This window comes from Oncorhynchus clarkii, chromosome 17 (genome assembly GCF_045791955.1).
Source record: "Oncorhynchus clarkii lewisi isolate Uvic-CL-2024 chromosome 17, UVic_Ocla_1.0, whole genome shotgun sequence".
NCBI lineage: Eukaryota > Metazoa > Chordata > Actinopteri > Salmoniformes > Salmonidae > Oncorhynchus > Oncorhynchus clarkii.
This window is the reverse complement of record NC_092163.1, coordinates 1550707-1622236: the sequence shown is the minus strand read 5'-3', so window position 1 is coordinate 1622236 and position 71530 is coordinate 1550707. Positions and strand designations below refer to the sequence as shown.

The window sequence follows — 71530 nt, the reverse complement described above, 5'->3', positions numbered from 1 at the left end:
TGGATGTATAAACTTAGGGATGATGGTCCAAGCGCACCAAGACAGTCGTGGAGAGGGCACGACACAACCTATTCCCCGTCGGGAGGCTGAAAAGATTTGGCACGGGTCCTCAGATCCTCAAAAGGTTCTACAGCTGCACCATCGAGAGCATACTGACTGGCAGCAGCACTGCTTGGTATGGCAACTGCTCGGCCTCCGACCGCAAGGCACTACAGAGGGTAGTGCGTATGGCCCAGTACATCACTGGGGCAAAGCTTCCTGCCATCCAGGACCTCTATACCAGGCGGTGTCAGAGGAAGGCCCTAAAAATTGTCAAAGACTGCCAAGTCTAGGTCCAAGAGGCTTCTAAACAGCTTCTACCCCGAAGCCATTAGACTCCTGAACATCTAATCAAATGACTACCCAGACTGTTTGCATTGCCCCTCCCCCCTCTTTTACACCGCTGCTGCTCTCTGTTGTTATCATCTAGTAGTCACTTTAATAACTCCACCTACATGTACATGTTACCTCGACTAACCGGTGCCCCCTCACATTGACTCTGTACCAGCTATATTGTGTGCAAGTAAAAAGAGCTCTACAGTACCGTTAGGCCTATGGGATTAATTATATGGAGGATGTGCTGCTCCCGAGTGGCGCAGAGGTCTAAGGCACTGTAACGCAATATAGATTTCTGAATGACCTTTGATCTACTTCCGTCTTATCAATCACTTATACATATGTAATGATCTCTCACCCAGCTTGATGACTGTGGGCATTTTGGCTTCCTGTTTGTTGTTCTAAATAGAGACGACTATAAAGGCCATGGGTCATATTGGATTGTGTATAAAGGCAGGAAATGAGCGTTAGATGCCCCACCAAAAAAATCTGGAGCAGGAACCCCAGAATCCCCGCGAGGTTATGCCCCCCCCACTTCTAAAACTAAAGTTGCACCCCTGTATTAATTGTTACCCAGAAATGATTTGATATTGAGATTAAAAACGGTTGCATTGGACCTTTAAACAAAACCTCTTTCTCTGAGAAATTGTATTGGTATAAAATAATTGAATTTTCAATACCTTTTATCAATGGTGCCAATAATTATGGATGTGACCGTAAATGAATCGTTTGACACGTTTCTATTATTACATGGGGGACTTTTATTTTGAAATTCACCCAAATTCCGTGACCCGGATTTGACCTGTTAGTGCTACTGGCAAGAACACGTAGCTAGCTAGCTAACAAAGCTCGAAATGCAACATCTCAAGGAAAAAGGTAACTAGCAGCTAGACAGTAGTTAGCTATCGTTGCAGTGTGGTAGCATCTGCAGAGAAATATTCCTAAAATTGTTCTCTCTTTGGCTTCTGTCTCATAGCTAACTAGCTAGCTAAAGTGAGTTATTTAAGTTGTGATCAAGTGATAGCTAAGCTAGCGAGCTATATAAACTAGCCTACTACGAATTCGTCCGGAAAAATTTTATCTTGTCATTTTCCGTGGAAGCTTCACGTTATGTCAAGAGCAGCATTTGTATTTATTAGGGATCCCCATTAGTTCCTGCCAAGGCAGCAGCTACTCTTCTTGGGGTCCAAACACACCAAAGCACCCAGATTACATATAAAACAGTGAACTGTTTGTACTGAACAAACTAAAGATAAAACAGTACGTCATATGACATCTCTACACCACAACATATCCACAACACAAAATGTAAAATACCCCCATACAATTTTGAACATTTTATTTAACTAGGCAAGTCGGTACTAGAACAAATTCTTATTTACAATGACAGCCGTTCTGCCCCTGAACAGGCAGTTGACCCACTGTTTCCATAGGCTGTCATTGAAAATAAGAATTTGGTCTTTACTGACTTGCCTAGTTAAATAAAGGTTAAATAAAATATAGACCTCAGGGATAATTAGCAACATGGTATCATTTGGAAATGTTTTAACTTTATTTCTGTACACTCAGGTTGACTTCCCCAGGGAATGGCCCACAAACAATGTCTCCTTTTCTGAATCTGCCCGTAGGTCCATTTCTTCCCCCAGCGTCACTGCGTCTTTTGGTTCCTCCGCTGCGGCTGGTGTCTGCAGCTCTATGGCAGGTTGTTCAGCGGAGAGACGTCATGGACTACGGCTTGGTGGAGGAGTTTGTCGTCACTGTGTTGGTATTTGCGATAACTAGTTATGTAACGGTAAAAGAAATAGGTGGGTAAAGGCTGTGGGTACCCCCTGTTCGCGGGTAGTAAGGTAACGCTCCCTACACTTTCAATGCATTCTTTCCCACATAAGTTGGGCAAACGCTCACGGCAAAAACACAGCATTCACGCAGCATTCACACAGCATTCACACAGCATTCACACAGCATTCACACGGATTTCACACGGTATTCACACAGCTTGAGATTGTGCCATGTGCTCTGGTTAGCCAGGCAAGGTGTTATAGATGCTGGCTCTTTTGATTTATTCACTGTGCTATCCATACTTCCTGTTAGTCACTGTGCTATCCATACTTCCTGTTAGTCACTGTGCTATCCATACTTCCTGTTATTCACTGTGCTATCCATACTTCCTGTTAGTCACTGTGCTATCCATACTTCCTGTTAGTCACTGTGCTATCCATACTTCCTGTTAGTCACTGTGCTATCCATACTTCCTGTTATTCACTGTGCTATCCATACTTCCTGTTATTCACTGTGCTATCCATACTTCCTGTTATTCACTGTGCTATCCATATTTCCTGTTATTCACTGTGCTATCAATACTTCCTGTTATTCACTGTGCTATCCATACTTCCTGTAGATTTGTGATCCTGAGGTGGAGGCATCAGAATCCCACTTCCTGAAGCTGATTAAAACGCTGCTGGAAGACCCAGTTGAGAGAGAACGCTTCTTTCAGGTCAGTGACTAAGTAGCTGATTCTGTTGATGATGATGATGGTGATGAGGAGGATAATAACTCCAAGGTGTTGAATGCTTTGTCAAGGTAATGTTCAATGCTTAGATTTTTTAAAAAGCACTGTCCTATTCTCTACTTCTTTGGTTGTTTCCCAGAACGTTTTTCCAGAGGAATTCGGCCCAAAGTATCACTCCGCACTGCAGACTCTGATGTGGGAGTTCCTCTCCAGACTGGAGAGGCTGCTTCCAACACCGACCCTTCAACAGGTACCACCATAACGTCTTAACGTCTTCATCAGCGCCGGACCGAGGCTTCATACATCAGGGTGATGCCAAACATTTACAAAAATGCAAAAATATCCATTAATATTCATGCATAAAAGGATTTTTATTTTACCTTTATTTAACTAGGCAAGTCAGTTAAAATTCTTATTTTAAATGACGGCCTAGGAACAGTGGGTTAACTTTCTGTTCAGGGGCAGAACGACAGATTTGTCAGCTCAGGGGTTTGAACTTGCAACCTTCCGGTTACTAGTCCAACGCTCTAACCACTAGGCTACCCTGCCGCCAGTATATTTTATACCATTGTGCGTTTTAATACCATTCATGCATATTGTCAGCGTCCTGGAAAAACACCGTTTATTTTCAGATGTATTAATGTGGTATACTTCAGCAGCCACACTTTAAATATTGAACAGCTTCGTTTTGCCTTGTAGTTATTCTTTGGAACGCTACTCGTCTAACACCGTCTCTAAGCCGTTCAAACCTGTAAAACGTGCAGACTGGTCTGGAATAGTATGCTTAAATACACCTTTTTCAAACCATTTATACTTTAAAAACTATTAAATGTTTTTTCCTCCTAAAAAAACCTAACTTAATCCACTTTAATGGAATTTCTTCCAACATTCTAACGCTTCCACCGTGACTTTCTGACTTTCATTGTCACTTTTTTTTTTTTTTTTTTTAATTTTTACCCCGTTTTTCTCCCCAATTTTGTGGTATCCAATTGTTGTAGTAGCTACTATCTTGTCTCATCGCTACAACTCCCGTACGGGCTCGGGAGAGACGAAGGTTGAAAGTCATGCGTCCTCCGATACACAACCCAACCAAGCCGCACTGCTTCTTAACACAGCGCGCATCCAACCCGGAAGCCAGTCGCACCAATGCGCCGGAGGAAACACCGTGCACCTCGCCACAGGAGTCGCTGGTGCGCGATGAGACAAGGACACCCCTACCGACCAAGCCCTCCCTAACCCGGACGGCGCTAGGCCAATTGTGCAATTGTAACCGGCCGGACCTCCCGGTCGCGGCCGGTTACGACAGAGCCTGGGCGCGAACCCAGAGTCTCTGATGGCACAGCTGGCGCTGCAGTACAGCGCCCTTAACCACTGCAGTACAGCGCCCTTAACCACTGCGCCACCCGGGAGGCAACATTGTCACTTTTGATGCAAATCAGCGACTTTGACCACTTTCCCAACAACTTAGACAAAAACTTAAGAGCATACAACATCTTAAGGCTGTTTTATACTTGGCCTAACGACGTGTTTGTAGACAATTACAATTTCGACAAGTGTCGTTGGTCAAAACGACATTTCATTTTATACTCCGGTGGACTTGACTGTCTGTCGACCGTAGCTGCGACTGTCGGTTTCCATGTTCATGTTGCAGACGTAAAACTGAACTTTGACCCCCGTTTTCGGAGTCTGTTGTCATGGTTACCAGAAACGAGAGAGGGCACACGTTCTAAAAGATCTTTAAGTAGAATGCCCTGCTTTTATTTCGTCACATTATTTAAATCTTGTTGTAATTTATCTTCCTGTAATGATGGATACAAATGAGCTAAAGTTAAGACGTTGTCAGCTATGCTCTGGTCATTATTTTAACTGGCTAGGCAGCTAGCTAACAAGCTAGAAACAAACCAAACATTGTTTAGGGAGTTGCTTTTAGCGAGGTTATGATATTCTAGAACTGGATCTGTTGTCATTGTCAAGCCCTTCTCTTTCCCTCAGACTGCATCTTGGTTTCTACAACAAGTTAGACAAAAACGTTGTGTATGAAATCCTAGTCTACTCTGCTTTTCAAATCTCAAAATCACAACACTTCTTCCACTACCACAAGAATACATTCAAATAGCTCAAGCAAGTCACACAATTTTTCTTTATGGAAAATTACAATCTAGTTGCTTGTATTAAAAGCTCACAAGGTAATTTGAATTCCTTTTATTAATTATACTACAGTCAGTAAACTTTTACAGGACGTGGATGGCAATAACAGCTTTTTTTAATGTAAAAAATACAAATAATAGTCAAAAAAATGTAAATTTTCTAGGGCAACGAGGTTATGATATTCTAGAACTGGATCTGTTGCCATTCTCTTTCCCTCAGACTGCATCTTGGTTTCTACCTGACCCCTCTGTCCTGGAGGAGTGTGGGCAGTCTGTGCGTCACCCTCAACCTTTGAGGACCCTTCTCCAGTACCACACCAACCTTTCTCCAATCCCACATGTTGAGGCCAATGGTAGGAGAAGAAGACTTTTGAAAAATTAGGGAATTATATTTTTATGTTTTTTACGGTTTGACATTCATGTTTTAATATGGCCTTTTCTTCTTCTCTTGTCCTCGGCTCTGTCATCTGGAGACAACCACATCCTGTCTCCATCTCCCCGAGAGTCATCCACTGACCAAGCTGACCCAGAGATCCAATCAGAACCCATACAGACATTTATGACCATTCAAAGCCCTGCATCATATAGCTGTGAGTCAGAAATGACACCTTCGCTGGATTACCGGGAGAGTCAACGAGGGATTAATTTAGACCGCACTGCAAATGTCGTCATTTTGCCTTTGAATGAAGAGGTAGAGTGTGTCGACAAGGAAACTCTTGACGAAGAGAGTGAAATGGATCAAGCTTTTCTTCACCTTCGTGCTGACAGTGGGCCGAAAATCCAACCGGGAGCTCACCGCCTCGAAAAGGAAGCGCAGGACGTTTCTGATTGGTCTACGTCCTGTCGGCTCCGTCAGCCCACGGTGCTGCTGCACAGACTTGACATGACTGATACGCTGTCACCTGTGTCAGAGGCCTTTCCAACGCCGAGCAGAGAGATGCTTCAGATTGACAATGTGGAAACCCAAGGACAGAGAGGAGTCGTATCCCAAAAGAGCGAGAGGAATGTCGACGTAGAGCTCTCAGATAGCCGACCTCGATATTCTCTGGTTCCAGGCCCATGCCGTACTAAGGGGCAGCCTAAAAGAAGCAAGCGTGTCAAAATATGCTCCTTGTGTGGGAAAACTTTCAGGGAAGCAAAGGATTTGACAGCACACATAACATCTCACACTGAGCAGAGGCCTTATCAGTACAACCTGTGTAGTAGACAAGACGTTGAACACCATGAGGACTTGCAGAAGCATCGTCAGAATGTGTGTGAGGCGGCAGCTCAACCAGAAGAGGAGTCTGCGACATCAACGGAGGACTGCACAGAGATATCTCAGCCCCGCGGCACTTTACCTCAGAGAAGGCACATGACAATCCAACACGGTAAACCAAGACAGTCTTCCAAAGTCACCAAGTGCTCCGTGTGTGACGAGACCTTCAGTAAGGCATCGCACGTGGGAAAGCACGTGAGATACACACATGGGAAGCTCCTGTGCCTCAACTGCGGGGATGTTTTTGAGAACTCCACTTTGAGGAAACACAAAAAAGTGTGTTTGAAGACAAAGAAACGTCTCTCTTGCTCTCTGTGCGGAGACACCTTTGATCTCTCTGAGCCAAACGAGCGTGAGGACGTGAATCCACAGCAACCTCCGAGCGAGGCTCTTCCAGAGGCCGGCGCCGTTTTGGCAGCAGTAGAAAATTCGACAGAGATACCTCAGCCCTCAAACACAACACCCCGAAACCCAACCACCTCCAATGCTCTGCCCTTTCAGCTAGCTAATCATTACAGAAAATGCCTTTTATGTAAAGAAGCTTTTGATAACGGAGAAGACCTGAGAAGACATCTGAGGTTTCAACATGGTGTACTTCCTTACCTGTGTTTTAAATGTGGGGAGAGTTTCCAAAGCGCCTCTGATCAGAAGGAACACTCGGACCAGTGTTCCGGTCGAAACATTCCAGAGTCCAGGAAGTGTCCCGGTTGCAGGACGAGGACTTCTCAATATAGACAGCAGCAGCAGCAGGAAATGACAAGTCAGGAAGTGAACCTTAAAAGACACCAGACAGCCTGGCCGCCACTACATACAGGGGAAAACGAGATGGAGATCCCACAGTCCAGCAGCACAGACGTCGACTTCTCAAATGACTCTCGGCAACACCGGCTAAACCAATCCGTCGATCCATCAAACTTATTTGTAAGGTGCTTTTTCGATCAGCGAACTGCTCTTACAGTAGGCCGGTCTAGACCCCGGAGAGCGAACCGCTGTGATGAGACGGACTTTCAGACACAGCAAGACTTTAATGAGGAAGTCAATCCAAGCCAAACCCTAAGGGAGGTTGACCCAGCAGGTGGAAGCACATCTCAGCCTTCAAGGGGGAACGGGATAGAGGCTCCCCAGACCCACAGTACTGAATCCCAGAACCCAACAACCTGCGACGCTTCCCCCACTCTGCCCCCTGGTGTGAATTTAGATTCTAGAACATGTCACGTGTGTTCCAAGAGTTTTCGTAGGAAACAATCTCTGATTTTGCATCTGAGACGTCACGGTGAGGGGGCCATTAAGTGTCCCATATGTTCAAGGTGCTTTGGTCGCAACAGGGATTTAAAGTTTCACCTGGCCAACAAATCAGGTTGTGGGCCAACGCGGCGTAATCTTACCGCCGTAATCGTTCCCACAAAAGACACGCCGGTCTTCACTTGCCCCGAATGTCTGCAACAGTTCACAAGCGAAAAGAAACTGAAATCCCACATGGTATGTCACACAGGAGACGGGTTCTCCTGTAGCTTTTGTGGCAAAATGTTTGCTGGACACAACCAATTGAAGTTTCATATTCGTTGTCATAGTTACAGGCCTTATCTATGTGATACGTGTGGCAAGGACTTCCCATCTCAGAGTGCGTTGGAATCACACGAGCGCGTGCACACAGACGAGCGGGCATACTCTTGCACAGACTGTGGGAAGACGTTTAAGCGTAAGGGTACGCTGACACAACACCGACTGATTCACACGGGGGAGCGGCCATTTGCGTGTGCTCTCTGTCAGGTACGCTTTACCACCAATAAGCATCTGAAACTGCACATGATGTGTCACACGGGGGAGAGGCCTTTTAAATGTCCGCTTTGTGGGCGGGGCTTTAGACAGAAAGGCGATTTGAGACAACATCAAGCTAAGTGTTCCTAGTTGCCTTTTAGGGGGCTCAAGAGGTTAAGATAAAAGAGTTCTTACGTTCTTATTGTGTCTGTCAGTATTCTGACGTTCTAATTCCGTCTCACCCTGCGTTCATATCATCTGGTAAATTTGTGACTACCAGCAATCCGACTGTGTGAAATCCACTTGAACGCCTCTCCAACTGGTAACTACTTGTGAAGGAAACGTATCTGAAACGTATCTGTGAAGGCAGCATAAAGCACGCCCATGGGAAGTGCCGCAGGTGCATTCCATTACGGTTTGGAATTGAGACTTCAACTTACGATTTTGACGAGGTTATCAATTAGTCTATTAGACCAATGTCAATGGGGATGTTACGAAATGCAATAGACCTTATACCACCCGTCGCATAAATAAGGCCAATTAAATACGACATGAATGGTTATTTTTTTTTTGTCTTGCACAATTGTCCATGGCTGTCTTATTACAACGATCCAGAACGTTCTGAGAGTTGATAAAATATTGTCGGGTTATCTGATTGGAGGAAGCACTGAAGACTGAACAACGCTGATAGAATGCTGTTGTAACAGATCTCTCAGTGGGCAGATGTTCCATTGGGTACGTTGTTGGGGAGGGATGATGCACTGCCCAGTTTCAAGCACACAGTGTAGAAGTCTGAATACTGCGGCTCGTGCCAGTAAACTAAATTCAGCCAACTCTGAAAAGAGCACTCGTCATTTTGATTTGTGATATACACTAACCAGATGTATTTGTCGGGTAAATTAGATTCCTGTTGGGTGGTTCTTATCAACAGACTAAAACCCTTCTACCTTTTCCACAAAAAAAAAAACTGCTTCTTTGAGTTAATTTTGAATTCTCCATATTGAAGGAGTTCATTTTGAATTCTCCATATTGAAGGAGTTCATTTTGAATTCTCCATATTGAAGGAGTTCATTTTGAATTCTCCATATTGAAGGAGTTCATTTTGAATTCTCCATATTGAAGGAGTTAATTTTGAATTCTCCATATTGAAGGAGTTAATTTTGAATTCTCCATATTGAAGGAGTTAATTTTGAATTCTCCATATTGAAGGAGTTAATTTTGAATTCTCCATATTGAATGAGTTAATTTTGAATTCTCCATATTGAATGAAATAATCTAATCTGTTGAAAAATGTTTTTATTTTTTTAAATTACAAACTTCTTAGCTTTGTAAAACAGCCAATTGTATATATCCTTTACAAAACTGCAACTATATGTCTACAAGAATTGTAATAAACATAACAGCAACCCCATGCATTATCCTCAATTTTATCATGCTTCCATTTTGTACGTTAAAATTTGTTCTACGCTGTAATGAACGGTTAGAAACACGTCAAAACAAATCATTTTGGCTCCTCCCCGATCTGTCTTCGTGAAAAGTTATCCACAACAGGTTCTGAATTTACATCCATTGTACAGAAATGATTCTTCTGTGGGAATCATTCTTAAAGGTTTTGGTTGTTACAGGTAACTGCAAAATAATGGAAACAAAGCAGGCACAGCTACACAGGTGTGGTTCCTGAGTTAATTAAGCAATTAACATCCCGTCATGCTTAGGGTCATGTATTGGTATAAAAATGCTGGGCAGGCAATTATTTTGGCTACCATGGCTATGCTCTCATAGGGTGACAATGCCCCCCATCCACAGGGCACGAGTGGTCACTGAATGGTTTGTTGAGCATGAAAACGATGTAAACCATGTGCCATGGCCGTCTCAGTCACCAGATCTCAACCCAGTTGAACTATGGGAGATTCTGGAGCAGGGCCAGAGCCAGCGTTTTCCCACCACCATCAACAAAACAACTAATTATTGAATTTCTCATGGAATAAGGGTGTCACATCCCTCCAATAGAGTTCCAGACTCTTGTATAATCTATGCCAAGGTGCATTGAAGTTGTCCTGGCTCGTGGTGACCCAACACCCTAATAAGACACTTATGTTGGTGTTTCCTTTATTTTGGCAGTTACGTATGTCAGTCGTGAGACACGGGCTGAATTAACACGATAAAGCCAACATGATTAAAAGCCACAATCATTTCTATCTTAATAATCAAATCATTTTCTGGGTAACAAATAAGTACCTTACTGTGATTGTTTTCAATTCAAATTGTCAAAAAATAAACAACAATTGCTTCTCAGCAAAGAGCAATTTCTCAAGATAGAATTTTGCTCGGACTGTCTGGGAGTGTCCTTAGTGGGGAGGTGAAAACAGAAAACCAGCTGTTATTGGCAGAGAAGTTTGGAACTCTTATTGGTCTATTAACTAATTTACCTTCCGGTGATGTCACCAGGCAGGGTATTTTATTAGGATCCCTATGAAACAGACATAATACAGAACATTAATAGACAAGAACTCTTCAGGTCCAGGAACCCTCTGGTCGGGTCCTGGACCCCTCTGGTCGGGTCCTGGACCTCTCTGGTCAGGTCTTGGACCCCTCTGGTCAGGTCCTGAACCTCTCTGGTCAGGTCCTGGACCTCTCTGGTCAGGTCCTGGACCTCTCTGGTCTGGTCCTGAACCTCTCTGGTCAGGTCCTGGACCCCTCTGGTCAGGTCTTGGACCCCTCTGGTCAGGTCCTGAACCTCTCTGGTCAGGTCCTGGACCTCTCTGGTCATGTCCCGGAACTCTCTGGTCAGGTCCTGAACCTCTCTGGTCAGGTCCTGAACCTCTCTGGTCAGATCGTCCATTATTTTATTAGTTGAATCCACCAGTATTTGGACAAAACACTTGAAGCTGTTTTGTTGTTGTCACAACCGCTTGTAGAACTATTTTTGTTACTGTAAAAGATCTTTCAGGTGCGACAGAGAGACACCACGGTCCTCAACGGTACTCTCGCCGACTCTGTTCTTTGTCATGGTAGCTAGGGAAAAACTCCATCCCACCAAAACAGAGATTTCAGGCGGTCTTTTCAAACAGCTCTGACACTAAAAGGCCGTTATCATCATTTTCACAATATTATTCCAACCTCATAGTGTGGAAATATATATAAAACACAGGAAAATGACTTTTTTGAACGCACTGGGCCTTTAACTAAAGTGACCATTAAACTGCATTTACTATCTTGCAGATTGCACCTTTAATAAGATACTTTGGTGAAGATAGAGAGGACTGAGAAGCTCTCAAAACAATGTTCTGTTTCGCTGTCCTCTTGGATAGAGAGGACTGAGAAGAAGCTCTCAAAACAACGTTGTTTCGCTGTCCTCTTGGACAGAGAGGACTGAGTAGAAGCTCTCAAAACAACGTTGTTTCGCTGTCCTCTTGGATAGAGAGGACTGAGTAGAAGCTCTCAAAACAATGTTGTTTCGCTGTCCTCTTGGATAGAGAGGACTGAGTAGGAACTCTCAAAACAACGTTGTTTCGCTGTCCTCTTGGATAGAGAGGACTGAGAAGAAGCTCTCAAAACAACGTTGTTTCGCTGTCCTCTTGGATAGAGAGGACTGAGAAGAAGCTCTCAAAACAACGTTGTTTCGCTGTCCTCTTGGATAGAGAGGACTGAGTAGAAGCTCTCAAAACAATGTTGTTTCGCTGTCCTCTTGGATAGAGAGGACTGAGTAGGAACTCTCAAAACAACGTTGTTTCGCTGTCCTCTTGGATAGAGAGGACTGAGTAGGAACTCTCAAAACAACGTTGTTTCGCTGTCCTCTTGGATAGAGAGGACTGTGTAGAAGCTCTCAAAACAACGTTGTTTCGCCGTCCTCTTGGATAGAGAGGACTGAGTAGAAGCTCTCAAAACAACATTCCGTTTCGCTGTCCTCTTGTTTAGTTCCAGAACCATCTCTTTTAATCCAGTTCTTTACTGTTCCTCCTATTCGTTTGTTTTCTGGTCACATGGTTCTATTCTTCTCTGCCGTCATTGGGTTCATCTACAGTAGCTTGGTTCCTAGTTCTGCTTTAACTACAAGAGGGTTTTTAAAAAACTAAATAGAATTAGGTTAGCCTTGGACGTGGTGTGGCCAAAGCCACATTCATTCTTCGTGAGTGTGGCTAACTGTTACTATCTAAAACCAAAAGAAGGCACGCTATTCAAACTATACGGGAGCTTCTCAACGAATCCATATTGTACACTAGTAATGCAAAGACTGACCAATGTGCAAGACATTTGAAAACAGTTTAATTTTCAATGTGGCTAACACAACAAAAATGGTGTCTACTGGTATGTCTTGTTTTGTACAAAATAATAAAATGCAGTACTGCAGGATATTTCTTAACGTAGCTCTTTATTAGCTAGCTATAACTGGTATCACGTTTCTCCAACCAGGATCAACTGACCATGACCTAACCATCTGGGTGTTCTTAACCAATCATAGCACAGTATGATACAGGGCGGTAAAATGCATCCAATTATAATTCAGTATGTTTCCACATATGAATATTACATCCCCTTTCTTTTAAAACAAACAAAATGTTTACATATTCTAAGCGTTTATTTTGAAAACATGCTCTGTAGTTTGAACTCAAGGTAGGTACCCATTTATATGACATACTACACCAACTGAATCAACATAAACTCTGAAACAATGATCCAACATACTGTTACTTTTCAAACAGGGGATTCTCAGCAACTCAGCTTTCACTGTAGAAATGACATCTTAACATTTCAAACAAATCCAATACCAAAGCATTTCAAGTGAACTTTCAATAACAAGTTTACAGTCTGAAACTCTTTTAGGGCAGCGACCCACCTACACCCTTTGACATTTCACAGGTCTAGGACAGCTCTGGGCTTGACCTCTCTTCCTGACCTTGTGCGATGTGATGCTGAGCATGCTTCTGTGTCAGTCAACAGTTCTTGTGGTGTTGCAGGTAAGTATGGTGTATGTTGTGCTGTGTGTGTGTGTTTAGTCCATCACGTTCTCTTTCAGGGGAACAGTTCATCTCATCAGTGTGTTGTTCTTTTGTGTTCAGTAGGTGACGGCGATTGTGGCAGTGAGGACGTGATATGAACGTTCAGTGTCAGCTGGCTGGATGACGACTGCTGGCTTTCAGAGACCATGCTCCTGGATTCTAACTGACTCTGTCGATCAGTGTCAGCTGGCTTCCAGAGGCCATGCTCCTGGATTCTAACTGACTCTCTGTCGTTCAGTGTCAGCTGGCTTCCAGAGACCATGCTCCTGGATTCTAACTGACTCTCTGTCGATCAGTGTCAGCTGGCTTCCAGAGGCCATGCTCCTGGATTCTAACTGACTCTCTGTTGTTCAGTGTCAGCTGGCTTCCAGAGACCATGCTCCTGGATTCTAACTGACTCTCTGTTGTTCAGTGTCAGCTGGCTTCCAGAGGCCATGCTCCTGGATTCTAACTGACTCTCTGTCGTTCAGTGTCAGCTGGCTTCCAGAGACCATGCTCCTGGATTCTAACTGACTCTCTGTCGTTCAGTGTCAGCTGGCTGGATGACGACTGCTGGCTTCCAGAGACCATGCTCCTGGATTCTAACTGACTCTCTGTTGTTCAGTGTCAGCTGGCTTCCAGAGACCATGCTCCTGGATTCTAACTGACTCTCTGTCGTTCAGTGTCAGCTGGCTGGATGACGACTGCTGGCTTCCAGAGACCATGCTCCTGGATTCTAACTGACTCTCTGTCGTTCAGTGTCAGCTGGCTTCCAGAGACCATGCTCCTGGATTCTAACTGACTCTCTGTCGTTCAGTGTCAGCTGGCTTCCAGAGACCATGCTCCTGGATTCTAACTGACTCTCTGTCGTTCAGTGTCAGCTGGCTGGATGACGACTGCTGGCTTCCAGAGACCATGCTCCTGGATTCTAACTGACTCTCTGTCGTTCAGTGTCAGCTGGCTGGATGACGACTGCTGGCTTCCAGAGACCATGCTCCTGGATTCTAACTGACTCTGCTTCGATCAGTGGGGACAGTGGTCTAGCTGACCTGCCGTAGTATCGCTTTTGTTGTTGTTGTCGTCTCTGTGCACGTTTTTCATGCATTTCCTTCACTGAGGCTGCTGTCCTTATAGGTAAGAAACTTCCTGGAGAGTTGCATTCAATTTCCCCTCCATTTCCCTTCACGTCACAGGATTTATGGCTGATTTCAGATGACATCAACCCTGTTACTTTATTTGACACTTAATTTTATTTTTTAAATTAATTTTCTTTTTAATTTTTTACCTTTATTTAACCAGGCAAGTCAGTTAAGAACAAATTCTTATTTTCAATGACGGCCTAGGAACAGTGGGTTAACTGCCTGTTCAGGGGCAGAACTTTAACCTCTTGAGATGGGAAAATATTTTTATGAAGTTGAACGTTTGCTCTTTATGACGAAATAGTGGAACGAGCCTTTAGAGTTTATTTCAGAAATGTTTCAAGACCTCCGTGACACGAGATGGCGACACGGACCTAAAAATCTTTTCACATTGCCTATAGATGGGCTATCGAAGAAGAAGCAATGCACAGAGTCCGAAACGGGACAGCTAAGGTAGCTTGTATTTACAGGTATACATTTCATTTCCCTCTATACCTACCGAGTGCATACATTACAAAGTCAAGTTATTGTATTGTACCGTTGTACATGGTGTTGAAGCGTCTTCTATCCGCTCTGCTCAACAAAGCGCAAGTGGTGGAAAAACTGGCCGAGTTGAGACCGATACGACGGGCCGCACAGCTCACCGCTTATGCCTTGATGAAGGCAAAAATTGCCGGAAAAGAAGCGACCACCAAACTGCTGAAGTTCAAAACAGTTCGCCAGATACGACATGAGGCGTCGGGACTGCCTCAAAACGCCGAGGAGATGGGGCGAAAAGCCGGAAGACTCCGGGATTCTATAGTGAAGGATGTGAAAGACGGGATAAGGGACACTTCGAGACAAGTTAAAGACAAGGACAAATGATGGTGTGTTTAACAACAAACCAAATAGTATATTTTAAGGCCTAAATGAAGGCTATCAATAATGGTCTTCAGCTCTCAAAAACGCTATTCTGACTAGTATTCAAAATAAAAAGCCCGCATTTTCAAAACACTGCAATGTGTAGAATTCATTCAAAAACATTAAAATATAAGATGTTAATTCAATGTCCATTTTTTGTGTGATTTACAAACAAATGCAAGGAGTAATTTATGGAAACAATTACAAAACATGCTTAAAAAAACATTTAAAACCACCATCGAAAAATACAATGTTCAGATCGGTATATTCACAATTTTGGGCTGTAGAGAAAAAAAACAATTCTATGAGCTGAGATAAATGTGGGGTTGGGAATACTCTGTGGGGTCTGTAGAATCTATATAATGTGTTATTTCTTACGGGTCTGTGGTCGAAATACCCAGCAGCACTTTCTACCCCATCCATTCCATTCACTGGAATACATTGAAGGCCTATAAAATTACAAATTGGTTTATTTGGAGAGAAAAAACAATTATGTGTGTGGAAGTAAAACTAGGGTTGGGATTACTGTATATATTACTGTGTAGATTACTGTATAGGGTCTGTATATATTACTGTATAGGGTCTGTATATATTACTGTATAGGGTCTGTATAGATTACTGTATAGGGTCTGTATATATTACTGTATAGGGTCTGTATAGATTACTGTATAGGGTCTGTATATATTACTGTATAGGGTCTGTATATATTACTGTATATATTACTGTATAGGGTCTGTATAGATTACTGTATAGGGTCTGTATATATTACTGCATATATTACTGTATAGGGTCTGTAGATATTACTGCATAGGGTCTGTAGATATTACTGCATAGGGTCTGTATATATTACTGTATATATTACTGCATAGGGTCTGTATATATTACTGTATATATTACTGTATATATTACTGCATAGGGTCTGTATATATTACTGTATATATTACTGTATATATTACTGCATAGGGTCTGTATATATTACTGTATATATTACTGCATAGGGTCTGTATATATTACTGTATATATTACTGCATAGGGTCTGTATATATTACTGTATATATTACTGCATAGGGTCTGTATATATTACTGTATATATTACTGCATAGGGTCTGTATATATTACTGTATATATTACTGCATAGGGTCTGTATATATTACTGTATATATTACTGTATATATTACTGCATAGGGTCTGTATATATTACTGTATATATTACTGTATATATTACTGCATAGGGTCTGTATATATTACTGTATATATTACTGTATATATTACTGCATAGGGTCTGTATATATTACTGTATATATTACTGCATAGGGTCTGTATATATTACTGTATAGGGTCTGTATATATTACTGCATAGGGTCTGTATATATTACTGCATAGGGTCTGTATATATTACTGTATATATTACTGCATAGGGTCTGTATATATTACTGTATAGGGTCTGTATATATTACTGTATAGGGTCTGTATATATTACTGTATATATTACTGCATAGGGTCTGTAGATATTACTGTATATATTACTGCATAGTGTCTGTAGATATTACTGTATATATTACTGCATAGGGTCTGTATATATTACTGTATATATTACTGCATAGGGTCTGTATAGATTACTGTATAGGGTCTGTATATATTACTGCATAGGGTCTGTAGATATTACTGTATATATTACTGCATAGGGTCTGTATATATTACTGTATATATTACTGTATAGGGTCTGTATATATTACTGTATAGGGTCTGTATATATTACTGTATAGGGTCTGTATATATTACTGTATAGGGTCTGTATAGATTACTGTATAGGGTCTGTATATATTACTGCATAGGGTCTGTATATATTACTGTATAGGGTCTGTATATATTACTGTATATATTACTGCATAGGGTCTGTATATATTACTGCATAGGGTCTGTATATATTACTGTATATATTACTGTATAGGGTCTGTATATATTACTGTATATATTACTGTATATATTACTGTATATATTACTGTATAGGGTCTGTATATATTACTGCATAGGGCCTGTATATATTACTGTATATATTACTGTATAGGGTCTGTATATATTACTGTATATATTACTGTATATATTACTGTATATATTACTGTATAGGGTCTGTATATATTACTGTATATATTACTGTATATATTACTGTATAGGGTCTGTATATATTACTGTATATATTACTATATAGGGTCTGTATATATTACTGTATATATTACTGTATAGGGTCTGTATATATTACTGTATATATTACTGCATAGGGTCTGTATATATTACTGCATAGGGTCTGTATATATTACTGTATATATTACTGTATATATTACTGTATAGGGTCTGTATATATTACTGTATAGGGTCTGTATATATTACTGTATATATTACTGTATATATTACTGTATAGGGTCTGTATATATTACTGCATAGGGCCTGTATATATTACTGTATAGGGTCTGTATATATTACTGTATAGGGTCTGTATATATTACTGTATAGGGTCTGTATATATTACTGTATATATTACTGCATAGGGTCTGTATATATTACTGTATATATTACTGTATAGGGTCTGTATATATCACTGCATAGGGTCTGTATATATTACTGTATAGGGTCTGTATATATTACTGCATAGGGTCTGTATATATTACTGTATATATTACTGTATAGGGTCTGTATATATTACTGTATATATTACTGCATAGGGTCTGTATATATTACTGTATAGGGTCTGTATATATTACTGCATAGGGTCTGTATATATTACTGTATAGGGTCTGTATATATTACTGTATATATTACTGCATAGGGTCTGTATATATTACTGTATAGGGTCTGTATAGATTACTGTATAGGGTCTGTATAGATTACTGTATAGGGTCTGTATAGATTACTGTATAGGGTCTGTATAGATTACTGCATAGGGTCTGTATATATTACTGTATAGGGTCTGTATATATTACTGCATAGGGTCTGTATATATTACTGTATATATTACTGTATATATTACTGTATAGGGTCTGTATATATTACTGTATATATTACTGTATAGGGTCTGTAGATTACTGCATAGGGTCTGTATATATTACTGCATAGGGTCTGTATATATTGCTGTATATATTACTGTATATATTACTGTATAGGGTCTGTATATATTACTGTATATATTACTGTATATATTACTGCATAGGGTCTGTATATATTACTGTATATATTATTGCATAGGGTCTGTATATATTACTGTATATATTACTGTATATATTACTGCATAGGGTCTGTATATATTACTGTATAGGGTCTGTAGATTACTGCATAGGGTCTGTATATATTACTGTATAGGGTCTGTATATATTACTGCATAGGGTCTGTATATATTACTGTATAGGGTCTGTATATATTACTGTATATATTACTGCATAGGGTCTGTATATATTACTGTATAGGGTCTGTATATATTACTGCATAGGGTCTGTATATATTACTGTATAGGGTCTGTATATATTACTGTATATATTACTGTATAGGGTCTGTATATATTACTGTGTAGATTACTGTATAGGGTCTGTATATATTACTGTATAGGGTCTGTATATATTACTGTATAGGGTCTGTATATATTACTGTATAGGGTCTGTATATATTACTGCATAGGGTCTGTATATATTACTGTATAGGGTCTGTATATATTACTGCATAGGGTCTGTATATATTACTGTATAGGGTCTGTATATATTACTGTATATATTACTGTATATATTACTGTATAGGGTCTGTATATATTACTGTATATATTACTGTATATATTACTGTATAGGGTCTGTATATATTACTGTATATATTACTGCATAGGGTCTGTAGATTACTGTATATATTACTGTATAGGGTCTGTAGATTACTGTATATATTACTGTATAGGGTCTGTATATATTACTGTATATATTACTGTATAGGGTCTGTATATATTACTGTATATATTACTGCATAGGTTCTGTAGATTACTGTATATATTACTGTATAGGGTCTGTAGATTACTGTATATATTACTGTATAGGGTCTGTATATATTACTGCATAGGGTCTGTAGATTACTGTATATATTACTGTATAGGGTCTGTATATATTACTGTATAAGGTCTGTATATATTACTGCATAGGGTCTGTATATATTACTGTATATATTACTGTATAGGGTCTGTATATATTACTGTATATATTACTGCATAGGGTCTGTATATATTACTGTATATATTACTGTATAGGGTCTGTATATATTACTGCATAAGGTCTGTATATATTACTGCATAGGGTCTGTATATATTACTGTATAGGGTCTGTATATATTACTGTATAGGGTCTGTATATATTACTGCATAGGGTCTGTATAGATTACTGTATAGGGTCTGTATATATTACTGTATAGGGTCTGTATATATTACTGCATAGGGTCTGTATATATTACTGTATAGGGTCTGTAGATATTACTGTATAGGGTCTGTATATATTACTGTATAGGGTCTGTATATATTACTGTATAGGGTCTGTATATATTACTGCATAGGGTCTGTATATATTACTGCATAGGGTCTGTATATATTACTGTATATATTACTGTATAGGGTCTGTATATATTACTGTATAGGGTCTGTAGATTACTGTATATATTACTGTATAGGGTCTGTATATATTACTGTATAGGGTCTGTATATATTACTGTATAGGGTCTGTATATATTACTGTATATATTACTGTATAGGGTCTGTATATATTACTGTATATATTACTGTATAGGGTCTGTATATATTACTGTATAGGGTCTGTAGATTACTGTATATATTACTGTATAGGGTCTGTATATATTACTGCATAGGGTCTGTATATATTACTGTATAGGGTCTGTATATATTACTGCATAAGGTCTGTATATATTACTGTATAGGGTCTGTATATATTACTGTATATATTACTGTATATATTACTGTATAGGGTCTGTATATATTACTGTATATATTACTGCATAGGGTCTGTAGATTACTGTATATATTACTGTATAGGGTCTGTAGATTACTGTATATATTACTGTATAGGGTCTGTATATATTACTGTATAGGGTCTGTATATATTACTGTATATATTACTGTATAGGGTCTGTATATATTACTGTATATATTACTGCATAGGGTCTGTAGATTACTGTATATATTACTGTATAGGGTCTGTAGATTACTGTATATATTACTGTATAGGGTCTGTATATATTACTGCATAGGGTCTGTAGATTACTGTATATATTACTGTATAGGGTCTGTATATATTACTGTAAAAGGTCTGTATATATTACTGTATATATTACTGCATAGGGTCTGTATATATTACTGTATATATTACTGTATAGGGTCTGTATATATTACTGTATATATTACTGCATAGGGTCTGTATATATTACTGTATAAGGTCTGTATATATTACTGTATATATTACTGCATAAGGTCTGTATATATTACTGCATAGGGTCTGTATATATTACTGCATAGGGTCTGTATATATTACTGTATAGGGTCTGTATATATTACTGTATATATTACTGCATAGGGTCTGTATAGATTACTGTATAGGGTCTGTATATATTACTGTATAGGGTCTGTATATATTACTGCATAGGGTCTGTATATATTACTGTATAGGGTCTGTAGATATTACTGTATAGGGTCTGTATATATTACTGTATAGGGTCTGTATATATTACTGTATAGGGTCTGTATATATTACTGCATAGGGTCTGTATATATTACTGCATAGGGTCTGTATATATTACTGTATATATTACTGTATAGGGTCTGTATATATTACTGTATAGGGTCTGTAGATTACTGTATATATTACTGTATAGGGTCTGTATATATTACTGTATAGGGTCTGTATATATTACTGTATAGGGTCTGTATATATTACTGTATATATTACTGTATAGGGTCTGTATATATTACTGTATAGGGTCTGTATATATTACTGTATAGGGTCTGTATATATTACTGCATAGGGTCTGTATATATTACTGTATAGGGTCTGTATATATTACTGCATAAGGTCTGTATATATTACTGTATAGGGTCTGTATATATTACTGCATAGGGTCTGTAGATTACTGTATATATTACTGTATAGGGTCTGTATATATTACTGTATAAGGTCTGTATATATTACTGTATAGGGTCTGTATATATTACTGTATATATTACTGCATAGGGTCTGTATATATTACTGTATAGGGTCTGTATATATTACTGCATAGGGTCTGTATATATTACTGTATAGGGTCTGTATATATTACTGCATAGGGTCTGTATATATTACTGCATAGGGTCTGTATATATTACTGCATAGGGTCTGTATATATTACTGTATAGGGTCTGTATATATTACTGTATAGGGTCTGTATATATTACTGCATAGGGTCTGTATAGATTACTGTATAGGGTCTGTATATATTACTGTATAGGGTCTGTATATATTACTGCATAGGGTCTGTATATATTACTGTATAGGGTCTGTAGATATTACTGTATAGGGCCTGTATATATTACTGTATAGGGTCTGTATATATTACTGTATAGGGTCTGTATATATTACTGTATAGGGTCTGTAGATTACTGTATATATTACTGTATAGGGTCTGTATATATTACTGTATAGGGTCTGTATAGATTACTGTATAGGGTCTGTAGAATCTGTATATGGTGTTATTTCTTGTGGGACTGTGGTCTAAATACCCAGCAGCACTTTCTACTCCACCCACTTGGTTCCAATGCAATACACTGTAGGTATGTATCATTTACATGTTAGTCATTTAGCAGACACTCTCATCCAGAGAGACTTAGGGTAGTGAGTCATTTAGGAGAGACTTGGGGTAGTGAGTCATTTAGCAGACACTCTTATCCAGAGACTTAGGATAGTGAGTCATTTAGCAGACACTCTCATCCAGAGATTTAGGGTAGTGAGTCATTTAGGAGAGACTTGGGGTAGAGTCATTTAGCAGACACTCTTATCCAGAGACTTAGGGTAGTGAGTCATTTAGGAGAGACTTAGGGTAGTGAGTCATTTAGCAGACATTCTCATCCAGAAAGACTTAGGGTAGTGAGTCATTTAGGAGATGCTCTCATGTCGTGTCATTTAGGAGACGCTCTTATCCAGAGGGACTTAGGGCAGTGTGTCATTTACTTTGGCACATGGAATAATTTTTTCCTTATAAGCCAATGTGTAATTTATAGGCATATAGTCTATTGCATTGGGACCAATGGAGTGGGTGGAGTAGAACGTGTATCTGGGCCTATAGACCTCAGTTCAGCATGACATAACACCATATACACAGTGGGGTGTGAAATGATTGACACCCTTTGATAAAGATGAGCAATAATGACTGTATAAAATAATTCAAACACAGCCATATTGTGTGCAAAAATAAAAGGGGAAATTCTATTATTTTATACAAATCGCTCAGAGAAAGAGATTTTAAAAAACAATACAACAAATTGACACCCCTAAATATTATTATACAGTAGTCAGAAGTTTAGTATTTGGTTCCACATTCCTAGCACGCAAAAATTATATAAACTCTACAAATGTATTCCATGTGCAGTTCATTTTGGTTGTGTTTCGGATTATGTTCTACTGAATAGAAATTAATGGTAAATAACGTAGTTTGTCCGTTTGGAGTCACAAAAAAAAGAAACACTTTCACATGAATGTGGATGCTACCATGGTTACAGATAATCCTGAATGAATTGTGAATAATGAGGAGTGAGAAAGTTAGAGGGTCAAAGATCATACCCCTCAAGACATGCTAACCTCGCACCATTACAATAACAGGGGAGGTTAGCATCATATATCATACCCTCCAAGACATGCTAACTTCTCACCATTACAATAACAGGGGAGGTTAGCATCATATATCATACCCCTCAAGACATGCTAACCTCTCACCATTACAATAACAGGGGAGGTTAGCATCATACCCCCTCAAGACATGCTAACCTCTCACCATTACAATAACAGGGGAGGTTAGCATCATATATCATACCCCCCAAGACATGCTAACCTCTCACCATTACAATAACAGGGGAGGTTAGCATCATATATCATACCCCCCAAGACATGCTAACCTCTCACCATTACAATAACAGGGGAGGTTAGCATCATATATCATACCCCCCAATACATGCTAACCTCTCACCATTACAATAACAGGGGAGGTTAGCATTTAATATCATACCCCCAAGACATGCTAACCTCTCACCATTACCAATAACATGAGAGCTTAGCATGTCTTGGGGGGTTAGATCTTTGACCCACTAACTATCTCACTCATTCACAGTTCATTTTTGAAGGCGAACTGCCGATTTCACTATTGTTGCGCATGTAAAATATTGGCGGCTCTAGTACAGGGCGCCAAGAGGGACAATTTGCAATTCCGTCCTTATGTCAGAACACAAAGCATTTTATAAAATGTCCATTTTGGTTCCGACCTCAGCTGTTAAATTTACAACAATAGAACCCCTGTAATACAATTCATGACATCTTTTATTATGACAGTGCCGACCTAAACAAAGGTATTTCACATTTCATTATGACATCATGTCATCTCACATTATGGAGGATCAATTCTATTTAGAAACTGTACAGGATATTGGTCAATGAATTAACCAGATTTAGTATGTGGACATAAATCATATACTCACAAAAAAACAACATCATACATATTTTCATAAAGTACAGTTTAAAATATGACACCTTTGTGAGGAGAATCTCAATTACATTTCCTTGATTCCTTGTGTCCTCTCGAACCCATTGGATGAGAAGGAAATGCTATTGAGAGTCTCCCTATGACCTCAAGCTAACTGATATCTCGTCCTAGACGACGACAGGGGGACGAACAACACTGGAGTTGAGCCCAAAACGCAGAGCGATGGAGTTGGCAGCGGAGGCTGGTGATTTAGCCTGGAGGAGAGCAGACTCCCACTTAAATAACTCACATCCCTTCCTGGTCCCCCCGGGGCCGTGTTTACGCACCGTACAGCAGTAGAACGCTCGGCCTTGGTTCGGGCCGCCGTTACACACCGTTAGACGCTTGGCTCGCCGCCCGCAGTCGCACAGCGGGGCCGTGATCTTGGTGCTGCGGGTCGGCGCGAGCGAGGAGCGGTTAACGGACGAGGAGAGGACGGAGAACGATCCACCGACAGAAGGACGAGAGACAGAGGAGAGGCAAGAGGAGTACTTGTGGATTGTGAAAGATGCGTTTGGCGTCTCTGCGTGCAGCCTTGAACGTGAAGTCGATGGGTCGGGGTTATGGACGACAGGGCCGGGCCTGGCAAAGGAAAGACTGGATGCATAGCCGTTTGGTGTCTTTGAAGCAGAGAGGTTAGAGTCACTGCTGGTGGTCACTGGTTTGAGTCTAGTGACGGAAGGATTGGGAAGGTTTGTCATAGAGGACATGGGTGTGAAGGAGTTACCAGGGTTGTTTGTTGTGAGAGGTCTTGACCGTGTAGCATGGAGGTTGAAGTTCTGGAGGCCTGGTCTGGGTTTGACAAAGGAATGATTGGATGCTGTTGAGGTATTGGATGCTGTTGAGGTATTGGATGTGGAAGTGGTATTGGATGTAGAAGAGGTATTGGATGCTGTTGAGGTATTGGATGTGGAAGAGGTATCTGAGGCTCTCGGCTTGTCCTTGTAGATCACAAAGGAGTTGTTCCATGTTGCCGTTTGCGGTCTTGACCGTGTAGAATCATGGGTAACAGGTCTGGGTTTGTCGAAGGAGAAACTGCATGAACTGTTTGACCCAGAGGTGTTGTATATCCTCGTTGTCGCAGCTTTTACAGAACTTGAGGATGCTCTCGAGTCGTTCTTGCCGATCACAAAGGAGTTTGACGTTTCCGTGTTCAGTCTTGACCGTGTATCTGAGAGGTTTGAGCCAGGGTTAACGGGTCTGGGTGTGTCAAAAGAGGAAGTGGACAGACTGTTGGGTGCAGAGGTGTTGTAGGTCCTTGTTGTCTCAGCCTTCAAAGACACCAAGTTACTGGAGGATGTTCTAGTATCGGTCTTGTGTACCAGGCTGGTCAGATGTTGGCAGGGCGAGTTGGTGGTATTGGACCTAGGCCTACTGTTGGTTGGACCTCTACCAGGATTTGAATGTACTGGGCTTGGACACAGCAAGGTCCTCCCATAAACCGAGGTATCATCCACCTCAAACCTCTCGTTCTCTGTGTACACATCAGCAACAGAAGCCTCGTCACCAACCGTGACCTCCCAGTCCTCCTCCAATACCACGTCGTCATACGAACCGCACGAGATAGGCACGTCCTCCTCCATACTTCCTGTTTCCGGGTCAAGGGTCGGGTCTGGCTGGGGTAGATGGGTAATGCAATTCACAGTGGTGGAGACCAGAACGAGGCTGTTGATGTAGTGATGAGGAGAGGGGATATTGAAAGTCATAGGAGAGGAGATGGTTCCTATTCTAACTGTTCTGCTACCACCACCACACATTGGAGTGGTCAGACCATTGAGAAGGGTCTTTGGTGAAACAATACTCTGATACTGAACAGGTTCAGCGGTTAAGTTGGAGTTCACCTCTGTGTTGGGAACCATGTTGTCTGAAGGCTTGGGTCGTGTCTCAACAACGTCCGTGTTGCTAACTGGCTTGCTGTTGGGTCGATTTTCAAGATGGCCGCCGCCGCCGCTCTCTGTCGTCTCGGAGGGGTTTTTGATAGTGGTTTTGTTATCCCTCTTGTTGCCAGGACAACCATCCCCTGGCACGTTCCCATTTCCAAACAGGGGTTTGGTCTTCAAAGGCGCCTAAGAGGTAAACAAAGTCAAATAAATCAATACATTATAATTTCTTATTTTTCTTTCCTTTTTCTCCCCATTTTTGTGATTACGATCTTGTCTCGTCGCTGAAACTCCCCAACGGGCTCGGGAGGCGAAGGTCGAGTCATGCGTCCTCCAAAACATGACCCGCCGACCCCCGCTTCTTAACACACGCCCACTTAACCCAGAAGCCATCCACATCAACTGATGACCGAGGGCAGACTGCAGGCGCCCGGCCCGCCACAAGGAGTCACTAGAGTGTGATGAGCCCCCCCCAATGGCCAAACCCTCCCCGAACCCGGGCCAATTGTGCGCTGCCCTATGGAACTCCCGATCCTGTGAAACAACCTGAGGTCGAACCAAGGTCTGTAGCGACACCTTTAGCACTACGATGCAGTGCCTGAGACCGCCGCGCCACTCACGAGGCCCAAATCCCCAAAACATTTTTAACCAACTTTATGGATAGTCAGTTCAACAAGGACTCTAATAAGAAACTAATCATTGCAAAACCTTTTACATGGCAAAATGTTTCACTACGGTTTGCACTAATGAATACACCCCAGGTGTGTATGGAACGGGGGGAGAGTCACCTGCGTAAGTCTTTATGGGAGGAGGAGTGGGTATTCTGGGGCGTTGACAGAAATCCAATGGTTCGATGTAGTTCGCCACTGGGTGAGTCTTTAGGGGCGTAGTACAGTAGTCCAGGGGTCGTCAGCACGGTGGGGTTGTTAGTACTGGGGGTGTAGGAGTGGGGGTTTGTCAGGGAGCCACTCACCCTCTCCAGACTGCGTGTAATCTTCATCAAACAGCCATCCCTCATCATCCTCCAGGCCAGGTGGGCAGTGTTACGGGCGTCGTCCAGACCTGCAAATAACATTCAACAAAAACTATTTTTGTGTCTAGATTTTGAAAAATGCTTAAGAGAAATATACACGTTGTTTTATATGAATTTTATTCATTGTAACTTGTGGGATTCATCCAGACCTTCAAACAATATGTAGATTATTCACAGTAACTGACAATGATGACTGGGGTTGTGTGTGTTTTGATCCTAATGTTATTAAATGACTAGTACCAAGAATGCTAATCGCTAGCCAGCCACTAGTGATGATAATGCTAATAGCTAGCCAGCCAGCCACTAGTGCTGAGAATGCTAATAGCTAGCCAGCCAGCCACTAGTGCTGAGAATGCTAATAGCTAGCCAGCCACTAGTGATGATAATGCTAATAGCTAGCCAGCCAGCCACTAGTGCTGAGAATGCTAATAGCTAGCTAGCCAGCTACTAGTGCTGAGAATGCTAATAGCTAGCCAGCCAGCCACTAGTGCTGAGAATGCTAATAGCTAGCTAGCCAGCCACTAGTGCTGAGAATGCTAATAGCTAGCTAGCCAGCCACTAGTGCTGAGAATGCTAATAGCTAGCCAGCCAGCTACTAGTGCTGAGAATGCTAATAGCTAGCTAGCCAGCCACTAGTGCTGAGCGATTAGTGCTTTTTGAGGATGGTAAGATTTATTACTATTACTAAAAATCCCATGATGGTAGGGAGTGCCCGTTACTGATCATCGCCCATTAACCATTTATTCACTTCACTCTAATAAAATATATTTCAGTTGTTGCGTATTTAACATTTGGTTGATCTCTATAGAGCTGCTGCCTATGCTGTCTGAAAAAAAAAATCACTCTTTTTGTAGTTCCTCAAAGTAAATAAGGCATACCTTTCTGACTGCTTATTACCAACTATCAATCACTTAGCTCGTGAAGCAACAGCTGCTCTCTTCAGCCTCATTCGAAGCAGGCATAAAATAAAAAAACAGACCGGACAAGTAGAGCAATGGATTATGGTTATTGTAGTTAATTACCACATTGTATGCGCTGAACTGAATATTGGCCTGTTGGAAACTACAACATCACACAGTTCAGGCCGGATCTGACGCATCTCCATAGAAACCACACATTGAGCTCACAGAAAAAAACGAAAAAAACTAAATGGAATTTAAATAATTGAAAAAAACACAAATTGATAAATAAATGATAACAGAGAGATGTTTTTGGTCTGTGTGTACCTGAGTGCTCCCGTCCAGAGAACTGTATCCCTAGATCCTGTAAAGCTCCATTCAGTCCCTTGGGTTTTCTGTTGTAGAACAGCTGAGAGAGACACACATGAGTTAGACTGGGTGAAGAGTAACACACACACACATGCACACACACATGAGTTAGACTGGGTGAAGAGTAACACACACACACACACACACACACACACGAGTTAGACTGGGTAAATAGTAACACACACACGAGTTAGACTGGGTTAAGAGTAACACACACACACACACCACCTACTCTGTACGTAGCTCTCAGGTCTATCCAGCTGTTCAGAACAGTAGGTTTGTGGAGCTGCTTCCGTTTACACTCATACTGCAGACACACCCCCAGGTCCCAGTCTGAAACAATAGAACACAGATAATCAATCAAGTTGAACAGGGTTATCCCCACTAAATGTTTGAGACTGTACTAAAGTGTGCAAATGTCCTTATTTTCTCTAAACCTTAAAGAATCCACTGGGAAGGCACTATATAGTCAGATATGAGTCCTGGATCTACAGAGAAATGCAGTATATAGTCATATGAGTCCTGGGCCTACAGAGAAAGGCAGTATATAGTCATATGAGTCCTGGGCCTACAGAGAAAGGCAGTATATAGTCAGATATGAGTCCTGGGCCTACAGAGAAAGGCAGTATATAGTCATATATGAGTCCTGGGCCTACAGAGAAAGGCAGTATATAGTCAGATATGAGTCCTGGGCCGACAGAGAAAGGCAGTATATAGTCATATATGAGTCCTGGACCTACAGAGAAAGGCAGTATATAGTCATATGAGTCCTGGGCCTACAGAGAAAGGCAGTATATAGTCATATGAGTCCTGGGCTTACAGAGAAAGGCAGTATGTAGTCATATGAGTCCTGGACCCACAGAGAAATGCAGTATATAGTCATATGAGTCCTGGGCCTACAGAGAAAGGCAGTATATAGTCATATGAGTCCTGGGCTTACAGAGAAAGGCAGTATATAGTCATATGAGTCCTGGACCTACAGAGAAAGGCAGTATATAGTCATGAGTCCTGGGCCTACAGAGAAAGGCAGTATATAGTCAGATATGAGTCCTGGACCTACAGAGAAAGGCAGTATATAGTCATGAGTCCTGGGCCTACAGAGAAAGGCAGTATATAGTCAGATATGAGTCCCGGGCCGACAGAGAAATGGAGGGAAATAAGAATTTCTGATTTTCGTATCAAAACATTTCTTCTCATTTGAAGGTGACCCGGGTAACCTTTCCTATCCTAAACTACAATACCTGACCAGGTGACGAAGGCACAGGGGCGGTGCTCTGCGACTGGAGCCCTCTGGTCCCTGGGGAAGACCACACCCCTCTGGTGCTCCAGAGTCTGCAGCCATCGGGAGAACCGAGACAGACAGATGTGGAGGGGAACCCCAGCCTCCACCTGTTGCTGTAAACAAAATGAATAACAAACCGAGTGAGGAGGGGAACCCCGGCCTCCACCTGTTGCTGTAGAAGAGAAACAAAAGGTTTTCTAACACACACGGATGTTGGCTAATGCTTAAAATATTCTGACTGTTACCATCCTGTTGAACAGGCCACAGGGAAGAAGGGTGTGTCTGTGTGTGTGAATACCTGTGTGATTCCAGTGAGCTCGGTGCAGAAGTCAGACAGTACGGGGTGCTCCTGCGGCTGAACGTACGTATGGAACTCTGACTCCACCTGGCCTGTAGAGGTGTTCAGGAGAACAGCAGGAAACTCAACTAGATGGGGGGAGAGGGAGAGAGGGGAGGCAAGGGGGAGGAGGGGAGGGGGCAAGGGGGAGGAGGAGGCAAGGGGGAGGCAAGGAGGGGGAAAGGGGGAGGTGGCAAGGGGGAGGAGGAGGCAAGGAGGCGAGGGAGGCAAGGAGGCGAGGGAGGCAAGGAGGGGGAAAGGGGGAGGAGGGTAGGAGAGGGGGAGGCAAGGCGGCGAGGGGGAGGCAAGGGAGGGGGAGGGGAGGCAAGGAGGGGGAGGCAAGTGGGAGAAAGGGGGAGGACAATAAAAAGTGCAATGTATGTAGGTATGATTTTACCACAAAAACTGTCAGAGTAGTGTATACTTACTAATCTCCTGCCCGTAGCTGTTCCTCTCTCTCCAGCATGTAGATTCGAAGTCGATGACAATCAGATATGGGAATATTTGATCTGGAAAGTAGAAAGTCAAAAGTGATGGAAGTTGAACGAGATGTCATCGATTCAAGCAGAAAAGCAAACATGGAGGGCGTTTGAAAATACTTACTAGATGTTAGTGGTTTCTTCTGTCCAGTTGATGACTGACTGCGTTTCCTCACGAACCCTAATTGTCTGTTGTTTTATGGAAGACATTATCCTATCAGTTTTGTCATCCCCTGCTACTGTGAATATTACTCGTTGTACTTTTATGTTCATGGGAGCGCTAAAAAACATTTGAGAATCAAGGCAAGTCGGCATTTGAATTACATTGTTTCTCGGCTAGTATGACTGTCTAGATATAGTTTAGCTAGAAAGCTAGCCAACGTTACTTACTTCGCCAGTTTCTTTGTAGACATGTCGTTTTCTTCAGGCCACGGACTCAACTTCGTTACGAATAGTGCACATTAAAATATGAACAATGTGACAACCGAAGTACGGCTTCAAAAATAAAAGTACCAGGTTAAAAATATCGCATACAACTTCATTAATAACAAAGCGGTGTTGGATTCGCGGTGATCTTTTTTTGAATTCTCGTCTCATCGGTGATACTGTGCTGCGCTCGACTGGTTTGGGCTGAAAGGGAAAACCAATCGAGCAGGAAGCGATGATCGATCAGCAGCATGGAAACCTTGAAACGTGTGAGGCGAAGCAGGAAATCTTCACAAAACAGATTGACCCGCTACGAGGTATTGATCTTTATTTGCACTTAGTCACACTGTAACTTGTTAGTAGATTTCGGACATGCTATACTGTATTTACTTATTGTTTGCGTGTGTATATGATTGTTGTGGTTTTGTAAATAAAACAAGTCACGATCACTTCTCGTCGACCGAGTCGAGATGCAGTACTGTAGAGTTTGATCCCCAGTACAATACAGACAAGTCAACGACATAAGGAAGACTTATTAAATACATTATGAAAACAAATGTCATGGTATTTTGTCACGGTTGGGCCTGTTGCTAGGATATGATCGCTAGATGTATCTTCTGAAAACTCCGTTGGCTGATACAGGGTTTGTTCCATAAGATCAGGATTAAGAAAGTAGCCAGCTAAACTATCCTGTCCTATTCTGAAATAACTTGATATTTTCCAAAAGTAGACAAAGCTAGCATGATATAATTGACTCAACAATAATTTACTTTCTTCACTCGGATCCATGTCCAGTTTGAGTCACAACAACGAGCCAACCAACACAGCTGCTGACGTTCATGAGAACTTGTTCTCAGAGCTACAACCTTCCTTCATCCAACCTGGAGCACATGGAGCCACAAGTCTGTCTCAAGAGAAAGAGGGAACCTTCCCCAACACCAGAGAGCAGTAAAAGAGTGAAAGAGACAGATGGTAACAGAGTTCCAGAGTCTGAGCACCGTTCCGGTTCCCGACCCCCGCGGCTCTCTCTGCCGTTTGACCGTCTCCAGGAACCGGTCACGTTGAAAGATCTGACGGAACTGCTTCAGTTTGCTGCTCTGGGGAACACCGGGGGGCTGAAACAACCCAGGTATGTTAGCTAGCTAAAATAAGTTGAGGTGTTTGTTGTTATTGTTGTTTTGAGGTGTTTGTTGTTGTTGTTGTTGTTGTAGCTAGCTAGCTACAACAACAATAACAACAAACACCTCAACTTATTTTTTAGATCAGAGTCTAGACTCTCGAGGCAATAACACTACTCCATAGAGATGGATGTCACACCACGACAGGAACTGAAGCAAACATTGTGCCACAACAACAACATGATAGATATGTATGTGGATGGATAAGTGACAACATCAGTGTTATTGTCTTGTGCCTGTTTCAGTTGGTGTCGCCTCCACCACCAGAAGAATGTGTCAGGGGTGAGCGTGATCCTTCTAGAAGGACTGAGCCAGGCCCACTTCTACAGACACTACCTGCACTTTAAACACCTCCGCACCAAGTACACCTCTGTAAGTCAAAGACCAAATGGCATCCTATTCCCTATATAGTGCACTACCTTTGACCAGAACCGTATGGGTCAGAAAGTAGTGCACTCTATAGGGAACAGGGTGACACGGACTATGTCAGTCATATTGCATAAGATTCCACCGTGACATTCCCCCCCCTCTGACCTCAGAGACACAGTTATACTCCATCGCCTGGCAACATGATTTCTGAGATATTTAGCAGTGAAGTTGTCAACAACAGTCCTGCCGATGCGCTAGGAGACCAGAAGAGCGCTCAGCCAGAGGGAGGTATGTATGGGTAGCCCTGCCTGAGACTTAAAAATCTGCCACTCGGCGCAAGGAGGAATTTCCTCTGGGTCTATTTGTTAGGATGTTGATTTCCGGAGTGTGTGTGTGTGTGTGTAGGTCTGCAGTGGCACCCAGTGATCAGGAAGTTTGGTCTGGAGACCAGAGGGCTGACTGGATACCTCCTCACACAGGAGGAGATGATCAAGAAACACTTCCCTGTCCGCGGTGAGACACACACTGGACACACACACACACACACTGGACACACACACACACACTGGACACACACACACACACACACACACACTGGACACACACACACACACTGGACACTCAGACACACACTGGACACTCACACACACACTGGACACTCACACACACTGGACACACACACACACTGGACACACACACACACACTGGACACACACACACACTGGACACTCACACACACACTGGACACTCACACACACTGGACACTCACACAGGTCTCTCTCTCTCTCATGTCTCTCTGTGGTGTGTTTTCCAGGTATGCCTGGCAGTGAGGGCTTTGTGTGTACAGACAGTGACGACTGTGTGACTGACAGTAGTCCTCTCTATGGGCTGGACTGTGAGATGGTGAGGACACAACTGTGTGACTGACAGTAGTCAGTCATAGGGCTCTGGTTCAAAGTAGTGCACTATATAGGGAAAAGGGTGCCATAGGGCTCTGGTCTAAAGTAGTGCACTACATAGGGAACAGGGTGCCATAGGACTCTGGTTCAAAGTAGTGCACTATATAGGGAATAGGGTGCCATTGGCCATAGGGCTCTGGTCTAAAGTAGTGCACTACATTGGGAATAGGGTGCCATTTGTGACATCCCATATTCATGTCATATCATTCATAGATTTTATTAACAGTAGATGAAACCTCCATTTTGTTTTCTAGTTATTGCTTGGTATCTAATGTGTGTGTGTGTGTGTGCGCGTGCGTGCGTGTGTGTGTAGTGTCTGACAGAATGTGGCAACGAGCTGACACGCATCTCTCTAGTAGACAGCAGAGGGAGCTGTGTTCTGGACGAGCTGGTCAAACCTCCCAACCGCATCCTACACTACCTTACACAGTAAGCAGAGTGAGTGTGTGTGTTTACGTGTGTGTGTGTGTTTACGTGTGTGTGTGTGTGTTTACGTGTGTGTGTTTACGTGTGTGTGTGTGTGTGTGTTTACGTGTGTGTGTGTGTGTGTTTACGTGTGTGTGTGTGTACGTGTGTGTGTGTAGATGCATGTTTGCTTCTCAATATCTGTACGTAACCTCTCCCCTGATAGGTTCTCTGGTATCACCCGTGCAATGCTGCAGCCAATCACCACCACCCTGAGAGAAGTCCAATCAAAGCTCAAGAAAGTGTTGCCCCGGGACGCGGTCCTGGTTGGCCACTCCCTTGAGAACGACCTCGTGGCCCTGAACGTGAGTCGCCGTGGTTTACCAATGTAGCCATGACGATAGTGGTTGCAATGGCAGCTAGCAGCAATGCCCGAGGCCTGTTCAGGAGAATATAACATTACAGAACGTTCAGATAGAAATGTATGTTGTAGAACAGATATGACTGTCAGGTAGAATAGGAATCATGTCAGATATATTCATTTCTATCTGGAACACATAGGTCATCTGACCTGTTGTCTCAGCTGACCCCAGACCTCAAAACCCCTAAACTGTGACCTGTTGTCTCGTCTCAGCTGACCCCTGACCTCTAAGCCCCTGATCTGTGACCTGTTGTCTCGTCTCAGCTGACCCCTGACCTGTTGTGTTGTCTCCTCCCAGCTGATCCACCCCCATGTGATTGACACCTCCCTGCTGTACAGGAGAGAGTTTGGACGGAGGTTTAAACTCAAGGTGCTGGCTGAGACCGTGCTCAAGTGAGTTCACGACACACACACACACTGACGACACACACACACAGACGACACACACACACACTGACGACACACACACACTGACAACACACACACTGACAACACACACACACACACTGACGACACACACACACACACACACACACGACACACACACACTGACGACACACACACACTGACGACACACACACACTGACGACACACACACACTGACGACACACACACACACACTGACAACACACACTGACAACACACACACACACACACTGACAACACACACACACACTGACAACACACACACACACTGACAACACACACACACTGACAACACACACACACACATACTGACAACACACACATACTGACAACACACACACATACTGACAACACACACACATACTGACAACACACACACATACTGACAACACACACACACTGACAACACACACACACACTGACAACACACACACACACTGACAACACACACACACACTGACAACACACACACACACTGACAACACACACACACACTGACAACACACACACACACATACTGACAACACACACACACTGACAACACACACATACTGACAACACACACATACTGACAACACACACACATACTGACAACACACACACATACTGACAACACACACACACACTGACAACACACACATACTGACAACACACACACACACTGACAACACACACATACTGACAACACACACACACACTGACAACACACACACACACTGACAACACACACACACACACTGGCAACACACACACACACACTGACAACACACACACACACACTGACAACACACACACATACTGACAACACACACACACTGACAACACACACATACTGACAACACACACACACACTGACAACACACACACACACTGACAACACACACATACTGACAACACACACATACTGACAACACACACACACATACTGACAACACACACACACATACTGACAACACACACATACTGACGCCATGCCACTACGCTCCATAATCGGTAGGAACTGCAGCATGTTTGTGTGTTTCTGCTCTGGGGTGAATTTCCTTTTTTATAGGTACAGATCTAGGATCAGCTTCCCCCTCCCCTAATCCTAACCTTAACTATTAGTGGGGGGGGGGGTTCCCCCTATAGGTACAGATCTAGGATCAGCTTCCCCCTCCCCTAATCCTAACCTTAACTATTAGTGGGGGGGGGGGGTTCCCCCTATAGGTACAGATCTAGGATCAGCTTCCCCCTCCCCTAATCCTAACCTTAACTATTAGTGTGTGGGGGGGGGGGGGGGGGGTTCCCCCTATAGGTACAGATCTAGGATCAGCTTCCCCCTCCCCTAATCCTAACCTTAACTATTAGTGGGGGGGGGGGTCCCCCTATAGGTACAGATCTAGGATCAGCTTCCCCCTCCCCTAATCCTGACCTTAACTATTAGTGGGGGTGGGTTTCCCCTATAGGTACAGATCTAGGATCAGCTTCCCCCTCCCATAATCCTAACCTTAACTATTAGTGGTGGGGGTGGGGGAGGTGGGGGGGGTCCCCCTATAGGTACAGATCTAGGATCAGCTTCCCCCTCCCCTAATCCTAACCTTAACTATTAGTGGGGGGGGGGTCCCCCTATAGGTACAGATCTAGAATCAGCTTCCCCCTCCCCTAATCCTAGCCTTAACTATTAGTTGGGGACAATGTTAAACTGACCCAAGATCAGTGTCTAGGGGCAACTTCACCCAACTCTTATGTTTGTGACCCACAGGAAGCAGATCCAGACGGAGGAGAGGAAGGGTCATGACCCCACAGAGGACGCCCAGGCTGCCCTGGAACTGGCCCAGTACTTCATACACACTGGACCACGACAGGTACACAACACACACACACACACACACAGGACCACGACACACACACACTGGACCACGACACACACACACACTGGACCCCGACACACACACACACTGGACCCCGACACACACACACACACACACTGGACCCCGACACACACACACTGGACCACGACACACACACACTGGACCACGACACACACACACTGGACCACGACACACACACACTGGACCACGACACACACAGACACACACACTGGACCACGACACACACACACACACTAGACCACGACACACACACACACACACTGGACCACGACACACACACACACTGGACCACGACAGGTACACACACACACTGGACCACGACACACACACACACACTGGACTACGACAGGTACACACACAGACTGGACCACGACAGATACACACACAGACTGGACCACGACAGGTACACAACACACACTGGACCACGATAGGTACACACACAGACTGGACCACAACAGGTACACAACACACACTGGACCACGACACACACACACACAGACTCCCAGGCTGAGTAACCAGTGTGTGTTCTGTATCAGGTAGTGGAGCTGTATTGTGAAGAGCTGTGGGGTGGGAGTCCTACCATGTACCAGCCTCCTGTCAACAGAGCAACATCTACACACAACAACAACAGGTATGACCAACAAACCCTTCCCCTCTTTTCCATATGTGGTTCCTCTTGTATTAGCCTGGGGGCGAACTAAACACCTGTTGAGGAGAGGTGCTGGCTAGGGGAGTAGAACACCTGTTTAGGAGAGGTGCTGGCTAGGGGAGTAGAACACCTGTTTAGGAGAGGTGCTGGCTAGGGGAGTAGAACACCTGTTTAGGAGAGGTGCTGGCTAGGGGAGTAGAACACCTGTTTAGGAGAGGTGCTGGCTAGCGGAGTAGAACACCTGTTTAGGAGAGGTGCTGGCTAGGGGAGTAGAACACCTGTTTACGAGAGGTGCTGGCTAGGGGAGTAGAACACCTGTTTAGGAGAGGTGCTGGCTAGCGGAGTAGAACACCTGTTTAGGAGAGGTGCTGGCTAGGGGAGTAGAACACCTGTTTAGGAGAGGTGCTGGCTAGGGGAGTAGAACACCTGTTTAGGAGAGGTGCTGGCTAGGGGAGGAGAACACCTGTTTAGGAGAGGTGCTGGCTAGGGGAGGAGAACACCTGTTTAGGAGAGGTGCTGGCTAGGAGAGGAGAATACCTGTTTAGGAGAGGTGCTGGCTAGCAGAGTAGAACACCTGTTTAGGAGAGGTGCTGGCTAGGGGAGGAGAACACCTGTTTAGGAGAGGTGCTGGCTAGGGGAGGAGAACACCTGTTTAGGAGAGGTGCTGGCTAGCGGAGTAGAACACCTGTTTAGGAGAGGTGCTGGCTAGGGGAGTAGAACACCTGTTTAGGAGAGGTGCTGGCTAGGGGAGGAGAACACCTGTTTAGGAGAGGTGCTGGCTAGGGGAGGAGAACACCTGGTTAGGAGAGGTGCTGGCTAGGGGAGGAGAACACCTGTAAAAGGGTGATGAAGACAGCTCCTCTGTGTAAATGGTTATTAAATTATCTGAGCATCAGAGCTCCTAGAGTGTGTCTCTCATTTCTCTCTTGTAGTAACAACACTGCTGTAGCTCTGTCAGGTTTGAGTGTGTCTCTCATTTCTCTCTCGTAGTAACAACACTGCTGTAGCTCTCTCAGGTTTGAGTGTGGCTCTCATTTCTCTCTCGTAGTAACAACACTGCTGTAGCTCTCTCAGGTTTGAGTGTGGCTCTCATTTCTCTCTCGTAGTAACAACACTGCTGTAGCTCTCTCAGGTTTGAGTGTGGCTCTCATTTCTCTCTCGTAGTAACAGCACTGCTGTAGCTCTCTCAGGTTTGAGTGTGGCTCTCATTTCTCTCTCGTAGTAACAACACTGCTGTAGCTCTCTCAGGTTTGAGTGTGGCTCTCATTTCTGTCTTGTAGTAACAACACTACTGTAGCTCTGTCAGGTTTGAGTGTGGCTCTCATTTCTCTCTTGTAGTAACAACACTGCTGTAGCTCTCTCAGGTTTGAGTGTGGCTCTCATTTCTCTCTTGTAGTAACAACACTGCTGTAGCTCTCTCAGGTTCGCCGAGGCCCTGAAGAGTTCTGGCCAATCAGCCGTGTTTATAGGGAAGCGTGCTGACAACACCCTGGATCTGGCCAATCAGCAGTGGCACAGCTCAGACAGAGAGGTGAGACGCGTGATGGGTCAGGGGCTCCCATGGAGCTCAGTTGGTAGAGCATGGCACTTGCAACACCAGGGTTGTGGGTTCGATTCCCACTGGGGACCAGTTTGAAAAAGTAGCCTAACCCGCCTAAACTCCAACCCTTCACCCTACCTCCTAAACCCTCCACCCTACCTCCTAAACCCTCCACCCTACCTCCTAAACCCTCCACCCTAACTATCCCTCATTCTCTCCTCCAGGTCTTGTCTTCCTTTAAAAGAGGACTAGACTCTCACTCGTTCAGCGTTGTCCAGTTGTCTTCCTTCTCTGACCATCTGAAGGCTATGATCTCTACTGACCAGCACTACCACACGGTATGAATCTGTCTACCTCTCTGTCTGTCATATCTATCACACGGTATGAATCTGTCTACCTCTGTCTGTCATATCTATCACACGGTATGAATCTGTCTACCTCTGTCTGTCATATCTACCACACGGTATGAATCTGTCTACCTCTCTGTCTGTCATATCTATCACACGGTATGAATCTGTCTACCTCTGTCTGTCATATCTACCACACGGTATGAATCTGTCTACCTCTCTGTCTGTCATATCTACCACACGGTATGAATCTGTCTACCTCTCTGTCTGTCATATCTATCACACGGTATGAATCTGTCTACCACTCTGTCTGTCATATCTATCACTACCACACAGTATGAATGGGCGCTAACTGTATACATGTTGATGTCATATCTGGCTAAATGAACTTTGAATTTTCGTGTGGTGTCATGTGTTCCAGATGTCTCAGCGTCTGAGAGAGATGTGTGTGGTGTTTGCAGGGCCGTTGCCTAGCGACTACACAGAGAGGGCTGTGAGGAGGCTGTTCAGCAGCTGTGGAACAGTACGAGCTGTCAGGCTGTTGAACGCTACTCAGAGGGTACGTGACCAGAAATCAGAAGCCATCAAGCGTCTCAGTGGTGCTGATCTAGGATCAGGTCCCCCTTGTCCATTCGTTACCACAGTAGAGCTGATCTAGGATCAGGTCCCCCTTGTCCATTCGTTACAACAGTAGAGCTGATCATGGATCAGGTCCCCCTTGTCCATTCGTTACCACAGTAGAGCTGATCTAGGATCAGGTCCCCCTTGTCCATTCATTACCATAATAGAGCTGATCTAGGATCAGGTCCCCCTTGTCCATTCGTTACCACAGTAGAGTTGATCTAGGATCAGGTCCCCCTTGTCCATTCGTTACCACAGTAGAGCTGATCTAGGATCAGGTCCCCCTTGTCCATTCATTACCACAGTAGAGCTGATCTAGGATCAGGTCCCCCTTGTCCATTCGTTACCACAGTGGTGCTGATCTAGGATCAGGTCCCCCTCGTCCATTCATTACCACAATAGAGCTGATCTAGGATCAGGTCCCCCTTGTCCATTCGTTACCATAGTAGAGCTGATCTAGGATCAGGTCCCCCTTGTCCATTCGTTACCACAGTAGAGCTGATCTAGGATCAGGTCCCCCTTGTCCATTCGTTACCACAGTAGAGCTGATCTAGGATCAGGTCCCCCTTGTCCATTCATTACCATAATAGAGCTGATCTAGGATCAGGTCCCCCTTGTCCATTCGTTACCACAGTGGTGCTGATCTAGGATCAGGTCCCCCTTGTCCATTCGTTACCACAGTAGAGCTGATCTAGGATCAGGTCCCCCTTGTCCATTCGTTACCATAGTAGAGCTGATCTAGGATCAGGTCCCCCTTGTCCATTCGTTACCACAGTAGAGCTGATCTAGGATCAGGTCCCCCTTGTCCATTCGTTACCACAGTAGAGCTGATCTAGGATCAGGTCCCCCTTGTCCATTCGTTACCACAGTAGAGCTGATCTAGGATCAGGTCCCCCTTGTCCATTCATTACCACAGTAGAGCTGATCTAGGATCAGGTCCCCCTTGTCCATTCGTTACCACAGTAGAGCTGATCTAGGATCAGGTCCCCCTTGTCCATTCATTACCATAATAGAGCTGATCTAGGATCAGGTCCCCCTTGTCCATTCGTTACCACAGTAGAGCTGATCTAGGATCAGGTCCCCCTTGTCCATTCGTTACCACAGTAGAGCTGATCTAGGATCAGGTCCCCCTTGTTCATTCATTACCATAATAGAGCTGATCTAGGATCAGGTCCCCCTTGTCCATTCATTACCACAGTAGAGCTGATCTAGGATCAGGTCCCCCTTGTCCATTCATTACCATAATAGAGCTGATCTAGGATCAGGTCCCCCTTGTCCACTCATTACAACTTAAAAGGCAAAGATGATCCTAGATCAGCTCTCCTTCTCAGAGATGCTTTATGAGTTCTGGCCCAGGGGTCTCCAATGGGTACAGGCTTTTGTTCCATCCAAATCATGTTATTTGTCACATGCTTTGTAAACAACAGATGTAGATTAATAGTGAAATGCTGACTTATGGGTCCTTTTCCAACAAAGCAGAGTTAAAGATAAACATGGTAAATAGATAGAAAGTGACACAATGCTGATTGGCTGAAAGCTAATATTTTTACACTTCTAATTAAGTTAGTAACCAGTTTATAATAGCAATAAGGCACCTCTGGGATTTGTGGTATTTGGCCAATATACCTCCGCTAAGGGCTGTATCTAAAGAACAATCTATATTGGCCATATACCACATCAGCATGCGTCTGGGCACACACTACGTGTGTCTGGGCGTGTGTAGTGTGTACTGGGGTGTAGTGTGTGTCTGGGCGTATGTAGTGTGTACTGGGGTGTAGTGTGTGTCTGGGCGTATGTAGTGTGTACTGGGGGGTGTGAGTGTGTGTCTGGGAGTATGTAGTGTGTACTGGGGGGTGTGAGTGTGTGTCTGGGAGTATGTAGTGTGTACTGGGGGGTGTGAGTGTGTGTCTGGGCGTATGTAATGTGTACTGGGGTGTGTGAGTGTGGCGTTAGGTTCTAATTTTCAGAGTATAAAACTCATTTGACAAGCTCAAACCAAGTTTATTTTTCCCCAGAGGCTCCATAGATGCTCTCAATGGTGTAGCTGTAGAACTGAGGAGATCTGATGCCAAATCAGCCTCCTGAGGGGGAAGAGGCGCCGTCGTGCTCTCGTCACAACTGTGTGGGTGTGTGTGGACCATGTTCATTCCTTAGTAGTGTGGATACTGAGGAACTTGGAAGTTCTCGACCTGCTCCACTACAGCCCCGTTGATGTGGTTGGAGGCTCTCGACCTGCTCCACTACAGCCCCACTGATGTGGTTGGAGGCTCTCGACCTGCTCCACTACAGCCCCATTGATGTGGTTGGAGGCTCTCGACCTGCTCCACTACAGCCCCACTGATGTGGTTGGAGGCTCTCGACCTGCTCCACTACAGCCTCGTTGATGTGGTTGGAGGCTCTCGACCTGCTCCACTACAGCCCCGTTGATGTGGTTGGAGGCTCTCGACCTGCTCCACTACAGCCCCACTGATGTGGTTGGAGGCTCTCGACCTGCTCCACTACAGCCCCATTGATGTGGTTGGAGGCTCTCGACCTGCTCCACTACAGCCCCACTGATGTGGTTGGAGGCTCTCGACCTGCTCCACTACAGCCCCATTGATGTGGTTGTAGGCGTAGCTCACCCCTCCGTTTCCTGTAGTCCACGACCAACTCCTTTGTCTTTCTGACGTTGAGGGAGAGGTTGTTGTCCTGGCACCACACGGCCAGGCCTCTGATCTCCTCCCTATAGGCTGCTTCATCGTCGTCGGTTATCAGTCCTACCACCGTCGTGTCATCAGGTAAATTTGATGATGGTGTTGGAGTCGTGCGCGGCCACGCGGTCGCAGGGTGAACAATGAATACATGATGGAACTAAGCACATAGCCGAGCGGCCCGTGTTGTTGGTCAGCGTGGCGGATGGTGTTGTTGCCTACCCTTAACGCCTAGAGCCGGCCCATCAGTAAGCCCAGATCCAGTTGCAGAGGAAGGCGTTTAGTCCCAGTGTCCTGAGCTCAGTGATGAGCTTGGAGGTGACTGTGGTGTTGAATGCTGAGCTGTAGTCAATGGACAGCATTCTCACATACCGGTAGGTAATCCTTTTGTCCAGATGGGTGAAGGCAGTGTGGATGACAATAGAGATTGAGTCGTCTGTGTATCTGTTGGGTAATGTGAATTGGAGTGGGTCCAGGGTGTCTTGGATGATGATGGTGTTGATGTGAGCAATGACCAGCCTTTCAAAGCATTTCATGGCTATATATGTGAGTGCTACGGGGCGATAGTCATTTAGGCAGGTTACCTGGGCGTTTTTGGGCACGGGGACAATGGTGGTCTGCTTGAAACAAGTTGGTATTACAGACCGGGTTAAGTTGAAAATGTCAGTGAAGACACCTGCCAGATGGTCAGCGTATGAGTCCTGGTATTCCATCCGGCCCTGCGGCCTTGGTCTTACTCACACCGGCTACGGAGAGCGTGATCACACAGTTGTCCGGAACAGCTGGTGCTCTCATGCATGGTTCAGCGTTGCTTGCCTCGGTAAACTTGCGTCGCTGGGCAGCTCGTGGCTGGGTTTGGCTTTGTATACTGTGATAGTTTACAAGCCCTGTCACATCCCTTCGAGCATCAGAGCCGGTGTCGTAGGATTCGATCCTAGTCCTGTATTGACGCTTTGCCTGTTTGATGGCTCGTCGGATGTCGTAGCGGAATTTCTTACAAGCCTCCGGATTAATGTCGTCGTCAATGCACTTATTGATGAAGCTAAACTCCTCAATGTTATTGGATGAATCCCAGAACATATTCCAGTCTGTGCTCGTGAAACAGTAGCTTAGCATCCACTTCATCGGACCAGCACGAACACCTGATTCGACTAATCAAATGAGATGAGAACCGGAGTCGGTGACTAGCGATCAAGATTACGTTCCTATGAGTATATGTGCTTCATAAATGTGAGTTTGACCTTTGACCCTGTGATGACTCGGCAGGTGCATGCAGAGGTAGAGTTTGAGCTGCTGGAGGGAGCTGTGCTGGCTGTCGAGATGCTCAACGGAACACTGCTACACAGCGGACACATCGTCAAGGTCTGGATCTGTCCCTCGTTTTCTGTTTATCTACCTTTCTCTCTCCTAACCCCCTCTTCATGTACCTGTCTGGGTTTTTTCTGCCTCTCTTTTTTTCGCTTTCTGTCTCTCTCAATCTCTTTCTGTCTCTCTCAATCGCTTTCTGTCCTGCTTGTGTCTCTTTCCCCACTCTCTTTCTCCCTCGCCCTGTCCTTTTTTCATATACTCGTTCTTATTTCTCCCTCTGACCTTTGCTTCCAGTAATTCTCCCCTTCTGTCTTGTTGCTCATGCTCTTTCTGAATGTAAATCTAATATGTGTTCTCTCTTCTACCGGTCAGGTCCAGAGACCTGTAAAGGAGTCCATGTTGGATCTGGACGTCTTTCTGAGTTCCCTGCAGGATGACCCGCTAAATGCTAACGTCATCTACGCCGCAGGGCTAAAGGCTAATGCTAAAACAGCACAGTTTGCAGCCAAAGTCAATGGGACTGGGCTAAATGCTAATGCAGCAGCTGAAGTCAATGAGACTGGGCTAAATGCTAACATAGCAGCACTCCCAGGTAAGGTCAATAGAGCTAGGCTACATGCTAAAGCGAACCATTCGGGGCTCTTAGAGAAAGTCAATGGAACTTTTCTAAATGCTAAAGCTAAGCTAGCTGAAGCGAATGGACCTGGGCTACATGCTAAAGCTAAATTTGCTAAGCTAGCAGAGCTCTCAGTTGAAGTCAATGGCACTCTGCTCCAAGTGAAAACTATGCTAGCAGAGATAGCAGCCGAAGCCAATGTTGGAGCGAGGCTCCATGCTAAGACTGCCGGACTCTGTGAAGAGGACCTCCGCGAGGCCTTCGGACAGTACGGAACGGTTCAGGGCGTAATTCTACCTGCAAAGCACTCTGGAAAACAGAAACGTAGGAGACATGCTTTCTTAAGTGAGTCAAAGCTTCACATGTACCAACATCTTTATTATTATTATTTTAATTATTATATTATTATTTGTATTATTATTATTATTACTATTTTATTATTATTTTATTTTTTATTATAATTTATTTTTTAAAATTATTATTTTTATTTTATTATTATTTTTTTTATTAAAAAACAACAACAAATTAGTCAGTTAGCAGACGCTCTTATCTGGAGCAACTTACCCTTGTTGGCTCAGGGATTCGAACTAGCAACCTTAAGTCACCGGCCCAATACTCTAATGGCTAGGCTACCTGCCGCCCATCATCAATGACCTGAGTCTAATTTTAGCCGTTGAATTTGTTGTTCGAAATATAAAGTATGATTTTTAAAATGCAATTGGTTTGCTAATCATCATATTAAAAATGTGCACATTTTTCCAGAGTATGATAGTCCTGACACTGTGGACGCGGTCCTCAGCTCACCTGTGGAACTCTGGGACAGAAAGGTGAGCACTCGCAGAGCCCTGACTCCGCCCCACCTGTGCTCCTGGGTTACTATGACGACGACGACTGGGTCCGACAGAGAGACACTGGACGAGTCGTTGCAGGAAACCGGAAGAGAGGAACAGGAAGTGGCGTGCGTGATGAGGAAGTTGGACCGGCGCGTGGGGAAGCTGTTCAGATCTCTACCTGACAACACCCTCAGCATCGTACTGCTGCCTGGTCACAAAAGGTGAGAACAGACTAAACATGTTTAGTTATGGTAGCCCCTCCCTGTTTTGGACGATGTTTAGTTATGGTAGCCCCTCCCTGTTTTGGACAATGTTTAGTTACGGTAGCCCCTCCCTGTTTTGGACGATGTTTAGTTATGGTAGCCCCTCCCTGTTTTGGACGATGTTTAGTTATGGTAGCCCCTCCCTCTTTTGTCCCTTCGTTTCCAATGGGTTCCTAGTGAATACAACCCCTGGTGAGGAAAGGGGTTTTCACAGGATGGGTTGTTGTTTTCTATAGAGAGGGAACTCGGGGGGGCTGTTGTTTTCTATAGAGAGAGGGAACTCAGGGGGGCTGTTGTTTTCTATAGAGAGAGGGAACTCAGGGGGGCTGTTGTTTTCTATAGAGAGTGAACTCAGGGGGGCTGTTGTTTTCTATAGAGAGTGAACTCAGGGGGGGCTGTTTTCTATAGAGAGAGGGAACTCAGGGGGGCGGCTGTTTTCTATAGAGAGAGGGAACTCGGGGGGCTGTCGGTTTTCTATAGAGAGAGGGAACTCAGGGGGGCTTGTTGTTTTCTATAGAGAGAGGGAACTCAGGGGGGCTTGTTGTTTTCTATAGAGAGAGGGAACTCAGGGGGGCGGCTGTTTTCTATAGAGAGGGAACTCAGGGGGGCTGTCGGTTTTCTATAGAGAGGGAACTCAGGGGGGCTGTCGGTTTTCTATAGAGAGAGGGAACTCGGGGGGCTGTCGGTTTTCTATAGAGAGAGGGAACTCAGGGGGGCTTGTTTTCTATAGAGAGAGGGAACTCAGGGGGGCTTGTTGTTTTCTATAGAGAGAGGGAACTCAGGGGGGGCTGTTGTTTTCTATAGAGAGAGGGAACTCAGGGGGGGCTGTTGTTTTCTATAGAGAGAGGGAACTCGGGGGGCTGTTGTTTTCTATAGAGAGAGGGAACTCGGGGGGGGGGGGGGGGGCTGTTGTTTTCTATAGAGAGAGGGAACTCGGGGGGGCTGTTGTTTTCTATAGAGAGAGGGAACTCGGGGGGGCTGTTGTTTTCTATAGAGAGAGGGAACTCGGGGGGGGGGGGGGGGGGGGGGGCTGTTTTCTATAGAGAGAGGGAACTCGGGGGCGGCTGTTTTCTATAGAGAGGGAACTCAGGGGTGCTGTCGGTTTTCTATAGAGAGAGGGAACTCAGGGGGGCTGTTGTTTTCTATAGAGAGAGGGAACTCAGGGGGGCTGTTGTTTTCTATAGAGAGAGGGAACTCAGGGGGGCTGTTGTTTCCTATAGAGAGGGGGAACTCGGGGGCTGTTGTTTTCTATAGAGAGGGGGAACTCAGGGAGGGGGGCGTTGTTTTCTATAGAGAGAGGGAACTCAGGGGGGCTGTTGTTTCCTATATTTAGAGAGGGGTGGATTCTAATACGCTGTCGGTTTGCTTTTTTCAGTTCCCATGGCGATGGTCTGTGTTTCCTGGAGGTCAAACAGGGGTCAGCAGCACTCAGTGACCACGCCCCCGACCCTATGCTACCTGCATAGGGTACCTTCCCAAGATTCCCAGAAATCCCGGTCGGAGGATTCTGGATTTCTTGCTTACTCCCTCCTGGTTTCGTGAATCTTCCAAACGGGACATTTTGAGAAAGTTAACAGATGTTGGCAACACTTCGCCTGCGATACTGTGTTTTACCATCTTGGTGTGCTGTAGCCCAGCAGTGCTGCAACTTGACTAACAAAGACAGCTCTAGGCTACGTATTAAGTATTAAGTCATGTTTTAAATAAAGAAGTGAGTCTACCTACGAGTGCTTGATATGTTTTGTTCAGTACAGGCTGGACAGGGTTTTGGACACAGGCAATGAATTGAAGGTAAAACACAGGATGTGTCTGATATGACACCCTATTCCCTATGTAGTGTGCACTATGGGCAGCCTATTCCCTATGTAGTGTGCACTATGAGCACCCTATTCCCTATGTAGTGTGCAGTATGAGCACCCTATTCCCTATGTAGTGTGCACTATGAGCACTCTATTCCCTATGTAGTGTGCACTATGGCCACCCTATTCCCTATGTAGTGTGCACTATGGCCACCCTATTCCCTATGTAGTGTGCAGCCTATTCCCTATGTAGTGTGCACTATGGGCAGCCTATTCCCTATGTAGTGTGCACTATGGGCACGCCATGGGTCCTGGCAAAACTCTCTACAGGGATTATTAGGGTGCCATTTTGGACGTAAACTCACTGTGTTTGACCTGTATTGCTGCTTCTGATCTGAATAACATGATGCCTTGTGTCGTCTTTATCATGTCCACCTAATAAACAGGTGATTGTTGTTAACATGGTTCTGTCATTCAATAGAGAGCTAGCTTCTACTGTCTGGTAGTACATTCATAACTCCCTCCGTCACCTCGCTCCGTCACAGAGTAGGATGCATAACTCGCTCTGTCACAGAGTAGGATGCATAACTCCCGTCAGAGTAGAATGCATAACTCGCTCCGTCACAGAGTAGAATGCGTAACTCGCTCCGTCACAGAGTAGAATGCGTAACTCGCTCCGTCACAGAGTAGAATGCGTAACTCGCTCCGTCACAGAGTAGAATGCGTAACTCGCTCCGTCACAGAGTAGAATGCGTAACTCGCTCCGTCACAGAGTAGAATGCGTAACTCGCGCCGTCACAGAGTAGAATGCGTAACTCGCTCCGTCACAGAGTAGAATGCGTAACTCGCGCCGTCACAGAGTAGAATGCGTAACTCGCTCCGTCACAGAGTAGAATGCGTAACTCGCTCCGTCACAGAGTAGAATGCGTAACTCGCTCCGTCACAGAGTAGAATGCGTAACTCGCTCCGTCACAGAGTAGAATGCGTAACTCGCTCCGTCAGAGTAGAATGCGTAACTCGCTCCGTCACAGAGTAGAATGCGTAACTCGCTCCGTCACAGAGTAGAATGCGTAACTCGCTCCGTCACAGAGTAGAATGCGTAACTCGCTCCGTCACAGAGTAGAATGCGTAACTCGCTCCGTCACAGAGTAGAATGCGTAACTCGCTCCGTCACAGAGTAGAATGCGTAACTCGCTCCGTCACAGAGTAGAATGCGTAACTCGCTCCGTCAGAGTAGAATGCGTAACTCGCTCCGTCACAGAGTAGAATGCGTAACTCGCTCCGTCACCTCGCTCCGTCACAGAGTAGAATGCATAACTCGCTCCGTCAGAGTAGAATGCGTAACTCGCTCCGTCACAGAGTAGAATGCGTAACTCGCTCCGTCAGAGTAGAATGCGTAACTCGCTCCGTCACAGAGTAGAATGCGTAACTCGCTCCGTCACCTCGCTCCGTCAGAGTAGAATGCGTAACTCGCTCCGTCACAGAGTAGAATGCGTAACTCGCTCCGTCACAGAATGGAAAGCGTAACTCGCTCCGTCACAGAGTAGAATGCGTAACTCGCTCCGTCACCTCGCTCCGTCACAGAGTAGAATGCATAACTCGCTCCGTCACAGAGTAGAATGCATAACTCGCTCCGTCACAGAGTAGAATGCATAACTCGCTCCGTCACAGAGTAGAATGCGTAACTCGCTCCGTCACAGATTAGAATGCGTAACTCGCTCCGTCACAGATTAGAATGCGTAACTCGCTCCGTCACAGATTAGAATGCATAACTCGCTCCGTCACAGAGTAGAATGCATAACTCTCTCCGTCAGAGTAGAATGCGTAACTCGCTCCGTCACAGATTAGAATGCCTAACTCGCTCCGTCACAGATTAGAATGCATAACTCGCTCCGTCACAGATTAGAATGCATAACTCGCTCCGTCACAGAGTAGAATGCCTAACTCGCTCCGTCACAGAGTAGGAATGCCTAACTCGCTCCGTCACAGAGTAGGAATGCCTAACTCGCTCCGTCACAGAGTAGGAATGCCTAACTCGCTCCGTCACAGAGTAGGAATGCCTAACTCGCTCCGTCACAGAGTAGGAATGCCTAACTCGCTCCGTCACAGAGTAGGAATGCCTAACTCGCTCCGTCACAGAGTAGGAATGCCTAACTCGCTCCGTCACAGAGTAGAATGCCTAACTCGCTCCGTCACAGAGTAGAATGCGTAACTCGCTCCGTCACAGAGTAGAATGCGTAACTCGCTCCGTCACAGAGTAGAATGCGTAACTCGCTCCGTCACAGAGTAGAATGCGTAACTCGCTCCGTCACAGAGTAGAATGCGTAACTCGCTCCGTCACAGAGTAGAATGCGTAACTCGCTCCGTCACAGAGTAGAATGCGTAACTCGCTCCGTCACAGAGTAGAATGCGTAACTCGCTCCGTCACAGAGTAGAATGCGTAACTCGCTCCGTCACAGAGTAGAATGCGTAACTCGCTCCGTCACAGAGTAGAATGCGTAACTCGCTCCGTCACAGAGTAGAATGCGTAACTCGCTCCTTCACAGAGTAGAATGCATAACTCGCTCCTTCACAGAGTAGAATGCATAACTCGCTCTGTCACAGAGTAGAATGCATAACTCGCTCCGTCACCAGAGTAGAATGCATAACTCATTCTAGTCTTATTTTGAAGGCTTCCTCTGAAGGAAGACGGGGGAAACAGATGTTCTGTTTGAAATTAATGGTGGGTCGGGTGAAGATGAGAACACAGAGTGAGAACGAGTGGGTTACCGTGGTGAACAAGGAAAGGATTGAGTGGCGTTGAAGACGCGATGGTAGTAGAGCCTACACCCGTGAATGTTTCTCTGCACCAAGGGACCCTGATATATTTCATGTTAAAAAAGGTGGACTGGGCCTCCCGGGTGGCGCAGTGGTTAAGGGCGCTGTACTGCAGCGCCAGCTGTGCCACCAGAGACCCTGGGTTTGCGCCCAGGCTCTGTCGTAACCGGCCGCGACCGGGAGGTCCGTGGATTGACGCACAACTGGCCTAGCGTCGTCCGGGTTACGGAGGGCTTGGTCGGTAGGGATATCCTTGTCTCATCGCGCACCAGCGACTCCTGTGGCGGGCCGGGCGCAGTGCACGCTAACCAAGGTCGCCAGGTGCACGGTGTTTCCTCCGACACATTGGTGCGGCTGGCTTCCGGGTTGGATGCGCACTGTGTTAAGAAGCAGTGCGGCTTGGTTGGGTATCGGAGGACGCACGACTCTCAATCTTCGTCTCTCCCGAGCCCGTACGGGAGTTGTAGCGATGAGACAAGATTGTAGCTACTAAAAACAATTGGACACCACGAAATTGGGGAGAAAAAGGGGTAAAATAAAAAAGGTGGACTGTATAATTGATTGCATCGGTCATAAACTACACAGCACAAACTGAAAATAAACAGAGACAATTGGCATCATTGTAAGTGCAGCTGAACGCTCTTTGGGACTTAAGAGTCCTGTCGAAGAATGTTCCGCCCTGGACTATGACTGGATGTGTTTTTTAATGGGTCTATTTTTGTATAGTTTAGTTTTTTTTTCATTGTACCCCTCTAATGAGGGACTGATTTAGACCTGGGACACTTGGTGTGTGCAATTAATTATCAGGAAGAACAGCAAACCAACAGGCTCCAGACCTCCTAGGCTTAGAGTTGAGTACCCCTGCTATAGCGTATGATGTCGTTTTCTCCACCCTCCCCCAAATTATTTGTATATTTATTTCGTTTACTACCCTGTACAGTAGGTGGCGGCAATAGACATTCAAGTCTATTGGGTAGCCTAGAGCGTTGGACTAGTAACCGGAAGGTTGCAAGTTCAAATCCCCGAGCTGACAAGGTACAAATCTGTCATTTGTCATACTGAACAGGCAGTTAAAAAAACTCAGAACAAGGCTTCCTTCCCATACCGGAAATGACGGCATCAAACTGCTGCCATCAAAACAGACTGGGTTGAAAGCAAGACTTATCTAAACCATCTTTGGTCAAAAGGTAAACAAGAGAACACGTCGGAGGGAAACGTCACACAGACGATATGATTAAAAGCATCCAGGTACATCATAAATGCACATCTAGCCAAATTATAACCGCTTTGTAGCATGGATCGCTAGCGTATCTAACTAGTTAACTGTTGTAACGTATTTGTTCAAACGTTAGCTATATCAGAACGGTTTATATACCTGTAAAGGCCAAAATCATACGATAAGTGTTTAAGCACGAATATAATGCAGAATGAGAAGACGGGCTGCGAGCGACACTCTTTTTTTCCTCGCGTCTACACGGATCAATGCTGGTAAAATGAATGGTTAAATTGCCAGAAAATATTTTTTGTGTATATAGTGGTTCCATCGAAATGCATGGTACAGTGTAGCTTTGGGACACAACATCGGGGGTCTGTATTGGTTGGACTCCCTGAGTTGTGCATATAGTAGTTCTGGTGGCTGGCGACGGGAAATAACCCTACCACAATATAGCCGGCTACACAAAAGCATATGTGTAATCTCTAGGAACTCTTATTTACCAGACGTACATTTAAATGTGACCCTCACCATCAAATAAACGTCTGAATCCAAACATTGTCCGAACCGCACCGTATTCCTGCTCTGTAGACAGTGGTAGGACGTGCGTGGTCTAATGACAACCCGCTGTCTAACTCAACATGGTGCTGTTCTGACAAAAGTTGGATACAGACGTTAATTCGATAGAGAGGGTCACATTTAACTTTACATTCGGTAAATAGTTCCTAGAGAACTATTTGTTGACAGAAAACGTTTTTTGTTGTTGTTGCTGAAGCCGGCTATATTGTGGTACGTTATGTTCTGTTGCCAACCACCAGAATGATGCAGCCAATGAGTCCAACCAATACAGAACGCTAGGTAAAGTGATAGTTAATGGAATCAAACGGGTTATCCTCATTAGCTGTGATAACCGTTGATCTCAGGCAGCTGCATAGCAGGAGATATATCCACCAACCCTTTTTTCTGGTCGATACTTTCTTCGTTCTTGATTAGGAGAGGCACCATTCTCTTATTAAATGTATGTGTCCAGTTGCAACGAGAACGATTGGATTCACAAGATGCTCCCGTTATTAAATACACGTCGTGCTCCATGTTGTATTCACCGCCATCTTTTCTATCTCTGATCTGCTCTCATTGATCGAGCCAGGTGAGTGTCATTCAAAGTGACGCTTGATTGGTGGATTAATTAACGAGCCAGGTGGGTGTCCACCAATCAAGCGTACACTGACCTGACTCCGATCAATGAAAGATGAGGAATAGACAAGATGGCTACGTTTACATTGTTGGATTACTTCTTGGAACAAAATATTTCATTTAATATCTAAGTGTTTTCTAAATTCAAACGTTACCCCAGCAACTGGACACATACGCTTATAAGACAACGGTGCCTCTCCTATGCTGACCAAACAGGACGCGAGCATGTTGATTTTTGTACCCCTACACCAGACACGATCAGGACACGCAGGTTGAAATATGAAAACAAACTCTGAACCAATTATATTAATTTGGTGACAGGTCGAAAAGCATTTTAATCATTTATGGCATTTTAGCTAGCTAGCTTGCAGTTGCTAGCTAATTTGTCCTATTTAGTTAGCTTGCTGTTTCTAGCTAATTTGTCCTGGGATATAAACATTGGGTTGTTTATTTTACCTGAAATACACAAGGTCCTCAACTCTGACAATGAATCCACAGATAAAACGGTCAACGTCTCCTCCTTCCTAAAGGCTCCTCCTCCTTCCTAAAGGCTCCTCCTCCTTCCTAAAGGCTCCTCCTTCCTAAAGGCTCCTCCTCCTTCCTAAAGGCTCCTCCTCCCTGAAGGCTTCTTTTTCTTCTTTGGACTTTATATGGCGGTTGGCAACCAACTTTACAGCATTACTACAACCTACCGGAGTGTAGACCTCAGTTCATCAACCAACTTTACAGCATTACTACAACCTACCGGAGTGTGGACCTCAGTTCATCAACCAACTTTACAGCATTACTACAACCTACCGGAGTGTGGACCTCAGTTCATCTTTCAATCAACCACGTGTGTATATGTAACGGATGTGAAACGCTAGCTTAGTTAGCGGTGGTGCGTAGTAGTTGTTCCCGCGGCTTTTGTGGAGCGATGGGTAACGATGCTTCGTGGGTGACTGTTGTTGACGTGTGCAGAGGGTCCCTGGTTCGCGCCCGGGTATGGGCGAGGGGACGGACTAAAGTTATACTGTTACATATATGCTCCTAAAAACCAATGAGGACGGGGAGGCAGGTGGTTAGAGCGTTGAGCCAGTAACCTGAAAGGTTGCCGGATCGAATCCCTGAGCTGACAAGGTCAAAATCTGTCGTTCTGCCCCCTGAACAAGTCAGTTAACCCACTGTTCCTAGGCCGTCGTTGTACATAAGAATTTGTTCTTTAACTGACTTGCCGAGTTAAATAAAGGTGAAAGGAGATTCTCGCGTCTGGTTTGGTCAGCATGTCGTCGAGCAGGAAGAAAGTATCGCCAAGGAAAGTATGATGGAAGAATCTCCTGCTGTGAAGCTGCCTGTTGTCAACGGTTATCACAGCTAATGAGGATAAACCGGTTGATGGAAGAATCTCCTGCTATGAAGCTGCCTGTTGTCAACGGTTATCACAGCTAATGAGGATAAACCGGTTGATTCAACTGTTCCTAGGCCCTCATTGTACATTAGAATTTGTTCTTAACTGGCTTGCCTATGTAAAATAAAGGTTAAATAAGCTAAGGTTTGTCAGTCAAATAGGCTACATATTTGAAAGCAATGAAAGCCTGCCTGTGTTGATTTGGATCATAAGAATGACTGGAAGTCTATGGAAACTGTTAGCTGTTTCTGTAGACGTCGTCATTGCGCTAACGCTAGTTAGCATTGGCTCGCGAAACTATATCTCTTAACTGATTTCATACTGGACGGCAGAAACATAAACATGTCCATTTACCTCTGGGGAAGTAAAGAAACTCATTGCCAAAATCCTGAACTGTTCCTTTAAATATCAGCTAATGAGGACGTGAAGTTACAGATGAGTGTTTTGATGTATACATCTTTTTTTTACAGGTACTCTAAAGTCCTGCCATTGACTGCATTGTCGTTGTTGCCACATGAGCAGAACAATATGAATCCACTCAGTTCAGAGAAGGAAACATTGATTGATGAAATTGAACAGAGTTTATTCACGTTAACCGTGGACAATTTACGTTACCTGTGTGAACGTCATGGCAAAGATGGATCTGAAATTAAAGGGATGAATCATCGCTTATTAAGGCGTAAAGTCATGGAGGAAATGTGGGACAATACGGATTCAATGAAATCAGAGGAGCAGGGAATGTCTTGGTTAGTCCAACTGAAAGAGGACATCAGAAGGATGCTGGAGGATGCTAGTGGGGCACCAATGAGTCCCAGCCAGTCTGATGATGATGATGATGATGCTGTAGACTGTGATGAAGAATGCGACAAGGAGGACAGCGATTGGTTGCCTAGCAATGGACTGAAGGCGGAACACTTGAGTTCCAGCCGATCCGATGACGACGCTGCAGACTGCGACAAAGACTGGGACGTGGAGGACAAGGATTGGTTGGCTAGCGATGGGCTGGAGGCAGAGTCAGATCCAGAGAGGCACACTCCAGAGCAGAGAGTAAGAGACACAAGTATTTATTTTTCCCAGTCATAAAATGTGTGTTTCAGTCTTTCCTTGATAAATGTCATCCTTGATTCCTTGTCCTCAAATCCGTTTGTTGGTCGCGAAACACACATTTTCAGATATCGCAGGTGCAGCGAAATACTTGTGTTCCCTAGCTCCAACAGTAATAATATCTGAAAAAGAATTAAGAAATAAAGAAATACTAGAATGTGCCATGTCAGAGGCAGTCTTTTCCCTTCATCACCCCCAATATGTCAGAATATGTCAGAAATAACACCCCCAATATGTCAGAAACAACACCCCCAGTATGTCAGAAATAACACCCCCAATATGTCAGAAACACCCCCAATATGTCAGAAACACCCCCAATATGTCAGAAACACCCCCAATATGTCAGAAATAATATGTCAGAAATAATATGTCAGAAATAACTCCCCCAGTATATCAGAAATAACTCCCCCAATATATCAGAAATAACTCCCCCAATATGTCAGAAATAACTCCCCCAATATGTCAGAAACAACACCCCCAATATGTCAGAAATAACACCCCCAATATGTCAGAAATAACACCCCCAATATGTCAGAAATAACTCCCCCAATATGTCAGAAATAACACCCCCAATATGTCAGAAATAACTCCCCCAATATGTCAGAATATGTCAGAAATAACACCCCCAGTATGTCAGAAATAACACCCCCAATATGTCAGCAATAACACCCCCCAGAAATACTGCAAAGTTGGCTAGTAGCTAGAAATGAGGCAACTGTGTCTGTCGGCGCCATCTTGTCCTCCTCCTTCTATAAATGTATTGGAGGAAAAGATTCAAAATTTCTCCTCTTGGACTTTATCCTCCAATGTTTTTTAATCAAGGATGAGCGGACTCAAGGGAAAGACTTTTGAGGCCAAAAAAAAAAATCCTTGCCACGTAGGAGAGTGTTTCCCACCCTGATTCTCTCTCTATTTTTATGATTTCCAGAACAAGCTTCCCACGTCACCCTCCGCCCTCCTGAAGTCCCCGGGTCGTGCCTCTCCCAGAGTCCCCGGGTCGTGCCTCTCCCAGAGTCCCCAGGTCGTGCCTCTCCCAGAGTCCCCGGGTCGTGCCTCTCCCAGTAGCGTATTACTGCTGGGTCTGAAGAGGGTGTCTGTACAGCTGGTCGACTGCAGGAAGACACCGTGGCAGAGTAGCCATATAATACACAAGACAACACAGACAGGAGAGAAACCCCACAGCTGGTCTAATGCTGAACAACACAAAACCCTCTCAGGAGACAGGCCTGGCTCCCATATCTGTGATCACTGTGGGAAGAATTTTATCACAGCAAGAAGTCTACAACTACACCTACAGTACCTGAAGAGATTCAGAGAGAACTTGACTGGAGAGAAACCACACGTGTGCTCTACATGCGGAAAGGGATTCAGTGAGGCTGGCAGTCTTAAGAGACACCTGAGAACTCATACTGGGGAGAAACCATATGTTTGCCATCATTGTGGGAAGGCTTGGAGTGATTCTGGAAACTTAAGGAGACACACGAGAAAAACTCACCCAGGAGAGAAGGTCGTTGTGAAGAGCGTCCTTACAGGAGAGAAACCTTACCATTGCTCCTCTGACGACTGTGGGATGAGCTTCGTTACCTCACGCAAACGCAGAGTACACCAGAGAAAACACACAAGAGAGAAGCTTCGCAGCACGCCTAATGCTAAGCAACGTAAGGAACCCCTCTCAGGAGATGGCTCCCATATCTGTGATCACTGTGGGAAGAGTTTTATCACAGCACGAAGTCTAAAACGACACTTACAGTACCTGAAGAGATACAGAGATAACTTGACTGGAGAGAAACCACACGTGTGCTCTACATGCGGAAAGGGATTCAGTGAGGCTGGCAGTCTTAAGAGACACCTGAGAACTCACACTGGGGAGAAACCGTACGTCTGCCATCATTGTGGGAAGAACTACAATGATTCTGGAAACTTGCAGAGACACATTAGGACTCACACAGGTGAGAAACCTTACCACTGCTCGGAATGCGGTAGGAATTTTCGTGAAAAAATAAGCCTTGTACATCACAGGGAAGTTGTTCACACAGAACACCCTCACCGCTGTGCTCGCTGTATGAAGAGCTTCGTAACTGCATCTAAACTGGAATCACACATGCAAACCCGGCATCCGCCAAATGATCCTCTGAAAAAGCCACATGTGTGCTCTGAATGTGGAAGGGGTTTCAGTGAGGCCGGTAGTCTTAAAAGACACGTGAGAATCCATACCGGGGAGAAACCGTACGTCTGCCCTCGTTGCGGTAAGGATTTTACTCAATCTGGACTCTTACAGAGACACATGAGAACTCACACGGGAGAGACACCTTACCACTGCTTGGTGTGCGGGATGAAGTTTCGCCATACAATCTCGCTAAAGCAGCACCACCTGAAGAACCACAAGGGGGAGACACTGGGTCCCGTCCGTATGCACCAAGGCCCTCTTCCATGCCCCCACTGTGGGGAGAAGTTCTCTACCAAGGCTCTTCTAAAGGATCACATTCAGAAGACTCACAAAAGCAGAGTCCACTGCCCACAGTGCGACAAGACCTTCACCACTAAAGGTAGTTTACTAGTCCACCAGAGGAAGCACACTGGAGAGAGGCCTTACCTTTGCCCTCAGTGTGGGAAGAGTTTCTCCCTGACAGGGAGTTTAAAACTTCATCTCCGGATTCATGCGGGTGAGAAACCTTACTGCTGTACTTACTGTGACAAGAGCTTCACAAGTAAGAGCCACTGCATTCTACACCTGCGAATCCACACTGGAGAGAAACCGTACCAATGCCCTGACTGCGGGAGGAGGTTTCGTGATGGGAATGTCTTGAAAAACCACCGGCGGACCCACACAGGAGAGAAACCGTTCCAGTGCCACGTGTGTGATAAAGCCTTCGCCCAGTGGAGCAGTCTGAAGAAACATCAGGACACACACAGGCTAACACAGCCTGTCTCTGTCCCAAGACTCCCTAATCCCTACCTACCACCCAATCAGCATGTCCCTTATCCTTACCCATCACAGACTCAATGGTAACCTGGTTTATCACCTGTCCAATCCCTTATAGAGGGATTCCTTACGATACCCAGACAGAAAAATACCAAGATTTGGGGGAAATTCACAAAATATAATCCATAGAATAAAACATTAACACCTTCCTAATATTGAGTTGCACCCCATTTTTCCCTCAGAACATCCTCAGTTTGTTGGGACATGGACTCTACAAGGTGTGGAAAGCGTTTCCACAGGGATGCTGGCCCATGTCGACTCCAATGCTTTCCACAGTTGTGTCCAGTTGGCTGGATGTCCTTTGGGTGGTGGACCATTCTTGATACACACAGGAAACTGTATGACAAACCCAGAAGCGTTGCAGTCCTTGACAATAGGTGTAGCCTGGCACCTATTAACTACCACACCCCGTTCAAAGGCACTTCCATCTTTTGTGCGACACTGCACTAAGATGCAGTGTCTTAGACCACTGCTCCACTTGGGAGCCCCTGAGCCCTGTTTCATAAAATGGGCTTAACTTTAAAACTAGGAGAGCTTCCACTCTGGAACTGTGATATGCTTATAGAGTATATTATATACAACTATATAAATATACACTGCTCCAAGGAGTGGTTCTGCAGGTGACAACCACAGACCAATTCTCAGTTCCTATGCTCATATTATGTACAACTGGATAAATATATATACACTACGTTTCAAAAGTTTGGGGTCACTTAGAAATGTCCTTTGTTTTAAAAAAAGAAAGAAAAGCACATTGTTTGTTCATTAAAATAACATCAAACCGATCAGAAATACAGTGTAGACATTGTTAATGTTGTAAATGACTATTGTAGCTGGAAACAGCTTTTTTTTTTTTTTTTAAAGGAATATCTACATAGGTGTACACAAACCACCACTCCTGTGTTCCAATGTCAAGTTGTGTTAGCTAATCCAAGTTTATCATTTTAAAAGGCTAATTGATCACTAGAAAACCCTTTTGCAATTATGTTAGCACAGCTGAAAATGGTTGTTCTGATTAAAGAAGCAATAAAACTGGCCTTCTTTAGACTCGTTGAGTATCTGGAGCATCAGCATTTGTGGGTTTGATTACAGGCTCAAAATGGGCAGAAACAAAGAACTTTCTTCTTAAACTCATTCTTGTCTATTCTTGTTCTGAGAAATGAAGGCTATTCCATGCGAGAAATTACCAAGAATCTGAAGATCTCGTACAACATTGTGTACTACTCCCTTCACAGAACAGCGCAAACTGGCTCTAACCAGAATAGAAAGAGGAGTGGGAGGACCCGGTGCACAACTGAGCAAGAGGACAAGTACATTAGAGTGTCTAGTTTGAGAAACAGACGCCTCACAAGTCCTCAACTGGCAGCTTCATGAAATAGTACCCGCAAAACACCAGTCTCAATGTCAACAGTGAAGAGGCGACTCAGGGATGCTGTCCTTCTAGGCAGAGTTCCTCTGTCCAGTGTCTGTGATCTTTTGCCCATCTTAATATTTTATTTGTACTGGCCAGTCTGAGAAATGGCTTTTTCTTTGCAACTCTGCCTAGAAGGCCAGCCAAAAACAAGGACATTTCTAAGTGACCCCAAACTTTTGAACGGTGGTGCGTGTGTGTGTGTATACATATAAAAATTGCCAAATCAAAAATGGTTTATTTTTTGCTTTGTAGCACTTACAGACAGATGAAACATGGAGTTTTAAATTAGGCCTGGGTAAGGCCAAAATCTAATAACTTTTGATCAGTTATTTCTCAATGATGCTTTAAGTTAAGAGATGAATCTCAAACATATGTAAACAATCCTTCCTCCAAATGACCTATTCTATGGATGACATTGAGTTACAACCCCCAAAACCCCACTGGACACACACCGGTTGAATAAACGCTGTTTCTACGTCATTTCAATGAAAATTACATTGAACCAACGTGGAATAGAATTAGAATGGATGTCTGCGCCCAGTCTTTGTTGTTGTTGTTGTCTGGGTTTCATGAGGAATCACTCTCTATAGATCTGGTTACCAACTGATGCAAATAGATTGGGAGGAAGCATTTCCTGAAGTACTGGAACACTGCCTTTGACTCCAAAATGGCACACTCTGTACGATAGAGGGCACTAATTATGACCAGAGCCTAATGCCCTACACTCTGTTCAATAGAGGGCACTAATTATGACCAGAGCCTAATGCCCTACACTCTGTTCAATAGAGGGCACTAATTATAACCAGACCTAATGCCCTACACTCTGTACGGTAGAGGGCACTAATTATGACCAGAGCCTAATGCCCTACACTCTGTACGATAGAGGGCACTAATTATGACCAGAGCCTAATGCCCTACACTCTGTACGATAGAGGGCACTAATTATGACCAGAGCCTAATGCCCTACACTCTAAACCCCTACCTACTACGTCCCCCTGGCCCCTCCCCCTTCTATGTGGGCCAGATCTCAGGACATCTCAAACCCCTACCTACTACGTCCCCCTGGGCCCCTCCCCCTTCTATGTGGGCCAGATCTCGGGACATCTCAAACCCCTACCTACTACGTCCCCCTGGGCCCCTCCCCCTTCTATGTGGGCCAGATCTCGGGACATCTCAAACCCCTACCTACTACGTTCCCCTGGCCCATCCCCCTTCTATGTGGGCCAGATCTCAGGACATCTCAAACCCCTACCTACTACGTCCCCCTGGGCCCCTCCCCCTTCTATGTGGGCCAGATCTCGGGACATCTCAAACCCCTACCTACTACGTTCCCCTGGCCCCTCCCCCTTCTATGTGGGCCAGATCTCGGGACATCTCAAACCCCTACCTACTACGTCCCCCTGGCCCCTCCCCCTTCTATGTGGGCCAGATCTCGGGACATCTCAAACCCCTACCTACTACGTCCCCCTGGCCCCTCCCCCTTCTATGTGGGCCAGATCTCGGGACATCTCAAACCCCTACCTACTACGTCCCCCTGGCCCCTCCCCCTTCTTTGTTGGCCAGATCTCGGACATCTCAAACCCCTACCTACTACGTCCCCCTGGCCCCTCCCCCTTTTATGTGGGCCAGATCTCGGGACATCTCAAACCCCTACCTACTACGTCCCCCTGGCCCCTCCCCCTTCTATGTGGGCCAGATCTCGGGACATCTCAAACCCCTACCTACTACGTCCCCCTCCCCCCTCTATGTGGGCCAGATCTCAGGACATCTCAAACCCCTACCTACTACGTCCCCCTCCCCCCTCTATGTGGGCCAGATCTCGGGACATCTCAAACCCCTACCTACTACGTCCCCCTGGCCCCTCCCCCTTCTATGTGGGCCAGATCTCGGGACATCTAAAACCCCTACCTACTACGTCCCCCTGGCCCCTCCCCCTTCTATGTGGGCCAGATCTCGGGACATCTCAAACCCCTACCTACTACGTCCCCCTGGCCCCTCCCCCTTCTTTGTTGGCCAGATCTCGGACATCTCAAACCCCTACCTACTACGTCCCCCTGGCCCCTCCCCCTTCTATGTGGGCCAGATCTCGGGACATCTCAAACCCCTACCTACTACGTCCCCCTCCCCCCTCTATGTGGGCCAGATCTCGGGACATCTCAAACCCCTACCTACTACGTCCCCCTGGCCCCTCCCCCTTCTATGTGGGCCAGATCTCGGGAGGGATTTGGAACCTGATGAGGTAATAAAAGAGGAAACAGATGGGAGACTGAATAGAACTCTTAACAACTGACTTCCTCAAAGTATTGGGTCTGGTGTGTCCTGATTTCTGGGGTTTTGAAATACTTTAACGCAGACTTACCTCCTTGACCAGAGATTGAATCGAGACATCCCACTCCCAAATGTTTCCGTTTCAATGGAAGTCAATGCACTAAGTAGTCCAGACTCGCATTTGGTGTCTATTGGAGAGCCACCCACTTAGATAGACAATGGTTAAACGGCTTGAGTCGTTCATCTTACATTTATCCGCCATCTTTGCCTTGACCAGTTCATTCTAAATGACAAATGTGGGTCAAATTCTATGTTGTGATGTTTGCTTGTTTGTAATGTAAAACATTCTGCTTTATTCAGTTACTGTGGTTGTGTCCAACTACAGAGCTGTGGAACTGCAGAGGGGCCACGATTCATTAACACCACTAAATAAATGCTAGTTAATTTTTTTTTTTTAGGGGGGTTAATAACATTTATAAACAACACCAGCTGTTTATAATTTAACACATTTTTTTGTGAGGAATAAAAATGTTTTAAAAAATTATAATTGTGAGAGAAAAAAACACTGTAACTCCAAACCCAGACTGAGGCTGTTTTCTGTTTAACTGTACAGTTTTTTTTATGATTATCTAGACAACTCCCTAGCAACCATTAGCCCTGTCAATTGTAAATCTAAGATGTAGACTACATTGCAACACCCTATCTACAGCTTAGTATATATTTAAGCAGTAAGGCACGAGGGGGAGGGGGTGTGGTATATTGCTAATATACCACGAACTAAGGCTCGATGCAAAGCGGAGTGCCTGGATACAGCCCTTAGCCGTGGTATATTGGCCATATACCACAAACCCCCGAGGTGCCTTATTGCTGTTATAAACTGGTTACCAATGTAAATAGAGCAGTAAAAATACATGTTTTGTCATACCCATGGTTTACGGTTTGATAAACCACGGCTGTCAGCCAATCAGCAATCAGGGCTCGAACCACCCAGTTTATAAATATTGATATCACACTGGCTGTAATTATGACACGGTATATTCATGAGTCTTTAGTTTAAGGCATGAGTAAGAGAGACCTGGGTTAGCGCATGACGGTGTCTTCTCAGTTTCTCCATGCTCGCAACCGGGTCTGCGTCACGCCAAACGCCACCGGGTCTGCGTCACGCCAAACTCCACCGGGTCTGAGTCACGCCAAACGCCACCGGGTCTGCGTCACGCCCAAACGCCACCGGGTTTGCGTCACGCCAAACACCACCGGGTCTGCGTCACGCCAAACGCCACCGGGTCTGCGTCACGCCAAACGCCACCGGGTTTGCGTCACGCCAAACGCCACCGGGTCTGCGTCACGCCAAACGCCACCGGGTCTGCGTCACGCCAAACGCCACCGGGTCTGCGTCACACCCAAACGCCACCGGGTCTGCGTCACGCCAAACGCCACCGGGTCTGCGTCACGCCAAACGCCACCGGGTCTGCGTCACGCCAAACGCCACCGGGTCTGCGTCACGCCCAAACGCCACCGGGTCTGCGTCACGCCAAACGCCACCGGGTCTGCGTCACGCCAAACGCCACCGGGTCTGCGTCACGCCAAACGCCACCGGGTCTGCGTCACGCCAAACGCCACCGGAGTAACCACTCCTTTCAAAGGCACCCTGCTCCGGAGAGCAAGGTAAGTCACAGGTCTTGTCCCGAGCGCATGACGCGGAGCACCTTTTCCTTCTGGGCGGAAGAAACACAGGAAATCATCAGAAGCTACCTTCATTGATTTAACAGTACCCAAATGATTTGTATGCGTTATGTGCGTTTTGCACTCCCGACATTCCGACCTGAAGATCACTGACATGATTTGAGCTCGTATTTTCCCAGTTGTTTTGAACGTGACATGGGAACTCTGGGGGAAAAAAAGGTAAAATCATGACTTCAGTGATCTTCAGGTCGGAAAGTCTGAGCTCTAAGAGGAGGCCCAAGTTTCCGATTTGGAATTCCAAGTTGGATGACCATTCAAAGTGATTTTTCCCAGTTGTCTTGAACGCACTGAAGTCGGAGGTCGGGTGATCCCTGAGTTCCCAGTTGTCTTGAATGCAGCATGAGCCCATGTCGTCAACCAAGTGCACCTACCTGTATGTGTGGTATCAATGAAATAGATTAGACTGCCTGTTATCTTTCCAAGGAAATTAACTGAAATATGATTAGACTATAGTTTACAACAATGCCCCGGAAATGAATATTGATCACCAATATTTGCTCAGAGATGTCGAAATAAAACATTCAATATAAATACCAATGGCCTAATACAATGGGCCACCTGAGAATCTCTGGTAATTTGACCTGTTTAGGTCACTTCTGCACATTTTGATATTTCACCTTTATTTAACCAGGTAGGCCCAGTTGATAACACCTTTATTTAACCAGGTAGGCCCAGTTGATAACACCTTTATTTAACCAGGTAGGCCCAGTTGATAACACCTTTATTTAACCAGGTAGGCCCAGTTGATAACACCTTTATTTAACCAGGTAGGCCCAGTTGATAACACCTTTATTTAACCAGGTAGGCCCAGTTGATAACACCTTTATTTAACCAGGTAGGCCCAGTTGATAACACCTTTATTTAACCAGGTAGGCCCAGTTGATAACACCTTTATTTAACCAGGTAGGCCCAGTTGATAACACCTTTATTTAACCAGGTAGGCCCAGTTGATAACACCTTTATTTAACCAGGTAGGCCCAGTTGATAACACCTTTATTTAACCAGGTAGGCCCAGTTGATAACACCTTTATTTAACCAGGTAGGCCCAGTTGATAACACCTTTATTTAACCAGGTAGGCCCAGTTGATAACACCTTTATTTAACCAGGTAGGCCCAGTTGATAACACCTTTATTTAACCAGGTAGGCTAGTTGATAACACCTTTATTTAACCAGGTAGGCCCAGTTGATAACACCTTTATTTAACCAGGTAGGCCAGTTGATAACACCTTTATTTAACCAGGTAGGCCAGTTGATAACACCTTTATTTAACCAGGTAGGCCAGTTGATAACAAGTTCTCATTTACAACTGCGACCTGGCCAAGATAAAGCAAAGCAGTGCGACACAAACAACAACACAGAGTTACACATGGAGTAAACAAACGTACAGTCAATAACACAATAGAAAAGTCTATATACAGTGTGTGTAAATGAAGTAAGATTAGGATTGGGGTTGGGCGGATTACTTGAAAAATGTAACCTGTTGCTGATTGCAGTTACATGAAAAATGAAGTAATTGTTAACGTAATCCTCTGGATTACTCTAAATGAGTAAAGTAATCTGATTACAATTGGATTACTTTCCCTTCTTTAACACCCAGAAATATTTTTAAACGTTTTAAAAACATTCACTTAATATAGTGTAACAGTATAACTTTAGACCGTCCCCTCGCCCATACCCGGGCGCGAACCAACAACAGTCAACCAGGAAGCATCGTTACCCATCGCTCCACAAAAGCCACAGCCCTTGCAGAGCAAGGGGAACCACTACTTCAAGGTCTCAGAGCAAGTGACGTCACCGATTGAAACGCTATTTAGCGCGCACCGCCGCTAACTAAGCTAGCCGTTTCACATCCGTTACACTAGCATTTTGTTGTAGTTGTTGTAGTATTTCCACACTGGGGACTAGTGTGAGAGCATAGTCTAAAGATCCTGAAATTCACATGTTCTATTCTAAAAGCATAGTTACAGGGAGGACTCCATACTAACATTTTCAGTTGGTGGCATCAGCCCGTGATTTGGTCGTATCACAATTGCTGCGAGGGAGGGGGGGGGGGGGGTCAAGCAATAGAACAAATTAGAAGCCTCCTCATCTTATGGAGTCATTTGGAAGTGTTCTAGAATAGGCCTACTAGAATGTTGTGATGCAACAAATAAACGGTGTATTCTAACATCATGTCCAAGCACCAATGCATGATTCCAGAAATGTTTATGTGCAAACTAAACCTGTGATTAACATTCGTTTTTGTTTTGACAATTGAACAATTGCTGCTATTATTATTATTTCTTTCTTTGTTCTTCAATAGAGATTAATTTTCCTACATATTTTGGGGGCACTTATATCACATAGACTAATTCATTTGGGGCTAATCCACCACCTGAGGAAGTGGTTAGCTGAATGGCTAACTCTAAATACAGTCTAATATCACTGATAGTTAGCCATGTAATTGATATCTAACAGATGGCTACATTTAGTGTATAGGCCTATACACCCACCTTGAATGACTGACGTGAGTGCCATTATTAAATACAATTCAGAACAGAAAGACATTTTTCTCCAGCAGAAACAACACTGGTTGGTCCTTTTCTCTCCAATATAAACAACACTGGTTGATCCTTTTCTCTCCAATATAAACAACACTGGTTGATCCTTTTCTCTTCAGCAGTAACAACACTGGTTGATCCTTTTCTCTCCAATATAAACAACACTGGTTGATCCTTTTCTCTCCAATAGAAACAACACTGGTTACTCCTTTTCTCTTCAGCAGTAACAACACTGGTTGATCCTTTTCTCTCCAATATAAACAACACTGGTTGATCCTTTTCTCTCCAATAGAAACAACACTGGTTACTCCTTTTCTCTCCAGCAGAAACAACACTGGTTGATCCTTTTCTCTCCAATAGAAACAACACTGGTTGATCCTTTTCTCTCCAATATAAACAACACTGGTTGATAATTTTCTCTCCAGCAGTTGCTTTCAATGCAGAGTTTTTCCTGCGATTAGGCTACATTTTGTAATATTGTGCAACCAGAAAGCATTTTCACAAAAGAGAGAGAGAGAGAGAGAGAGAGAGAGAGAGAGAGAGAGACACAGAGAGAGAGAGACAGAGAGAGAGAGAGAGAGAGAGAGAGTGAGAGAGAGAGAGAGAGAGAGAGAGAGAGAGACAGAGAGAGAGAGAGAGAGAGAGAGAGAGAGAGAGAGAGAGAGGGGGTGAAACTGCATTGCTTCAAAGACCTCTACTGAACCATCTTTGTGTGATATAACCCGGGATGAATTAAACTTGAATGAAAAAGCCTACGAGAATATAAAGTTATTTTAAATTACAAACCGGGTATTTTGTGTCCTGAATGCTGATTGGCTGAAAGCGGGGTGAACAGGCAGTGGCTCGGGTTGTTGATGTCCTTGATGATATTTCTGGCTTTCCTGTGACAACAGGTGCTGTAGGTGTCCTGGAGGGCAGGTAGTTTGCCCCCGGTGATGCGTTGTGCAGACCGCACCACCCTCTGGAGAGCCCTGCGGTTATGAATGAGTGTTGGGTTAGTCGGAAGGGTTTATAAAAAATATTTTATTTTATTATTTTTTAATTTCCCCCTTTTCCCGTTTTGTATCACAAAGTATCATGGATTTATATTAAAGTCCAGTTGGGGTCGGTAATGCAACATATTGGATGCCAACCGGCGTTAGATCACAAAGAAGAAGAAGAAGAAGAAGAAGCAGAATGCGACGTCATCGAACTGCTGCCAGTAGAATTGTGGTCAAAATGTAAACATCAGAAGGAAAATCACAGACTATATGAACAGAGTTATTAAAAGCAGCCAGGTATATTATAATTGCATATATAGACCATTTATATTCGCTTTGTAGATAGGCATAGTCAGCAATATAGCTGCTAGATGGCTAGGTCCACATGGGTAGCTAGCTAAGTTAGCACATGCTGATCTAGCTACGCTAACGTGTAGCTGCTTTGTACACCGCTATCTAGCTAGATCTGTTGTAGTGTTTATGTATACTGTAAGATGAGGTTCATTCTCCCAACTTTGCTACACGTTCAAGCTGTGAATGTGTATTTCCAGGATCTGTAAATCGATTGAACTGATTTGGGTCCCCTACACAACGTGAACAGAATAGCTAGCTAAGCTAAGTAGCCAGCTAACTTGCTAAACGGCTAACAGAGCGACGGTCACGTCCCAGGCTTCTTTGTAGACGGCTGCCAGATCTCACAACGCCTGGTGACGTGTTTTAAATATCAGCTAATGAGGACGTGAAATTACAGATGAGTGTTGTGATGTATAAATCTTTTTTTACAGGTTCTCTAAAGTCCTGCCATTGACTGCATTGTCATTGTGGCCACACGAGCAGAACAATATGAATCCACTCAGTTCAGAGAAGGAAACATTGATTGATGAAATTGAACAGAGTTTATTCACTTTAACCGTGGACAATTTACGCTACCTGTGTGAACGTCATGGCAAAGATGGCTCTGAAATTAAAGGGATGAATCATCGCTTATTAAGGCGTAGAATCATGGAGGAAATGTGGGACAATACGGATTCAATCAAATCGGAGGAGCAGGGAGTGTCATGGTTACTCCATCTGAAAGAGGACATCAGAAGGATGCTGGAGGATGCTAGTGGGGCACAAATTAGTCCCAGCAAGTCCGATGATGATGATGCTATCGACTATGACGAAGAATGCGACAAGGAGGACAGCGATTGGTTGCCTAGCAATGGACTGAAGGCGGAACACTTGAGTTCCAGCCAATCCGATGATGACGCTGCAGACTGCGACAAAGACTCGGACGTGGAGGAAAAGGATTGGTTGGCTAGCGATGGGCTGGAGGCAGAGTCAGATCCAGAGAGGCACACTCCAGAGCAGAGAGTAAGAGAGGTGAGTATTTATTTTTCCAGTCATAAAATTATTCCTTGACCTCAAGGTTCATTCAAGGTTCATCCTCTTGGAATTTCTCCTGAAATGTTTTTTGAAAAGGAGTCAAAGGAATCAAGGAAATACTTTTGAGAGTATTACCCTGATTAAGTCTGTCTCTTTTTTTAAGGATTTCCAGGACAAGCCCCCACCACCCCCCTCCCCTCGCCCAGAGTCTCCAGGTTGTGCCTTTCCCAGTAGTATCTTACTGCAGAGTCAGAAGAGGGTGTCTGTGCGGCTGGTCGACTGCAGGAAGACACCGGGGCAGAGTAGCCATATAATACACAAGACAACACAGACGGGAGAGAAACCCCACAGCTGGTCTAATGCTGAACAACACAAAACCCTCTCAGGAGACAGGCCTGGCTCCCATATCTGTGATCACTGTGGGAAGAATTTTACCACAGCAAGAAGTCTACAACTACACCTACAGTACCTGAAGAGATTCAGTGATACCGTCACTGCAGAGAAACCACACGTGTGCTCTGAATGCGGAAAGGGATTCTCTCAGGCCTACAGTCTTAAGATACATTGGAGAACTCACACTGGGGAGAAACCATACGTTTGTTATCAGTGTGGGAAGGGTTTCACTGAATCTGGAACCTTAAAGAGACACATCAGAACTCACACGGGAGAGAAACCTTTCCACTGCCCTCGTTGTGGGAAGGACTTTATTGAATCTGGAGGCTTGAAGAAACACATCAAAAGAGCTCACCCAGGAGAGGAGGTCGTTGTCCCTCAGAAGAGCGTCCATCCAGGAGAGAAACCTTACCATTTCTCCTCTGACGACTGTGGGATGAGCTTTGCTACCTCACGCGAACAGAGACTACAACAGAGAAAACACACAAGAGAGAAGCTTCGCAGCACACCTAATGCTAAACAACGTAAGGAACCCCTCTCAGGAGATGGCTCCCATATCTGTGATCACTGTGGGAAGAATTTTACCACAGCAAGAAGTCTAAAACTACACCTACAGTACCTGAAGAGATACAGAGATAACTTGACTGGAGAGAAACCACACGTGTGCTCTACATGCGGAAAGGGATTCAGTGAGGCTGGCAGTCTTAAGAGACACCTGAGAACTCACACTGGGGAGAAACCGTACGTCTGCCATCATTGTGGGAAGGACTACAATGATTCTGGAAACTTACAGAAACACATCAGAACCCACACAGGTGAGAAACCTTACCACTGCTCGGAGTGTGGGAAGAATTTCCGTGTAAAAATAAGCCTGAAACATCACCAGGAAATTGTTCACACAGAACACCCTCACCGCTGTGGTCAATGTAAGAAGAGCTTCATAACTGCAGAAAGACTGGAATCACACATTAAGACACGACACCCGCCTAGTGATCCTCTGAAGAACCCACATGTGTGCTCTGAATGTGGAAGGGGATTCAGATATGCCGACAATCTTAAAATACACCTGAGAATCCATACCGGGGAGAAACCGTACGTCTGCCCTCGTTGCGGTAAGGATTTTACCCAATCAGGACTCTTACAGAGACACATGAGAACTCACACGGGAGAGAAACCCTATCACTGCTCAGTGTGCGGGATGAAGTTTCGTCATACAATCTCGCTAAAGCAGCACCACCTGAAGAACCACAAAGGGGAGACACTGGGTCCAGTCCGTATGCACCAAGGCCCTCTTCCATGCTCCCACTGTGGGGAGAAGTTCTCTACCAAGGCTCTTCTGAAGGATCACCTGCAGAAGACCCACAACAGCCGTGTCCACTGCCCACAGTGCGACAAGACCTTCTCCACTAAACGTAATTTACTAGTCCACCAGAGGAAGCACACTGGAGAGAGGCCTTACCTTTGCCCTCAGTGTGGGAAGAGTTTCTCTCTGACAGGAAGTTTAAAACTTCATCTCCGGATTCATGCGGGTGAGAAACCTTACTGCTGTACTTACTGTGACAAGAGCTTCACAAGTAAGAGCCACTGCACTCTTCACCTGCGAATCCACACTGGAGAGAAACCGTACCAATGCCCTGACTGCGGGAGGAGGTTTCGTGATGGGAATGTCCTGAAAAACCACAGGCGGACCCACACAGGAGAGAAACCGTTCCAGTGCCGCTTGTGTGATAAAGCCTTCGCTCAGTTGAGCAGTCTGAAGAAACATCAGGAGACACACAGGCAAACTCCGCCTGTCTCTGTCCCAAGACTCCCTAATCCCTACCTACCACCCAATCAGCATGTCCCTTATCCCGACCCACCACCCAATCAGCATGTCCCTTATCCCTACTCACATCACACTCCATTGTAGCCTGGTTTACACCAGATGTGTTTACTACTTCAAGGAAACAAGATGTGAAGCATGTGTTTTTTTTAAAGGGGGGTATATTTCAAATCAAATCAAATGTATTTATAAAGCCCTTCGTACATCAGCTGATATCTCAAAGTGCTGTACAGAAACCCAGCCTAAAACCCCAAACAGCAAGCAACGCAGGTGTAGAAGCATGTTGTAATTGTTTTTAATGGAGACAGGTTAGAAGTAGAAACGGAGACAGATGACAAGGGAAGACAGTGAAGAGTAGATGCAGGGATTGAACCCTGGACTCCAGTGGGGAGGCCTGAGGCATGCATAGAGGATCCAGCTGTGCTACCACAAGACTACAGGCTATGTGTACTAGAGCTGGGACATTAAACCCAGAATGATCTACAGCGAACATACCAATCACTTTATTGCAGGGCGTTTAGCTCTGTCATTCATTAGGATAAATACACTAGAACGTTTCAACTGAAACAGGTTTGTTAAAATGGCTGATTGTTCATGGGACAATTCATGGCTAGAACCATCCAACTAGTAGTAGTATTTTTAAAAGGATAATTGATTAAAACCGCGGAGCTCGTTGATGATATAAACGCATTGTTCCGTATGTCGTTATCCACATCAGTTCAGGCAATTTATGACGATATGGAGATTAGTGACCATATCGCCCGCAGCTCTACTGTGCATCTCTGTAAAGTATTGGAACAGAACCCTAGACTTAGAACCCCCGTCCAAACCCCCCCCCCTACCTACCTACCTATCACATCCCGTTTGGCTCTCACCGTTCCACGTTGACAGATCTCAACACCCCCACCCACCTATCACATCCCCTTGGCCCTCACCGTTCCGACATGGATCTAAACGCAGGGGATTGTTACAAGCATCGGGCTGAAGAGAGCTTCCACCATTGGTCAAATCCATTCCAGAATAGGAGAATCTCAATTTCCTCGCGTCGGCTTCTCAAAAACCCATTGGATGAGAAGGTCAGAGGTTCCCCATCCGCTCTGACTTTCTTATCCAATGGGTTTTGAGAAGGAGGCGAGGAGAGAGGACGCGAGGAATCAAAGGCAATTGAAGATTCTTCCAAAGTGTTCAAATTTGTCACACTTGTGGAGAATCGGGACACCCGCCCATGAAGTAGAACTCGATACAACTGACCTCCTGTCACTGGACCACTGGACAAAGTATTGGATCAGTTCCAGGTTCTGATTCCAGGTTCTGATTCCAGGTTCTGAAAGGCTCGTCTTCAAACATTCTAAATGACTCCATAGAATTCCATAGCAGTGTTTCCTGTATATATATTACTGGGAAAGGTATTGCACTTTGTCTGTTTCACACATAAATTATTATACTCT

At 44.7% G+C, this 71530-nt stretch overlaps 5 protein-coding genes across 7 annotated transcripts in view; 4 read left to right on the top strand and 1 right to left on the bottom strand.

Annotated features, from left to right (window-relative positions):
* Positions 1–1170: 1170 nt before the first annotated feature.
* Positions 1171–8397, top strand: LOC139370029 (zinc finger protein 585A-like). 2 transcript variants are annotated; one of them, XM_071109324.1, is made up of 7 exons: positions 1171–1251; positions 2004–2180; positions 2774–2869; positions 3024–3134; positions 5252–5384; positions 5505–7324; positions 7415–8397. In XM_071109324.1, the coding sequence occupies exons 4-7, from the start codon at positions 3078–3080 to the stop codon at positions 8195–8197; spliced, it is 2793 nt and encodes a 930-aa protein (XP_070965425.1). In that variant the 5' UTR covers positions 1171–1251; positions 2004–2180; positions 2774–2869; positions 3024–3077; the 3' UTR covers positions 8198–8397. The 2 variants fall into 2 exon arrangements, with proteins under 2 accessions (XP_070965425.1, XP_070965424.1); XM_071109323.1 differs by having other exon boundaries at positions 5505–8391.
* A 15445-nt stretch (positions 8398–23842) lies between these two features.
* On the bottom strand, positions 23843–30736 carry LOC139370040 (ERI1 exoribonuclease family member 2). Its single transcript, XM_071109341.1, has 10 exons — positions 30525–30736; positions 30259–30323; positions 30084–30164; positions 29617–29744; positions 29278–29431; positions 28269–28369; positions 27995–28076; positions 26709–26797; positions 24765–25921; positions 23843–24710 (listed from the first exon to the last, which is right to left on the bottom strand). The coding sequence occupies exons 1-10, from the start codon at positions 30545–30547 to the stop codon at positions 23984–23986; spliced, it is 2607 nt and encodes an 868-aa protein (XP_070965442.1). The 5' UTR covers positions 30548–30736; the 3' UTR covers positions 23843–23983.
* Positions 30737–30779: 43 nt separating this feature from the next.
* On the top strand, positions 30780–47319 carry LOC139370030 (RNA exonuclease 5-like). 2 transcript variants are annotated; one of them, XM_071109325.1, is made up of 19 exons: positions 30780–30877; positions 31356–31689; positions 31984–32110; positions 32278–32395; positions 32513–32620; positions 32922–33010; positions 33380–33495; positions 33698–33836; positions 34191–34285; positions 36060–36162; positions 36726–36820; positions 38252–38369; positions 38603–38716; positions 39147–39284; positions 43303–43398; positions 43717–44305; positions 44723–45014; positions 46432–46905; positions 47125–47319. In XM_071109325.1, exons 2-18 carry the CDS (start codon positions 31400–31402, stop codon positions 46520–46522), a joined length of 2718 nt encoding a protein of 905 aa, XP_070965426.1. In that variant the 5' UTR covers positions 30780–30877; positions 31356–31399; the 3' UTR covers positions 46523–46905; positions 47125–47319. The 2 variants fall into 2 exon arrangements, with proteins under 2 accessions (XP_070965426.1, XP_070965427.1); XM_071109326.1 differs by having other exon boundaries at positions 30784–30877; positions 38261–38369; positions 47125–47315.
* Positions 47320–53948: 6629 nt separating this feature from the next.
* LOC139370033 (zinc finger protein 665-like) lies at positions 53949–57725 on the top strand. Its single transcript, XM_071109329.1, has 2 exons — positions 53949–54513; positions 55499–57725. The coding sequence occupies exons 1-2, from the start codon at positions 53995–53997 to the stop codon at positions 57578–57580; spliced, it is 2601 nt and encodes an 866-aa protein (XP_070965430.1). The 5' UTR covers positions 53949–53994; the 3' UTR covers positions 57581–57725.
* Positions 57726–66664: 8939 nt separating this feature from the next.
* The window catches only part of LOC139370032 (zinc finger protein 420-like), a 4873-nt gene continuing 7 nt past the window's right edge, over positions 66665–71530 (top strand). The window contains exons 1-3 of the mRNA XM_071109328.1: positions 66665–66796; positions 67285–67864; positions 68031–71530. The exon at positions 68031–71530 is cut by the window's right edge and continues 7 nt beyond it. Of these exons, the coding sequence (XP_070965429.1) occupies positions 67343–67864; positions 68031–70169 (2661 nt within the window). The 5' untranslated portion in view covers positions 66665–66796; positions 67285–67342 and the 3' untranslated portion in view covers positions 70170–71530. The remainder of the gene's footprint in view (positions 66797–67284; positions 67865–68030) is intronic.

Bases quoted from the DNA above. Each gene is read 5' to 3' on its own strand.
- LOC139370029 (XM_071109323.1), top strand. From the start codon at position 3,078: ATGTGGGAGTTCCTCTCCAGACTGGAGAGGCTGCTTCCAACACCGACC. The intron at 3,135-5,251 runs GTACCACCATAA...TCTTTCCCTCAG, and splicing joins CAACACCGACCCTTCAACAG to ACTGCATCTTGGTTTCTACC. The intron at 5,385-5,504 runs GTAGGAGAAGAA...TGTCATCTGGAG, and splicing joins CCCACATGTTGAGGCCAATG to ACAACCACATCCTGTCTCCA.
- LOC139370040 (XM_071109341.1), bottom strand. From the start codon at position 30,547: ATGTCTACAAAGAAACTGGCGAA. The intron at 28,370-29,277 runs GTATTGTAGTTT...CTATTGTTTCAG, and splicing joins TGCCTTCGTCACCTGGTCAG to ACTGGGACCTGGGGGTGTGT. The intron at 28,077-28,268 runs GTAGGTGGTGTG...TGTCTCTCTCAG, and splicing joins ACCTGAGAGCTACGTACAGA to CTGTTCTACAACAGAAAACC.
- LOC139370030 (XM_071109325.1), top strand. From the start codon at position 31,400: ATGAGAACTTGTTCTCAGAGCTACAACCTTCCTTCATCCAACCTGGAG. The intron at 33,011-33,379 runs GTGAGGACACAA...GTGTGTGTGTAG, and splicing joins ATGGGCTGGACTGTGAGATG to TGTCTGACAGAATGTGGCAA. The intron at 43,399-43,716 runs GTCTGGATCTGT...TCTACCGGTCAG, and splicing joins ACAGCGGACACATCGTCAAG to GTCCAGAGACCTGTAAAGGA.
- LOC139370033 (XM_071109329.1), top strand. From the start codon at position 53,995: ATGAATCCACTCAGTTCAGAGAAGGAAACATTGATTGATGAAATTGAA. The intron at 54,514-55,498 runs GTAAGAGACACA...TATGATTTCCAG, and splicing joins GGCACACTCCAGAGCAGAGA to AACAAGCTTCCCACGTCACC.